The sequence below is a fragment of the Arabidopsis lyrata genome, assembly GCF_000004255.2.
Source record: "Arabidopsis lyrata subsp. lyrata unplaced genomic scaffold ARALYscaffold_7, whole genome shotgun sequence".
NCBI lineage: Eukaryota > Viridiplantae > Streptophyta > Magnoliopsida > Brassicales > Brassicaceae > Arabidopsis > Arabidopsis lyrata.
Genome location: NW_003302549.1, coordinates 19,299,920 through 19,367,552, shown reverse-complemented (window position 1 = coordinate 19,367,552; position 67,633 = coordinate 19,299,920). Strand labels below are relative to the sequence as shown.

Here is a 67,633-nt window from a genome sequence, read left to right as displayed (position 1 = left end):
ACGGAAGAGTGCATCTTGAATTGTGTCTGGCTTATGAAGTATTAAGTCTTCTTTAAACCTTGAATCATGTCGCAATCCTTTTCGTAGGGCAGATAAAGCTGATTACTGTGAGATTCTTGGGAGCTTTGACAGCACTCCTTTGAACTTGGTGATGAAAACTCGAAGTGACTCATTTGATCCTTACGATAGGTTCCAAAGATCGGCATCCGAAACGCTTTTATCCATAAGGATGGAATATTGCTTTAAGAATACGGCTGATAGTTCGTCGAAATTGCTGATCGAACCCGGCTCTAATTGGGTGAACCACATTAGAGCTTGGCCACATAGATTTCCCGAAAAAAGCTTGCAGTAACATGCGTCCTCATCAGCTTCATCCAATTCGACTCTTCCAGCAGCGATCAGAAAAGCTGCGAGATAACTTTTTGGATCCTCCAATCCGCTGTAAGGGTCCAACTTGAGTTTCCGGGAATCTTTGATCCTCAAACTTGCAATTCGCGAGATGAAAGGTGTTCGCCTAGCTTCTTCAATGACTCGATTGATGTCTGGCTCCGAACTTGTAGCTTGATGAAATTTTGATTTCATTTCTTTTAATTCCTGGCTAACCTTCCTCATGGTCTAGAACTGGTCGAGGTTCTCCTGCTCGTATTGAGCTGCAAGTTGTTCTTCATCTCCGAGCTGTGTCTCTTCTTCCAACGTCTAAACTACATTATTAGTAGCACCGGGAGTTGTTTGTCCGCTGGTTTCATTTCGTGCAGCGGAACTTGGCGAGTTGAATATCCCTCTTCGGATTCCCACAAGGTTTCCTGCACTTAAAGAGCGAACACGAGTTTGTATAGTACTGACGTTTTGACTAAGAGATACCTGGGATGTTTGCAACGTATCGACGGCCTTTTCCACATCCGAGAACTTTTGTGATATGTCCGACATGGTTTGCTGCATAGCTTTGAGGGTTTCGGCCAATGATGTCTCAACGGCGTCTCCTCCGGACATTGTTGCTTATCTCGGAAGTGTAATAAAGAAAAATCTGACCACTCAAGAATCCTAATTCCCCACAGACGGCGCCAAAATGTGGATGTTGGATTCACACACTCAAGTATTTTTATTAAGTAGGAAAGATTACTCTTGAGGGACAAAAATGAATAAGTAAAAACTTATAATTTGCTACGAAAATTGCTATATTATTCATTTTCTTCAGAGGAAGATCCCCCTTACATGGCCCTTCACCTTTCTATTTATACATAGAGAAACGACAATTAAAGTGAATAATTAAGTACAAATATTCCCTCTTAAATGTATCCGTTTTGATCTTTGACTTTAATGATAAACGTTCGAATTCGAATAGATCATGATCTTCATGGGCTTCGCCTTTTGGCCCAAATGTTCTTAGGACCAACTTAACCATGACTTCATCTTCGGACTTGTGTCGAGGTGCAGTCACTTCGGACCCTCTTTATGTTGACAATCACTCCGACTGTTCCTTTGGCTCACGGATCCGACGGGCTTTATCCTTTATGGGTCTTCATCTTGTCTACGTGGCAATCTTTGGTTGGTCCCGGACTTCTGGTGCGGGATCCGACACCAACACATATGAACCACTTAAAATTCGGATCCATTTACCCATGGAATTTTCTTTTATAATTTGCAAAAGTTTAATTATATATTTTTATTAATAGAAAATTTATTATATATTTTATGTGTTTATTTAATTTTTCTTTAATTATCTATAATCGATTATTATAATTTAAACTATAAGTTATTATGCTAGATTCCATAAAGAATTTTTATTAAAATGTGTAAGATTCAACAATTTAGTTGAATTAATCAGTTACCATTTACAACATAAATTACTAAGCAATATCAAATAAATCTCCAATTACCAAAGAAAAGATGACAGAAGTTAGAATTTTTTCCAACACCATAATAAATCTTTTCACATTGATAGTTTTCAAAGATTTCTTATACATCACATTGATAGTTTTCTCTGAAACTTCCTCTCTTATACATCACATTGAGAGATCGATTAGGTGAACTCGAACCGGAGATCTAATGGAAACGATACCTATGCTTTTCCACTAGACTAAGCTAATACAATCGTAATGTTTAATAAATAGATTGTATATATATATTTAAAACATGGAATTGAAATTTAACAGCGTTAAAGGATTCTATAACGCATGTTAACGGATCTTAAGTCGCATGTTGGAATCTACCAAATATTCAAAGATGAAATAAACTATTTTTAGGATATTATCACTAATTGTACATAGAAAACTTCATAATTAGTTCTCTCTCTTACCACTATTTCAAACACTCTGTTCACTTTATTTGGACCATTTTATCCTTGTCTTATTAATTGTTCTCACTTTTCCGGTTTTTTCATCTTCTCCTATATTATTTCTTCAGTTTGTATCACATCCCCTTTGTCATAATAAATACATATGGTAATATTTATGTTAGTTGATACCAATCATATAATAAATAATTCAACATAATATATATAAATTTATCACATAACTACGGTGAAAATGTTACCAATGGTGATGGGTGATGATGATACCGACAATAATAATTTTACACGCGGTAGTCATAGTTAAAATAGCATCGGAGTGAGTATGATGGCTAAAAGATTTCATGGTGGATTGAATGGATTGAGCTACGGGGTTCAAAATCTTGGCAGAATTATGCAATGAAGAATTTGCCAATTGGAGTATTGATGAAGTTAATCGATCAAGATAGAGAAATGAGTCTCGTCGACAAAAACGACCATTGTCACATTTTTCTGGATTCGATTCTATAGTACGGATAACAATTTAATTAGCAACGTATATAAAATGCTAACATATCTTAAACACAACAATTATATTATCATGATAAATGAATATGCTAATGTATAAGTTAACGAAAATGATCAAATTATTAAAGTAGATAAACAGGGTAATACATAAGTTAGCTTATATAATCATATAATAAATGTTGTAACACGATAAATGGTGGTTTACCGCGTAACTTGTAAACTTATCGCGATATAATATGATTTATCATGTTAATCATGTAACAGAAAGGCTAATTATTTTTTTATTAAATTGATATATACATAAATAAAAAACATTGATTTTTAATTTAAAATCGATAAACATTCATTTAACAAATAATGGGTAAACTTATCATGATAGCAAATTATTTAGCATATTAAACAAATAATAGATATTATGCTAACAAAATAGTTAACTATCTAAAACTGCAATTGATCCGTCACCGGAAATTTGACCAGTGGTATTGTCGGAATCTATTTGAAATGTTAATCTCGTCGATAACTACTTTATTATATCGCTAAACAATTTATTACATGCGGAAGAGTATTTTTGTCCAACTTATACAAATTGATGAGAGAGATCTAATTATACAAAAAGCATGTATATATTCTTAATTTTTCAGTTATTTGGGTATTTAAATTAAATTAACCCATATTTTTATACCAACCATAATTAAGTTAGGTATTTTTATTCCAATTTAAAAATATTATGTATTATTTGACCAAATAAAAAATAGATGATGGTTTTTTCGGGTTTTTTTCTCATTAGTTATTAGAAATTTTAGTCTATTTTTAAGATGCTAACTTAGATATCAGAATGTATAATGGGAGATTTGTTAAAGTTGTACATTTTTGAACATTAAATTGAAGAGAGGTACACTAATAAGAAAAAAATTAGAAGGATGCAATTTTAAAAGACAAATACAATATACCACTTTAACTTTCGAAATAATAACAAGAATACTATTACTTATTATTGATTATTATGCACTTAGAATTTAACGTGTGGTCTCTAAGGTATAACTTTGAGGCAAAATTAACCACACATCGCTTTCCATTCAAATGATGGAAAGTTTACTTTTTTTCTTGTAAAGGATGAGTAATCTGAAATACCTATCTTTTAGCATCCGAGCTACTAAAGAGTTCGGATCATGTATTAGTCGCCAATACTATGTAGCCAACATGACATAATTAAATTTTTCGAGGTAATGAAAAGCCAATCCTATTTATTCTTTAGCCTTAGATATTTTCTCCCAAACTAACCAATGGAGACCACAATTTCTCCCATTATACTACAAGAAAACAGTCGATTTGCGAAGAAATTGAGCGAGAAAAAATATCCCTCGCAATTTTGCAATGGATCTGCGAGGAATTTGCGAGGGGCGTCCTCTTGTCGCTAATCCCTTGCAAATTTGCGAGGGAAAACTCCGTCGCAAATATGCGAGAGTTTTGCGAGGAATCTGCTATGACGGATATACCCCTCGCAAGTCAGTCGCAAATTTACGAGGGATTAGCAACGCTTTGATCCAGAGCAAAATTTGCGATAGATTTACGAGTAGCTCTTGAGTTAGGTTAGCACATTTAAAATAAATGTAACTACTTTGTTGGTAGGTGAAATCTCTAGCAAAATCCTAATAAATCTATCATTCCTAGCAATTCCATTGCAAAAAAAATTTTGTGCCTATACCGGTCCACCGCCTCCTCCGACTGAAGATCTTATTATTCTTGCACAGAAGTTTACTGTCACTGAAGCAAGTCTTCAAGATCAGGCCACTCAAATACAAGAAAGTCAAGCAAGTCTTCAAGCTCAGCGACGGAGTTACAACAAAGTAAAGAGAAGATGCATAGCTATGATGCTTACTTCGAGTACCTTGCCGAGAAAGATCCTGCATTTGATGTTTTGTTTCTAGCCGATAACTGGAGAAGCACCAACTCAGCAGATCCGGTGACTACCTCCGAGACTACACCTGTGACGGGAGACAAGACCGGTAACGCTACCGCAACTGCGACTGTATACTCTCTATCAAAATCCTTTTAGTTGTTGTAGAAACTTTTAGCCCTAGGTTTCTAATGTTTTAAGACAATGTTTATTTTATAAACAACTCATTTTAGTTTCAGTTTGAAGACTTGTTTAATTTTCAATTCAGGTTTTAGTTTATTTTTCAGAAAATTTTCAAATTCAAAAGTAATTGAAATGAATCATTTGAAAACGAAACAGGTGACAAGCCTTGCAAATTCGTAGCAAACATATGCTGCGGAATTGCAATGGTGCCTAGCAAGTTCGTCGCAAAATTGCTACTAGTTTGTGAGGAACACCGGTTCAAATGGCCACCTAGAAAATGCTACTGTTCATGTATGTGCGATGAAAAAAATGTTGCAAAAGTCTCGCAATATTTGCGAGGGATATACTACGACATAATTTGTAAGTTGTTTGCAAGAGTTATAGTGTGTCGCAATTTCCGTGCATTTTGCGAGAGAATATTTTTATCGTAAAAGTTGCGACGGATATGCAACGGATCTCACTTTGCGAGACGCGTATTGCGACAAATTTACAGTCGTCGCAAATCTCTTGTGATTGTGGATTTGCGAGGGATTAGCTATAAATCCTTCCATCGCAAAATACGTGTTTTCTTGTAGTAGAACTCCACCAATAATTTGAAATGATACTTGTTAATTTTGAGGAAGTTTAAAAGTAGACATTTTTTTTTTGGTGAGCCACGCCGCTAAATTTATTTAAAACAAAAAATAAAAAATTACAAACGGACCGATCTCGGAAACGAAGTTCCTCGACCATCCTCCAACAAAATAGTCTCCACAACACTCGGAGCTAACTCAAACATATGAAAGCCAAGCGGCAAAGTAAGGGTCCGAATGGTAACATCGTATTTGGTTGTGCGGGAAAAGCGGTTTTATAGTGTGGTGCGGTTCAACTGCGGTACGTGCGGGAGAAATATATTTGCGGGACAAGTGCGGTTAATACAAAATAAGCGGTACGGAATAAAATTCGATTGGTGAAAAACTGTTTGCGGTACACAATAATCATAAATTAGTGATTGTTTTGTGGTAGTGAAAAAACATTTTTATATATTTATGAATCTTAAATATGCAAATTGATTTAAATTAAAATATGAAATCTTTTGACATAATTATTGCTAAATTATTAAAAAAATTCAATCTTAAAAAGTATAACATTACTTAAATCTTTATGACAGGAAAAATACTGTCTAAAAAGAGAGAAGGAGATATATGTATTTAAGTTAAAAAATATTACACATATATAGATGGTTTTAATGATTAAAAAATAAAAAATAATAATGTACAGTATATAGCCCATTGCGTTTTTTGTTGAACCACATGATAAAAAGATGTTCTGGTTTTAAACAGCGGTCCAAAGGGATTGATCTCTTTTCGAAAAACGCATATGCTTTCTTTAAAAAATAAAATAAAAACACAAATATGGAGAATAAATGTTGATTGGTGTTGTATGTGTGGTTTTCAATTTTCTTTCACCATTCACTACCTAAAAGCATAGTTTGCTAACCCGTCAGTAATACGGTTAGCCTCCCTATAGACATGCGATATCCGGACTATCCAGTCCCTTGTAAGAAAACCATGGCACAAACGTATCAGAAATGATAGGGGGGTGCGAATCACTAATCCCTGATTTTAAAAAACCCACCACCAACTCCGAATCTACTTCCAACTCCTGATTTTAAAAACTAGACATTACATATGATAAAAAAGCCAAAATATAACTTTTAGTACTTATGTTAGAAAAAAAAAACATTTTAGTACTTTTCCATTACTAACGACTTAACTGATTAATAAATCCAAAAATATATTAACACAAGCGATAAAAACAAATCCTCGCTAATCTGGTCCGAATTTTTTTTTTCCTTCTAATTGCTTTATTAGTTAGCAAAAATGTAGTCTGATTTAAAAGTGAACTAGGATTTAACCCGCGGTATCCCGCGGGCGTAGATTTTGTGCGGTTTTCTTATTAAGTAGTTGATTATGTTTTATATACATAATTTATAAAATTGGTTTTTAAATTAAATCCTTTATAACTAATAAGTGGTATTTTAATTGGTTGGTTGTTATTTAATACTTAGAAGAATGTGATTTAATATATTTAAATAGGTGTATTAATTATAAAATGGGTTTGTAATGTTAATATAAGTAAAAGTAGATATTAAAATGTGAAATAGTAAAAGTGGTGTAATTGTTTTTGTGATTATAAGTGTTCTTTTACTATATAGTTTTGAAGAGAATTTGTTTTTAGCATAACAAAGATTCTAACATTTATAAAAATTTTAAAAAAAATTGAAGATAAAGTAAACAAATAAAATTAAAATTATGTTTTTAAAAAAATTAAAGACACATAAGTTGTGTATTTAAATAAATAAAAAAAACAAAAAAAACAAAAAAAAAAAACATATGAGAACGATGATTCTCGTTCTCCACCGAAAGTTAACATCCATTGACATGCTTAAGCTTTACCGATGATACCGAAGAAGCTGATAATCAGATCATAAGCTCACATCAATAGACATGTTCTCTGCGCCAATTCTTCTTAATTTGTAAGCTTCATTCTAATTCAATTGAATTGTTTCAAGATAATTTAGATTCTGTGATCAATTACCTTTTTCAGATTTCATATAGGATTCGGATAAAGCACTTGAGATGATGAATTTGTTTCTGTTAGAAATCTGGGAGAGGGGATCAGTGAAGAACAGAACCTGAATGAAACCATTTGCAGATCAAATTTTGCAAATCGACAACACTTAAAGCAATAATCATTTCTATAAGGTTAGTTTTGGATCTGTTTTTTCAGTTGTAGACACAAATTGAAGTTGTTGTTTGTCTCAATCGGAGTTATAATTGAACTAAGGTTTCTTGATTTTGTTGTCTAGAAATGAACTCTTAAACTTACACTACTGTAGTTGCAGAGAGTCTGATTATGTTTGGATTAAAATGACTATGGAAAGGAACTTGCTGTTCTAAAAAACAATACAAAACATCTACAAAGTTAAATAACAGAAGCAAAAAAACTAAAACTATCCTAATTCCTTAGGTTCTGAAAGATCTCTTTGAAGACGACATTCATTGTTTGACTCTGAGTTTTTCCTTCTTTATCCACAATAAGAACTTTCAAACCTTTTTTGGAAGTGACTCTTGATAAGGCAACATACAACTGGCCATGAGAAAATACTGGTCTAGGAAGATAAATCCCTACCTCTTTAAGTGATTGTCCCTGGCTTTTGTTTATTGTCATTGCAAAAGCCACAAATATTGGAAACTGTCTTCTCCTCATGCGAAAAGGCAATTTGGTATCTGAAGGTGATATCTGAGATTTAGGGATTATCACTTTGTCTCCGATTCTATCTCCAGTAATCACTTTGGCTTCAAGTATATGATTACCCATCTGCGTTATCTGCAATCTAGTACCATTACATAGACCATTTTTTGGATCAATATTCCTCAGTAACATAACCGGTGCACCAATCTTGAGACTGAGACTGTGATTTGGCAAACCAGAAAGCTTGATACTATTGAGGAAATCAGGTGTGAAGACAGGATTGTTCAATGAAGCACCATCCTGAGGATCAATATCGTCTGCACTTAAAAAAGTCATTGCTTCACCTGTTTAGGGAAAATTTGTTAGATAAGTTTCTTATACATATACAGTTAAAGATTATAGTATTAAAACGTAAATCTTACCATTAAGTTTCTCAAGCATGATGTCGTTGATGGTGTTGACATCACTATTTCTTGGACACAATATAGCTCTCTCTTGAAAGAATTTAGGATCATTATTAGGCTGCAACAAATCCAATTCTCCGTAAACTGCTTTGATAATAGCTTCAATAGGATCATTTACATCTTTAATCAGTAAATCTTCTGGAATATCTATGAGAACTTCACCATCATTAGGCTCTGAAACTCTACCATCACCAACGGCCAAGAGCCAATCAGAAAACTCTTTAATTTTCTCTGCCTCATCTTTATCCAAATCATTAGCCATAAGACGCATGTTCTTTGTCAAAGTGAGGACCTTGCAGTGTTCCCAGAGATAAGATGAATTTAATGCAGCTAAAACAATCTCTGCCCTACCAGCACCATGTATTACAGGGAGTACTTGTCTGAAATCACCTCCGAAAACAACAACTTTACCACCAAATGGCTTTCCATCGACATTTCCAATAACATCATTTAGACTTCTATCCAATGACTCAAAACAATAACGACTCATCATAGGAGCTTCATCCCATATGATAAGAGATGCTTCCTTAAGCATATTAGCAAGGTCTGAGTTAGGCACGATATGACATGTTGTGAAATCATCAGGATGAATAGGGATACCAAACCTAGAATGTGCAGTTCTACCACCTTCTAACAACAAAGAAGCAATCCCGCTAGACGCAACATTGACAGAAATCAAACCCCTCATTCGAACTGCGGCAAATAGAGTTTTCCACATAAAAGTTTTACCGGTTCCCCCAAATCCATAAACAAAAAAGACACCTCCACTGTTTTCTAAAACAGCACCAATGATCTCATCATAAATGTCTTTTTGCTCAGAAGTCATCTTATTAACCCAATCATCATGGTCTTCTCGCAACTTATCACAGTTATAATTTTTCTCTTCTGTAATGAAATGGTTTGAATGATCTATACCTTCTTGAGTAGGTTTAGGCATGTCTTTGAAGTCTGTCAGAGTACTCCCATTACACAACAACAAATCTTCTATCTCTTGAAGAGCATAATTTCTTTTCTCAGCATCAGTTAATACTAAATCTGGAGTAAAAAAGAAAAACACTATTTCATTATAACAGAAACGGAAAGCAAGCAAACCAACGGGAAAAAATTGTATCTCAACAAACCTGGATTGTTGTACTGATTTCTTTTCTTTGTTTCGATGTCTTCCGTTAAAATTTCACAACACATTTCCCACACATACTCCGGTCTTGCAAGACATTTATCCAGAAGCATCATAGAAAAGAAATTACGAAGATGATCTCCAAAGAAAAATAAGCTTGCTTCCACTATACTATCAATATAAGCTTGATCGTCTGTTAGAATACCACGTGCCAAACATGCCTCCTTGTATGTCTCATACACAACATCTTTGTATGTTCTGATATCTTCATCACTCTTTGGACCAGTTACTATCCCAAGAAGGATCCTCATGTAATATTCTGGTTCCATTTTAATGGAGGCATAGTTTATTCTCCCTATACAGAAACCTCTTTCCCTAAGCTTCCACTGCTTATTCTGTCCATCCCAAGTGAAATATTGAGGAATCTCTGCGTAAGTGAACTGTCTAGAAAACTCATTCTCCTTATTCAGATTAAGATAAGCCATAAACATAGAATCTTCGTTTGCTTTTCTATCCAATAGTTCATCAATATTCTGGGTGCCATCGAAAAATAATGGTTGCTTTCCAGGAAGATGGTAAGAAAGCTTCATCACAGGTGTAGTCCTAAACTGGATGGGAAATTTGAATATCCTCCAAACAGCTTCAGAAGCTGAAACATACCTATTTATTAAGGGAAAAAATGTCAATTATTGCAAACTGAAAATATAAAACTGATATAGTAGATATATTCACTAAGGAATATTATATCATACCTGCAATCGAAGTAATCTTTGATTTCATCTTTACTTTTTTCTTTACTGCCAGTTGCTGATCCAGTCTCCGTATCAGTATTCTTGTCCTTAGGTTCAACAACGATAGCTACACGATCTTGTCCTTTGTTAATATACTTAAATAAGTATTTGATAGAACCGGATTGGTTACACCACTCAACGTTGATGTGAGCTCTATAACGCAATGATAAAAGGCGATTATACGGAACAACATAACTGTTGTCACACTTAATACCACCTTTTTCAACAAAGTGCTGAGATTCCCGCCTTCTATATATTGGGTATCCGTCTTTACCAACTGTTGTTTGCTCAACCAATTTCTTAGGAAAAAACTTAGAACACTTGCCATCAACCATGCATGGTGAATCTTTGTTGGCCGCACCACATGGACCATGTATCATACACTCCTTTACAACCTCATATAACTTAGGATCCTTAGCTTTATCTGGAATCTCAGCAGAGATGATATTGTCAATATCATCAGATGTTGGAAATTTGCAACTTTTATCCATGAATAAGAGTATATGAGCATGTGGTAGTCCTCTTTTCTGAAACTCCACTGTGTACATAGCTGCAAATAGCAATAACCATTTTAAACTCATATTCGTACAATAACAGGCAATAAAATAAACAAACATAAAACATATAAAGAAGACAAAACAATTCATTACCAGAGACAGTTTTTCCTAGAAGATGGTCTTCTGTTAAATCTTTCATAAGAGAGTCAAGCTTCATCTTGAATATCCGACACACAACATCTGGTCTATCATCCGCATTAAGTCTACGTTCTTTACAATATCTAGTTATTTCTGGCCACTTGGGGTTACATGTAAATGTTATAAACAGGTCTGGGAAACCATACATTTTACACGTAGCCATAGCATCATAATAACTGTTCAACATATAGCGAGGTCCACCAGTAAAAGAAGATGGAATACGTATTGATTTACCTTGTTCACCCATGTTGGTGTTTCCAGCTTCTGAGGCAGCCTTAAGAGTAGAATAATTCTCACATCTCAGATTAGACTGGTTAAACTTAATATAGGACAGCCTGTTGGATTCCAGTGTTGTGTATCCATCTACCAAGAACTGTTGGAACAAACGCTTTGAACGTAGTAGTGTCTGTGCTTCATCAAATCTCTCTTGTATTCTGAAAGCATACCACTGCCTCATACTTATACACTTGTTTGCTTGTTTTTCTGTCTTGCCTGTATATCCCTTTTCTATTCCTCGTCTAAATCCATCTTCACCATAAGTAAATATGAGAGGATATTGCATTGGGACATAAGAAGGATGAACTTCGCTTATTCTTGAAAGCTGTCCTGTTTTCTTATCTTGAACAATAATATCACGTGTAGGCATTTCAGGACGAAAATCTCCGGGAATCAAAGCTGCAACTTCAGACGCTGTAGGGTTGGAATAAGTTCTTCCATCTTTTCCTACCCTATCACTAACATTCTTCATGTAGAACGGTTCACCATCATTACTATCCAACTTATCTTTTGCCATCCTGAAATTTTCAACGTAGGGATTGCAATCATCCAACAATTTGATAAGCTTTGCAATGAGGTCCTTTCTGACTTGATTCTTGACTATTGTTTTCTTTGGATTTTCCCTTGCTACACTCACAGAAATTGAATGGATGCTAAATTAGTGAAAATACCATAAAATGTAATATAATACACAACTAAAAATTAGTAATAAATAATATTAAATATATATGGTACCTCATGACAGTAGATCTGTTATCAACTTCATTCTCAGTATCAACAATATAAAGCTGTGAGAATTTAGCATAATCTCCTTCACCAGGAATCATACTACCAATCAAATGATAATTGGCTCCATGTAGTTGGAACTGGTTAGGACCTTTTCCCTGTGGATTAGATCTATCAACTTTACCGCCAAGGGAAGTCATACTGAATAACATGTTGTAAGCTCTGATATTCTCACGGAAATGCCTGCTTAGTGCATCATCCTTACTCAGCAATTTTCTAATTAACTCAGGTGCTTCTTTAAGAAATGGCAATTTAACTGCTCCCTGAAGACAGCAAAGAGAGAATTTTGGTTTCTTGCTTTTTCTTCTTTTGTTAACACGCTCATCATACCACATCATAGCACCACAGTATTGACATTTCCATTTTGTATCACCGTGATCTAAATAAGGAATGTCAATGAGGGCTTCTGAAAAAGAAATCAAATAAAGACAAATAAATAATTTTTTTATATGTAAACACTTTCATTATGGACATATGAGTTTGGTTAATAGTAACCTGTTTTTCTTTTTATGTGGTTAGATGCTCCTTTAGTATATTTTCTTCGTTTAAGACTAATTCCTTTTCTCCCTTTACTACATGTTCCCCTCTTATTCTGAACATGTATTACTTCATCTGTTTCAACTGATAATTCTGTTTCATATCCAGAACTGCTATCAGAACCCATATCTTCTTGACTACTCACATCATATTCCTGTTCTAGATCAGAAATTTCTTCTTCTGTTTGACAACAAATTTTTATTAGTATACATTAAAAATCCAAAGCCAAATATAAACTATATAGAAGATGATTACTACCTTCAAATGGTGTGGAGTCAAATAAATTTACACGACAATCTTCCAAATTTGGAGTCTTCTTAGATTTTCTTTGTTTTGGTTGCTGTTCTGAATATTCAACTGTACAAATTGCATAAAATGGTAAATTTATGTCTAATGTCATATAAAGGTTTTGTTATTGATATTAATATTTGCAAATGAAATCAAATATATACTCACAGTTTGGTGTATAATTTTCTTTGTTTTGTGCAGAATATAATACACTGCTCCCAAGTGGCTCATGCCGTCTTCTTCTATCAGGTTTGTTTGATATGTCTCCTAACACCCTATTAGGTGTTCTCTTCTTAGCTGACTTTAAGGTCTGGGTTCCTGAATTAGACTGAATGATGGTGTCTAACCAAAAAGCAAATAGATTTAGGACATATATATTATGTGAAATAAGCTGAATAATAAAATACAATATCAAAAACCAAACTTTAGTAAAAACTTACTTTTTGTAGCTTCTCTTCTTATGTCGGATAAAAAGGTATCTGCTCCAAGTTGAGCATAAGATTGACTTATTCTGACTGATGAAAGGTTTTGAACATTTTCATCAGCCAATGTTGCTGAAAATTGTGTATGAGTAATTATATGAGTACGATAAAAAAGAGTATCTAACCAAAGCTGAAAAAAATGAAGCTATGTTGATAAAAACTGATCACATTTGATTGCTTCAGATCTGATAGAACTTAGGAAATCCTTGCTGGCCAGTGATGAGGTTGATTGTTTAATTGGTATATCTGTTAAATTTGATCCATCATTTATCAAACATTCACTAAGTTCTGCAGTATATTATAGGATACATTTAATACATAAGTCAGATTTATATATAAAAAAAAAAAGAATATGTTAAAATGTACTATCAATATACCAGTTGAATTTATATATCCCTGGCATTGAGAGGATTGAATGGATGCAGTAATTGGAACCGAGCATAAAGAGTATGGTTCTTGAGAAGACAATGATTGTCTAACACAAACAGGTGTTAGATATGAGTTCTCATCTAGTGAACCTAAAAAACAATTATAAAGAAGCAAATTGTACATTTAGAAAAACATAAAGCAAAACTGTAAACATCAAAAAATTAGCAGAATGATCAATATAATGATTTACCTGTATCAGTTACTGATAAATTTTTCTCTCTAGGACAAAGAGACTCTTCTAACACCACAGGAGTCAAATTTGTTATGTCTGTAAATACCCTACCAAATATTGACTTCACAGGAACTGATGTCTGCTTTTCAGATGAATTAGGTTGTTGCAAATTACTTATAACTCTGGATTTAGGTGTAGAACACTTCCTCTTAGAAGATGGAGTTGCGTCAGTTAAACCTTTATCAACCAATGAATTTCTTTTCTTCATTTAGAAAATGTTTCTGTAATCAAATAATCAATATTGTTTCAAGGATTAGACGATTAAACATGTAGGGTCTGATATCTTGCTAACAATAAAGTCTGTTTTGTTTAGAATCAATTAGATATTCTTGATATATTTTAATGCCAAAAAAGAATATTATCTCGTTGCTATATACCTTTAAAAAAGGAATCTATAATTAATTAGTTAAAGAAATCTTATTATTTTATTTCCTATTAACAGGTTATGATCAATAAGATGAGTAAGTCCCATTACGCAAGGAACAGATAACTTATCATACGGAAAGGTTAGTTATTCTCAATTTGACAAACTTTTAATTGTATGTAGTAGTTGTAGTAAGTTACCATAGAATGGTTAATGATAAATAAAGCTTCGTAACAATGTATTTTGTTCTACAATAGTAAAACAAAAAGTTTTAGAAAATAACTTGAATCTATCATGATATAGATAGAAGTATACGTAATAAAATAGAGTTTCACTTATTACATATGAACCCGGGTCATCAATTAGTGACCAAATGTTTGCATAAACAAAAACAAAAGAGTTCAATACTGAAACTGCAATAGGAAAACATAAAACAGAACATAATTAAACATAGGTCCTCCACCAAACAGCAATGAACATCTACTGGTTCTCTGCAACCACCTCCATCATGACATTGTCATCGCCAGCTCTTTGCTTCTCCATGAAATCATGACTGTGTAAATTCCACAAAGAGTGAGTGTAGAAACACAACAAAAGAAGGTAGTTTTTTGAATCATAAGCTAGAATTGAATCTTACATGTATCTTGGGACATCTACATCCGGAAACCTTGGGTTTAGGTAGAGATGGGAACAACCATGTTCACTCATTAAAACATTTGAACCTATATTCATGGATGAAAGTGCTGTATAGTTAATAACAAATATAGACAGAAGTACTCTGTTTAGACTGATCAATACTCTTTTAGACTGACTAAAACCGCTAACTTGATACCTTTATATAAAAACACAAACACAAACACAAACAAAAGATAGGAACTGTAAGGAAAACCAAAACAAAACCAATAGAACAAAAAAATATCCCGGATTTTAAAAAACAGAAGCAAATGTTGAAACTGTTGCCTTAAACCACTTACTGAAAACACAACTCCAAAAAGACAAAACATTGTTGGATGTCAACTACTTCATATTCTTGTTCTTCTGCTTAACATCAGAACCCTTGAACTATAGACAAAACAAATTATCCTCATGAAAGTTGTATAGAAAAACTTACCAAAAACCTCACTGATTCTCCAACCTCGGAGAACAGCGACTATAGGTTGGTAGTTGTAAGTAATCTTACTGATTTGTTGAGCATATTTGATTACAAACAACTCACAGCACCTACCAACAGCACAGCACTTGATCTCTTTACCCCTATAGTATGTTTGAACAAAACTTTTATGTAAAAAAAGAATTTCAGATGATATGAAAATAACAACACTGGATTTTACAAACTTAATTGAAGTCAAACTTACTCATAGTCCACTAACTTGAAAGCCACATATCTTGACTCATAATCTGTCCCTCCATTCTGACAGACATAAGAAAACCGTTTGATGGTAGTCACAGCCTTGACAACACCAATAGCATCTAAGGACATGATATAAAGATAAAAAAGAGTTCAGTAAGGTTTTTATAATCTAAAACTGTCTAACATTACAAAATCTATTACCAGTTACAAACTCTTTGTCCTCTTCCTGTGCAAATTCAACAGTTTGTGGGAAAACAAAATCAAAAAAACTGTAAGGACATTCAAGAGTAATAGGCCACATGGTAGTGTCTGCGTTGCATTTGATTTCGACTGGGAAGCAAGAATATTTGGTTTTCTTCTCATCAGGACGCACAACCTCAAAGTCAGACATGCGATACCATAACCCTGGTTTCAATACAGCCAGGAAATTCCAGTGGTAATGGCGATTTGGAATGGTTGCATCGATCTTGTTTCCCTTTTGAAATCAAAAATTTTGGCATGAGTTTTAGCAAAACAAATAAACATTCTTTAAAAAAGAGCAAGAAACGTATAAGTCATAGAATTTTATACCTTCTCGTCAGCCAATATCATTCTGATCTCTGTCCTCCAAGAAGAAGTAGGTTCTTTCCATAAACTTAATATCTTCACATGCACCAACCATCTTGTTGCATGAACATTCAAATCAGAAAGATAATGATGAGGTTCCATATTTAACAGAAACTTTTAGAATTGAGGAAAATGTTTTTAGATTTAGGGTTTCCCTGTGACTACTTCTGTGGAGATCTTGTTATATATTTATGAAGAGAAGTTCCTGTGAAGTTATATGAAACGTTTAAGACTAAAAAAACAATAAAAGTTCAATATTATCTATAAGTGATGATTACATATGGACTGACATACGCATTGAAATTGGAAAAGTAATTATAACAATGATATGATATATTTAGAGTTTCCATACTTCTCTCACCGTTAAGATTTTTATTCTCTTAACCGTATATTTGTTATTATTTTTCTGAAATATTAATATATTTACTCTTTTCATATTTGGTAACAGAAGAATATTTGTATCTTACTCCATGAGAGTAAACCGAAAAAATTACATATTTGATTCATTTTGACAGGATTAGGTGCATTAAGCTTATGGTGCAGTTGGAAATACATGCTGAAGAATACCATAAAAGTAAGTCTTTTTTTACTATATATAAAAATTTAGCTTCTTGGAACATATCTTCTACATCATATATTGAATTAAGATGAAGGATTCAACTTAAAAACATAAAGAACCAATAGGAAAAAAAACAAATGAAAAAACTTATAAAATTAAGAAAAAGTTCTTAGAGAAATATCAAACCAACATAATAAGAACACTGATGTATGTTTTCCAGTGATTAAAGAAACATTTAAAGAAGCATTAAACAATAGATATGAACTGTAAGAAAAACCAATATAAAAACCAATAAAACCAAATAACATTCCAAATTTTAGAAAACAGAAGCAAATGTGGAAACTGCTAACATAAACCACTTATTGAAAACACAAATCCAAAAAGAAAAAACATTGTTGGATGTCAACTACTTCATATTCTTGTTCTTCTGCTTAACATCAGAACCCTTGAGCTTGTCCAAATTGACTTTGTCTTCATCAGTGTTCTCTTCATGCTGCTTCACAGCAACACACTCGAGCTTGACTCCATCGACTTTATCTTCATTAGTCTTCACACCCTTCTCTTGCTTTATCTTCACAACGTTGATTGACTCAAGACAAAGTTTCTTAGTTGTAGAAGAATTATCAGCTGGTGACAGAGAACTGTCACTACTCCTCTTAGAAGATGGAGTAGTAGTCTCTGAAGGCTCTCCAGAGTAGGTAAGCAGAAGGCTCCCCTGAGTCTAAAACATAATAAGATTAGGATTATTGATATATCGAATTCTTCTCAAATCATAGGGGGTAGGACCTCAGACAAAATTTAGAATATTCCATACCTGATCAATTGAATCATCTGGTAGATCTTCCTCTCCAACACAATCATTAGCAAGAACTCTGGATACCTTATAAGTATCCAGTCCATTCCACACATTTTCATTCTCAACACAGACCAGATACTGGTATGTCTTACCAATCAAATGTCTGATCGCATCAGGTAGGTTATCTGGGTCCTCAAACTCATCGAAAGATCCATCAAGGAGACTGTTTGCTGGACAGCCAACAATCTCAGTAGCCATACTTTCAAAAAGCATCAGCTTCATCTCACCAGTTGAATCCATTACTTTAACATGTAGCTTGTACCTGTTGAGTTCATCGTTACAATTAGACATTTCAGTAACAAATAAATCATTAATATATCAATAGATTATGAACCATACCTTGCAACCACATTGCACACAGGTGATCGGCAAGAGTCACACCAGAAATGTGGCTTGAGAGAAGTTGTGACAACCTTAGACACTTTCTTATTGCACTTCCTACAGGCAATATAATACCACGACCAATCTCTGTCAATATCATATATTGTACAGAGCACCTTAACCCTCCCAGTCTGAAAATAGGAACATTTAAAAGTTGGTTAGAATCAACTATGCAATCAAATTAGAATGTAAAAGAAAAAAGGAACTATTACATCAAACATCTCAGCAACTTCTTTGATGGTCTTCTTAGGAAACTGAAGATAGAAATCTCCTGTAGGCAGCTCGATCATTTCCTGCTTTGGTTTAGACTCAAGAAGAGTAAGAGCAAGCCCATCTTTTGGTAAACTTTCTTTGAAGGCGCCAATCTCAGGGATGTCTGGATTGATCAAGATCTGAGATGTATTGAAAGCATTGGAGATACTCCTTACATCTAGAAAGCAAAACATAAAGAAAGTGTCATCAGCTCAATTTTTAAAAGATTTAAAAAAACTATAAGTATGATATTAATACCAAAACAAAATACCTTTGTAAGTCTTGATCTTAGCATATCTCACCAAACATATGACCATCTCACCAGCAGAAGCTTCACAGGCAGTGAAAACTTGTTCTGCAAATGAACCCCATAGAGTACAGGGTAGCCTTTCATCCCTAAATATTGTAATAGCAATATTAGATTCAAAAATAAGACTCTTTAATTTTAATGCAGACAGAACTAATGAATGAAACTTACGTATGATCCCTCAGTTCAAAATCAATCTTCTTAGTAGGTTTATTTTGCACGTCGATAGTCTCCATTTCACCAACATTAACGATTTGACCGACAACATCTTGAACCAAAAGAGAATAACAAAACGTCAATATATATTGCATAAAGGATTAGATAAAAATGAAAATATAGCTCATATGAAAATGTACCAATCAAGTAGTTCTGGTTGAGACCACCAGTTAAAACATCATTGAAAGGAGTCAATGACAGGTAATAAGAATCAGACAATGGGTCCATCCTCACAACTCTTGTTTGAGCCATGAAGCCCATTTTGTAACGATGATCAGTTGCTTTGAACTGACCAGTTGCATAAGTCAATCCAAAGTTTTCAATAGCCTTCCACTCTCCTGGAACCATGAGCTTCTCAAAACGGTTGAGATGCTCTCTCTTCACAGACGCATGGATCTTCTTGCCCTACCATAGAAATAGAAATATATTAGTATATCATTAGACAACTTATTTATATATTGAACTCATATAGACATGACAAAGAATTCTTACTTTGACATCAGACAGAACCATGTCGAAAGTCTCACCAAACTTTGTGGTAAATGTCTTCCAGGTATGAAGGACACGGACCTGAACTCTCCAAGTGGTTTTGTATGGTTTGATGTCATCGAGGTAAGCAATTGCTTGAGCCATTTGGGATATCTAAATAAGAAGGATGCTAAGGTTAGAGGAATTTGAGTGATGGATTGGAAATGAGAATGACGTTGATATTTATAGCATTCTAGGATGCTAGGGTTTTTGGCTCCAATAATTTTAAAATCTAGGAGAATATCTTGGAGACAAAGCATAAAATCAAAGATACTATTAACAAAATATATTCGAATTTGGAATAGAATTGAATGATTGGCTATATTTAGATAAATGATGAATATTGTAGAGTTGGTTATGGTTAGGATTATATTTATGAGATATAGTAATTACGATTTTTTTGGGATTAGGCAATATATGATCGAATTTGCAGTTATTATGAGAGATAATTACATCGAATTGCAGTTATTATGATCGAATATGCTCATATTTAGTTACCAAAAATGAACTAAAATTACAAAATAATTTGTAAGGCTTAGATTGACTTATGTGGATGCTAAACCCGATTGAGAACTTGACTATGTGATTAAGAGTTAATTACTCCTAACCCACCCGAGTATTAACACGCGGATCTCAGAAAGTTTAATGAAACTTTATGACCAAATTGCCCTTGTCGATTTTGATTAACAAAGAACAAAATCCAAAATTGAAATTGAAATTGAGGCTAAATTTGACCATTTTTCAATTTGTACTTCCCTTTTAATAATAAGGGGATTCTGTTATCCTCTTTCTCGTATTTGTCAAATAATAATAATTTATTAAAAATACCCAAAAAAAAAAAAAAAAGCTAAAAATTTCACCGTTGAAAACGCGTCGCTTTCTCTTGCGTTTCCCTCTCTTCTCGTTCCCATGTCTCCCTCTCTTCCTCTGTTGCTTCCTTCGGTCCATCTTTCAAATTCAATTCCCATCATCCGAAAATCATAAAACTCCTTGAAATGAATTTCAAATTCAATTCGATTCACATTTCAAACAAATTTTGATTTTGATTTTCGCGGCGATTTGGATCGGAGAGATAATAGTTGATGGTGACGATGGATCTAATTAGAATTTCACGCATTGTTGCGGTGGTTTTGATGGTGGTGATCCAAGTTGTTTCCGGGAATTTCGTATTTAATGTGACGCATAAGTTCGCCGGAAAAGAGAAACAATTGTCTGAGCTCAAATCTCACGACAGTTTTCGTCACGCTCGTATGCTTGCAAACATCGATCTTCCTCTCGGTGGCGATAGTCGCGCCGACTCCATCGGGTTTTTCTTCTAGATCCATCTTCATTTGCTATTTCTAGATTGGATCGTGTTGCTTATTTTTGGTCGTTGAAACTAGGAAAAATGCAATTACATTTTGTAGGATTGAAAATTTCGAAAAAAATTCGGAGTAGAAGAGTAAATGGCGTTAGAAAACGTTTGATAAGCGGAATTAAACCGGAAATGAATTGGCGTAGGCGAGATATGATCTTTTTCCTTAGTTCTAAAATCGCTGTAATTAGCGATTAAAAGTCACTTGTCAAAATTTGTAGGATCAAAATTTTCAAAAAAATAATCGGATTTGAAAACTGCGATTAAAATGGCGTTATAAAACGTTTTGTTAAGCAGAAATAACCGGAAATGAATTTGCGGATGTGAGAGATGATATCTTTCCTTAGTTCTAAAATCGCTGTAATTAGCGATTAAAAGTCACTTGTCAAAATTTGTAGGATTAAATTTTTTAAAAAATCAGATTAGAAAACTGCTATTAAAATGGCATTATAAAACGTTTTGTTAAGCGGAATTAAACCGGAAATGAATTCGCGGAGGTGAGATATGATCTCTTTACTTAGGGGGTGTTATTGGTTTGTGATTTAAATAGAGTTTTAGTGACTTTAAATGTTATGTAGAATCTATTGTTATTCAATCAAGATTTTTTAAAAGTTTGTTAAAGTTTGATGTTATTAATTTAAGATTTGTAAAAAGTAATCTAAAATCTTCATAAATCTAAGATTATTGGATTCATACTTTTATAAAGTCATTAAATGTTTTGTGTTATTCAATTAAAACAAAAGAATCTATGATTGTTAATGAATTAAATTAAATTATTCTAAAATCGCTGTAATTTAGCGTTTAAAACTCACTTGTCAAAATTTGGTTCCAACACATTTTCTGTATGTACTTATGAGATTTCATTTGATTGATATGTGTTCAGTTTATACTTCACCAAAATCAAGCTTGGGTCACCACCAAAGGAATATTATGTTCAAGTTGATACTGGAAGTGACATACTTTGGGTTAATTGTGCACCGTGTCCCAAGTGTCCTGTGAAAACTGATCTCGGTGTATGCTTCTTTATAACCCGTGTTTATCGAGACTTTTGGTACATTTTGGAATTTCAGATGTATGTTTTTGGTTGCTATGCAGATACCATTATCATTGTATGACTCTAAAGCTTCTTCGACTTCGAAGAACGTTGGATGTGAAGATGCTTTCTGTTCGTTTATAATGCAATCGGAGACTTGTGGGGCGAAGAAGCCATGTAGTTATCATGTAGTGTATGGAGATGGAAGTACAAGTGATGGAGATTTTGTGAAGGATAACATTACTTTGGATCAAGTGACTGGAAATCTTCGAACTGCACCCCTTGCGCAAGAAGTTGTATTTGGGTAAGTATAGCGGTACACTTTTGATGTTTCGTTAACTTGGTGTATGCTGCTTCATCATAAGGGTTCCTCTGTGAGACAGGTGTGGAAAAAATCAGTCTGGGCAGCTTGGACAAACTGAGTCAGCGGTTGATGGAATCATGGGCTTCGGACAATCAAATACCTCCGTCATTTCGCAACTAGCTGCCGGGGGGAGTGTGAAGAGAATATTTTCACATTGCTTGGATAATATGAATGGAGGTGGAATTTTTGCTATTGGGGAAGTGGAATCTCCAGTAGTGAAAACAACTCCTTTGGTTCCTAATCAGTAAGTGAAAATCATCTCTAGTCATTCATATTTTTTGAATATTGTTTCTAGTAATAACTTTATCCAACAACTTTTAGGGTACATTACAACGTCATTTTAAAGGGAATGGATGTGGATGGTGAACCTATTGACCTTCCACCAAGTCTAGCTAGTACTAACGGTGATGGAGGAACGATAATCGATAGTGGTACAACTTTAGCATACTTACCACAGAATCTCTACAACTCACTAATTGAAAAGGTGAAACTCTTTTTCATTACTTGTTTCTTGTTTATTCTCACAACCCTGACATAGTATTTTTCTGTATATATAGATTACTGCTAAACAACAGGTGAAACTACACATGGTACAGGAAACTTTTGCGTGTTTCAGTTTCACTTCAAAGTAAGATGACTTGCTTCCTTTTCGTAGCCTCTATGTCTCAATCATTCTCCATTTTTCGATACCAACGGATGTTCTGACATACTAGTGCTAAGAAGCTTGAATTCATGGATCTGGATTATTCCATGCTGCGAGTTTTTTGTTTTGTTTTATGTGAGATGTGCTAACATATTCTTTCTTGTACTTGCAGCACAGATAAAGCGTTTCCGGTAGTCAATCTTCATTTCGAGGACTCACTGAAACTCTCTGTTTATCCGCATGACTATCTTTTCTCACTTCGTGTAAGTCAGCAGCTTCCTACTTTGATGTGTTTGTTTCGACAGAATATTCTTACTCTAACTGAGTTTGATTAATAGACATAGTTAAAGTTGGTGTTATTATCAACCTTAATGATTTTATACAGAGTTGATATGAATTGTCTCATACACAAAGTAATGATTTTCCCAAACAGGAAGATATGTATTGCTTTGGTTGGCAATCTGGTGGAATGACGACGCAGGACGGAGCCGATGTAATCCTTTTGGGAGGTAAATTTCATATCATATGTTATGTTTTTCTTTTTCAAGTTAGCCACAATACAATAATAGGTGTTACACTGCATGTGTCTTGAGTTGAAATTTGGTTTCTTCATCTATAGATTTGGTGCTTTCAAACAAGTTAGTAGTATACGATCTGGAGAATGAGGTCATTGGATGGGCTGACCACAACTGTAAGTCTCTAAAACTCAAGAACTAGTTAGATGACGATGGATGATCAAAGAAGAAGTCAAACACACCAAATGTTTTGTTTCGTTAGGTTCGTCAAGCATCAAAGTGAAAGATGGATCGGGAGCGGCTTACTCACTCGGAGCAGATAATCTCATATCGGCTTCTTCAGTGATGAACGGAACACTTGTAACGTTATTGTCGATACTAATTTGGGTTTTCCATTCTTTTACTTCATAGTTTTGCTAACAAGGAGATGGTTGGGTTTGATTATTTGATCCTTTTGTGGATGTGATTTGGCTTTTTGGGTCATGTAACTTTACATAGACAACTACTCATTCTTTGTTGTATACTCTCAAAGATAAATATATGTATTGTTTTGGTCTTAACTCTCAAGTAAATATGGACTGAAAAAACATCGATGTAACTATTTTTGAATGTTTGGCAACCAGAAAAGAATAAATAATGTGTTAATATGTGAGAGAAAAAAAAAAAAAAAGTAATGTTACTGGAAATGCAATTATAAATTGACAAAAGTGAAAGTAAATTGCCAAAAATGAGAAATCTATTTTCTCCATACTCTTATTGTACTAACACTAACATTGCCATATAACGTAACACTAAAACCATATTTATTTCACACAAGTGACTCAAAAGGCCTGTGTTGTGTTCTTCCAACAAACAAAATTTGTTCAAATAATTGCTATGAAAAAACCAATTGCAGCTTCAGAAATTTATTAACAAATGAAAAGAGAGAGTAGAAAAAGTATTACAATGATTTGGAAGAAAAGATATATACAATCAGCCACACACAAGCGGGCGTGTAACAGTAATTTACCCGAGGTAAATGACCAAAACAGTGAGGAAAAAAAAAAAAAATGACCAAAACAGTAACTGTTGACAGAAACATTGAGCATAGGAGACAATGAGCTCCTGCATCTGTTCTATGTTTCCTACTCTTTGGTTGGGACATATACTGGGAGATTCACAAGTGTGTCGATTCTGTTGACTCCTTTGAGCTCAGGCGATTCGGTTCCTGAGTCTGGAGTTGATGATGATGCTGTGTCTGGTTCTGGTTCAGTAAGGCCATTGTTGATGTGTTTTTCCTTTGAGAAAGAAGCAGTTGACAATCTGTTCGGTTCAGAGTCAAGGAAGAGGCAAACTACGGCACAGTCATCGACTTTTGAAGTTGGGAACTTCCATCTCCAATTCCGCACTGCAGCCTCCACCAAGGCTCGACCTGCTGAGGAACGTGTTGGGGCTTTGGCTACTATCTCTACTACCTCTTCATTCGTCAATACATCCCAAATCTAGCAAATTTTAAAGAAAGAAAAATGTACTTAACAGCTAGAAGGGTATAGTTTGCTACATCCATTACACATTTATGCGATGTGTGTCCAAAGTATATGTTTCTTAAGAGAATGAGCTCACTAGTCCCAAATTATTCTGAAATTGAACTTGGCATTTTACTGATAGTTTTTCAGAAACACTAGGATTTTTCTTACCCCATCAGTTGCCAAGACAACAAATTCATCCTTCTCAGAGAGGCGTCGGTAGGACACGTCAGGTACAGAAATGAGACCGAAGTCTTTGAGGCAAAAATCTCCAAAAGCACGTGCCATGGCTAAACCAGGTGAGTTGTGGTTAGGAAGCCACAGACGGGCAACTCCTGGTTCATCTCGAAGAGCAAATATACGTCCTCTGCATCTCTTTATCCTTTCTGCTTCCGCTGGAAACAATAAAACTCAATCTTTAATTGATAATTCAGATGGTACCAAAATATAACCACAAAAAGGCTTTTAGAGGCAACTGTGGGAGTGAATGGACGATAGATTACCTGGAACATCTGGTTTGAGATCTTCAGTTAATTGAAAAGGAACAAGTTTATTGTCTTTGTTCCTCATACCCAATACTGCTCTAGAATCCCCAATATTACCGATAACAAGATGTTGACCCTACCGAAAACCCGAAAAAAAAACAAACAATCAAGACAAATACAAATGATTTCATGAAACAAACTTAGAAACAACATCAGAACATTTTGGTCCAACTACCTGCTTGACCATAGTAACTGCAGTTGTTCCACTGCAAAAACAATCAACATCCACTTGCATCTTCAACTCCTTATCCATGAATGTATAGGCTTTAACAATCGAGCCTATTAAGTTTTGAATCATATCCTGATCCTTTACGTAATCCTTATTGTAGACTCGTGATTCTCCATTGGCAGATATATGTACAAGGTCTTCTGAGATCTTTCTATCACCAGTGTTGAGGCTGATCTCTTTAAGAACCTCCTCAGGGGACACATAAGACTCCAAGTGAGAACCTAACTTGAGTGGAAGCAAATCCCTCACTCTCTTTGCGACAATGTGACCATACGGACCATGGCCATCAAAAACACCACAAAAAACGGTGTCCGCCACAGACCCAAAATTCTGTACATTTAAAAACATTTAACAACCAAGATTACTAAAGATCTATACTTTTAAGCATTATCCAGCTAAAGCTCACATTAGCAACACTAGGTTCCATAGAATCCATATCTAAACTATAGCAGCCTAAACAACAAATGCAGTGTAATTGCAAACTCACCTCCCAGACAATCATGGCGTCCTGATTAGGTCCTTTCTTGCCCTGTTGAGAGAAGAGAGAGGCGGTGTCGGTAGAGCCATTCAAGAACATCCTTCCAGGGATCCTATGAAGAAGTGGCTCATCCGTGTTATCGAAGGAAGAACTACAAGACCCGGGTCTCCTCTTGGGAGGCCTCTTCCTCCTACCAGGTCCAGGAACATGAGGAGAACCATGAAGAGATCTCCTACTTCCTCCTCCAGATGATGATAAGCAGGACCCCATATCAAGGGCCCTGATTAAGCTTATCAAGCACTCCAAACCACCAACACAATCAAAACTATTGTTTTCAGGTGATGGACCTTTTGGAACCCTTTTCAATTCAGTTATCGCCAGGATTGAAAATTGTACACAACCACAGATTTGGACCTCTGAATTTGGGTGCTAAAGGCCAAAACTTTCGACCAAATTCTTCACAAGGGTGGTAAAGGAATCGACTTTATAGCTCTGGAGAAGAATGAGAGAGACATTGAGGGAAATCAGAAGAATCAGACCAAGACAAGAGCTTTTAAGAATCCCAGTTCTTAAGCAGAGATTTTTGAGAAAAAGATGATTGTTTTATCCAGAATCTCATCCACAAAACTGATAAAAAGAGAATCTTTTTGCAATAAGAAGAAGAGAGAGAGAGAGAGTACCGAGTCGAATATTGCTTGAAGGTGGAGATAGAATCGGATCCAAAAGGAAGGAACAACCACAAACTTTCACCGATAATGGCGCTCTGTTTTCTTTTTTATTCTTTTTTCTATATATCTCTATGCTTTATTTTTTTAGTATTTTATTTTCTAATTTTATATTTACAGTAAGAATATTTTTCGAGATACAGTGTATATATTTTTTTTCATCCAAATCGAATTATATTGCATTTGTGAAGATCCATAAATAGGTGTTAGTAAGCCATTCAGGCTGAATTACAAGATCAAAATAAAAAGTTGAGTTATCATTACAATCAAATTTGCTGAAACATGGGCAGCTCCTTTTCCGGTTCGTTTAGGGATAATTTTTTTTTTCGTCGAAAATGAGAATTAAATTAATGAATAAGAAAAATCATCATACAATTGTTCAGTTAACCACCTTGGTGGACTAAAACTTTCAGAGAAAAAACATCGTAGAGGAACACTATGTTTTGCTAACAAGTGAGCGGCATTATTACAAGAGCGTTTAGTAAATACAAACTGTAAAGAATGAAATTTAGCTGCCCATAACAGGATGTCTTGATAGATGCCATCGATTGCGATATCATAAGATTGTCCGTTTAGAGATACTTATTAGAGATTTAATCAACTAATATTTATTTAGATTTATTTTTAATTTTCACTATGGTATAAAAAAAATCACAGTCAAATTTTACAAAGATACGAGTTTAAACAATATAATTCGGATAACATAAGCATTATTGATGTTATCAGTTTTATAGTTTTTGCTTAGTAATTGTCTTCGGCACGTAAAATTCATTTATGAGATGCAATATCAATGATTTTAGATAAATTTATAAATTTTAATCAATACTCGTAAGAGCATCTCTATCGAAGAGATGTCTTACAGTTTCTCACAATTAAAATAATAAAAGAAAATAGAAAAAAAAAAGGAGTGAGAGAGAGAAGCGTTTCTCTGCTAAAAACATAAATTGTTTAAAAAGTCAATTTCATGTGAGCTAGAAAGAAGCATCTAAGTTGATATGGGCATACAAAGTCACATTTATATGTATACTTTGTTGAGTCAAGCCTTGAAAGGAATTTGTTTCATATTTGAAGGTTGGCATTACTAAAAGATAACCAACATCGATTTAGTGATTTAGCTTCTATGGCATATGACAATCATTTTAGTAGCATCAAATTCTTCGCTTTGGAACTCATGTGTTGATTTCATATAGAAACCGTCTGTTTCCAAAACAATTGAGCGTGCAATGAAAGAACAATATTATTTATCCTAGTTGTTTATTTGATTTGTTAGTTGGTTTTTTGGGTTACTGCTTATGAATAACATTCAATATTTTTTCATGCAAAACATTCAAATTGATTTATAAAGTAAACAAATCGCAAATTAACCTTAGCTGATTGTATAAGTTCAACTGTTCAAGGCTATCATAGTGTTGAACAAGTTTAAAATTGTTGGCTTCCTAGCACAAAACTTTTTTCTCCAAATTGGAAGCAAACCTACGAAACAAAAGAATAAAAATGAGTCAAAGAACATTATATAACTTAAAAGCATTAGAAGTTTTTGTTTCTACCTTGGCTAAAGATTATAATGAGACTCAATTTTAACCTTGGCATCCCTTCTAGTTTTGGTGCCAATAGGAATTCGGACATATTCATTATTTGGAAGAATTTTTACACTTTCAAATAACATGACCACATCATCAGCTTCAACTTTTGATATATCTCCAGAGAATACATCTTCAATTAACATCTGAAAATAAGTATTTGATTCGTGAGTGAAGTGAGTTGATCGTGGTTATTTATAATCGGGATTTCTTAAGTTTTTTTTACAAGATTATATATTATCGTATATCAGTGAAGTAAAAAAAATATTATTACCAAATTTTGTAATCCTCAAATCAAAACAAAATACATATACTATTAATTTTTTTTTTTCGATAACCATGTTAAAATTCGAATCCCGGTGGCCAATGCTACTCGAACCCAGATGGCAGAGAGTTTTCTCTCCTTTACCACTGGACCAAGGCGACTTGGTTGATATACTATTAATTCCATGGACATATCCCCTATCTTTGTCATCTAAATTGTTCATTCAACTTTTAAATATAGAAAATACAATTATAAAATCATATACTACTTATGTTCTTAAATGATTAATTTTAGGAGTTTTCAGAGAAATTAAGAAATAATTAATGCTAATTATTATAACTACAATATTTTCTTATACCAACAAAATATTTTAAAACAGTTTCGTCACAAAATTAACTACATATAACTAAATAGAATTTGATTAAAAATTGTTTGAAAAAGTATTGAATTTATTTTACCAAAACAAAAATGTATTGAATTTCCAGTAATTAGAGGTTCTTTTTAGAGTTGGTTATAGCTTGATTTATCCGGTTTTGGTAAACCGGTACCACATTGAAATTTGCATGTATTTAAACCAAATTTAACTTAGGGATATAATTGTTCCCAAATTCTTCCGTTCGAAAACAGAACACTTGGCTCCACGAGAGAAAAACCCTAGCCTCGCCGCCGACCCCGTCCGTCGCCGTTGCCTCGCCGTCCAAACTCCGCCGTATATAAGATAACCCAACCCTAACACTCATCTTAGCACCGTATTCGAACTTCATAACCAAATCATTCGAAACCTTGGCCGATTAAGCCGCGCAATAAGATTTCTAGGGTTTTGTTCCCTTAATCATGCCGAGACATAATGATGAAGCAGCAGAAGTATGTTTAAGATGTGGAGAATTTGGACATGACATGACTTTGTGCAAGTATGAGTACTCTCAGGAAGATTTGAAGGTAACTTTTTGTTTTCCTTAAATCCAATTATTTTGCTTTATCATTTCTTTCTGTTATTTTCTCATTGTTGCTTATGATCGTGACCGTATTAGGATATCAAATGCTATGTCTGTAAAAGCTTAGGCCATTTATGTTGTATTGAACCTAGTCATTCACCGTCATGGACTGTATCTTGCTACAGATGTGGTCAACTGGGTCATACTGGACTGGTACGTTGTTGAGATTTTGATTTGGATGATTGAGTTGGAGTCTCTAAACTGAATTGATATCATTTTCTACTCTAGGCATCGTGCTTTATCTGTGAGGGAGAAGGGCATTTTGAGCATCAGTGTCCTAATTCTTCCAGCGTATGCTTTCCAGAAAACAGTAGTGAAGAAGGGTGTTTTGAGCATCAGGGCCCTAATTCTTCCAGTGTATGCTTTCAAGAAATCAGAAGGGAAGAAGGGTATTTGTCAAGTGAATGTCCGAATTCATCGGGCATAAGCAGCACTTTGCAGGGCAGAAAGACTCGCCGGTTATGCTACGAATGTAAAGGAAAAGGACATATTGCTCGTGATTGCCCCAATTCCTCACAGGTAGGCTCTATCTCTCTCTCTCTCTCTCTCTCTCTCTCTCTCTCTCTACATTTGGTGCTTTGAGTTCTTCATTTATTTCCTGTCTTTCATGTTATTCACTTATCTAAGGAAACAATATTTCTTTGTTTTTTTCAGGATAAATATGGCATCTAACACTTATTGCAGTGCATCTAACAATAATTTTATTGACTCTTTTAAGTCTTTTTCCAATTTAGATGGTATCACTCTATAGACTTCTGTCAACAATTTTTGGGATTCTGCATTCTGGAATTGCACGTTAGTAAGGTGTGTGGAATAGCATCTGGAACAACTCTTGGGTTCTAATAGTTAACCTTTTTTAGTAAAAGAAAATTGTCTTAGTTGGCTGGGTTTGTTGCTGTAGCTTTTCTTGGCTGTTTAGTTCTTCAGTCTCTGTTGTAATGGCTTTTGATGTTAATATAGTATCCATCAATTGACCCAAAAAAAAAATGTCTTTTACCCAATTTTACGATGAGTCCTTTTAAAAGTTTGTTTTTTGCTAATTTGGTTTACAACGAAATGTAGCTTCTAACTTCTAAGCTAAAATATTGTTTATACGGATCCGTGCACCTTGGCTAGACAAGTTTGGGCTTTTTCCTTGGTTCCATGTTCCAAAAAATGGCTTTGATTCTTTATTTTTATACTCAAACTTTCATTATCTCCTTCAAGTAGCTAAGAACCCTTCCATTCCTATTGAGATTAGGAGATTGTTGTGGTTCGTTTGGAAATCTTGGAATGGGTTTGTATTTGAAGGAAAAGTGGAGCTAGCTTTTGAAATTATAAACAAGGTTAGGGAAGAAAGTTTCAGCAATGGTTTCAGTTCCAAGGTTTGGATAGATCTGTTGATCAGTCTAATTTTGATGTGTTGACTCTTGAGCAGAAAAAGTGGAACTTCCCCCTTCTCCCTGGTTAAAGTGCAATATAGGAGTGTTTTGGTCCAAAAGAAAACCAAATGGGAGGTGCTTCTTGGATTTTAAGGGATGCAACAGGAACACTGTTGGCATAGTAGAAGATGCTTCTCTCACATCGCATCAATGGATAATGCTGAACAGAAAATCTTTTTGTGGGCTATTGAGAGTATGGCTTTTCATAAAGTCAATCTGAATCATCTTTGCTCTGGAAGCAGGAGAACTGATTGGAGCTTTGAAGAAACTTCATTCTTTGCCTTCTTTTAGTTATCAAGCAATGGAAATTTTATCTTCTCTGAGAAGTGTTAAAGATTGACAGGTAGAAGTGGAGGAGAAAGCTTCAAATAGAGGGGCATTTTGCATAGCGCAAAGTGTAATCAAGGACTATAGAACCCATTCATATGTTGCTTATAGACATCCTTCTTGGTTACATGATCTCTTTGCTTAAGAGAGTGTCTTTCCCTCTGTTTAAATTTCCTCGTCTTGTTGTTTGGCTTGTTTACACTTTCATAGTGGCATGTGACTTTTCGATCAGCTTATATTATACCAGATGACAAAAATTCAAGTACAAACGTGATGGCTATATCAAGATTCAAGACAATAATTTTTACTTTTTCAAGTGTTGAGTAAAAAAGTAAAAACCAAATTAACCATACATAAAGCAGATTTTGCATTTGCCTAAATCCGTTTGCAAAAGAATCCAAACCAGATATGGGGAAACAGAGTCATCAAAACCAAAAAAAAAAAAAAAAAAAGAAACACAACAATCTCAAAGCGGACTTATTGCCAAAATACAAAGCAGAGTAAATATCATAAGCAAATGTGAAAGATAGATGAAACTCTGAATTATTATTGTCTTCATTGCTTCTTTTTATTAGGAACATAGATCACTCACTCTTCTTCCTCCGCCTCTTCAAGCCAATTCACAAATGGCTCTAAGCTTTTCACAAAGGTTTGCCTGCAACATTACACCACAAGAAAACATCAAGAGAGTGCTTCATAATTTTTAGTTACGATCAAAAAAGCTTTCCAAGTGAAGTTATATTATGTCATGGAACTAAGTGCATACCTGCCCTTTGAGTTTGTTCCTTTACGGAACCAGTGGAGAATGGTGTCTTCAGCGAGTACATCGAGTTCATAGAGCGACCTCACTACTTCTGGGAAAACTTTCATAAGCTTTGCATCCTCATAGCATTGCATTTGGACTTTGTACATCAGTTCCAGCTCTAGCTTTCCGCTGGTACAAAACGTGTTCAGAAGCGGAGCCCATGTTTTCACCTACACAAGTCAAACATCAAGAGATGAAATGACCATAAGAGGGATCACATACTATTTCAAGGCTAATAAGATATCCAAAGCGATTTGCATTAATGATTTCATTATTCACGACTCCCACTTCTTTTTTCATGACTACCAACTAAAATTAGCACAAAAGTCATTGGCAGTTTGTGGAGTAACACACTATATGGAACTCTTATATGAATGACAGGCATAAATTGAATGGTTGGCTCATCATATCTATAAAATCTTACCTGGCGCAGGACAGAATTTGCATTTTGCTGCTGGTTTTTTCCAGACCACTGAACAGCATCCATTAAACCATCCCAAACGACACGCACAACTTCAATGTCAGGCAGCTTAGCTTCTTTGATCTGTTGCTTCACCGATTCAATGACTTCGTCGACATTACTTTCCTCTGTGACCTTGCTTGTAAGAACGGTTTTGATTTCCCTTAGTTTCACCTCAAACATTTTCTTTGAATGGTACTCTACTAGATCGGTCAATCCCTCATTCCTAAAAATCCAAAAAGTTAACACGTTATTGTCAATTGATTTTACGAACACACCATACAGATAAAAAGAATGCAAACATGGAATGCAAGGCAGACGAAAGAGGAATATAGCATTAGCACCAGAATCTGTACTATATGATTGATTAATGAACAGATGAGTTATGATACATAGTTGACAAACAAAATCATTATAGAAGTCAAATAATAATGAATGAGATACTTATAATAGCTGACGCACAAAATCATTCACACATTCTCACAGTTAGGTTAGCTAAACAGAATGATGTACAATTTTACATGCATTTCTACTAAACTAATGTAGACAAGGGCAGTGACACCGATTTAAATTATACATGCAGCTTTTTCTTTTTCCACTATGCAATAAAACTTCAACAAATCAAATTTAAGAAATGCATGCAATCAAATAAGCTAAAGTAAGTATCAAACTAAATGCTACAAACTTCAAAGAGACAATTAACAAAAAAAAAAACTTCAAAGAGAGAAACTCACGTGAAATGTTCCGCAAAACTTTCAGCAGATCGCCTAACAGGTGGTAGGAAATCCATAAGGTTGTCTTCCATTTTTCCACGCCTCAGAATAGAGATCAAGTCTTCAAGACTGTTCTCAACCAAATACTCCTTGAAGAAGTCTGTTACGAATGAGAGCACTATCCCTTTGGCAACAAGATTATCCTTGAGCAATGGCTGGAAGACAGTTTCCGGAGGTAATCCTGAGAGCTTCTGGGAAAAGGCAAGTGCTGTGAAGATAGCAAGCTTCTTCCTTTCGTTTTCCTCAAAAAGCTCCAGTGACTGCAGGAATCTCCGAGTAACATTTTCAAGGTTCTTTATGAGGAAAGGCTTCCTCCGCAGAATTTTCTGTATGTAGACAACAGACGGCAAAATGGCTTCACGCTTGGGTTCACAGTCAATTACAGAGTACGTATGGCGTTCCCCTTCATCAGATTTCACTGTTCCAGCTTGTGTGCGTCCTCCTATGAAAACAACCTTAAACACAAGATCTCTCAATCAAAATTCATAAAAATAAAAATAAAAAGGCAAAAAACAAACAAAATCAGCAGCAGGCATAATAAATTATAAAAACAAACATCCCTGGAATAGAAGAAAACAGAACGACAATAACAAGCAACATTTACACTGCAGAAAATATAGGCATAAACAGATTTTATAGATTTAACACATATCATTCTATAAAAGTGGACAACAGAAATCACAGAACAAGACAGTGCCCAATTCTAGAAGTTGTACCCCACGCTGATTAAATACACAAATAAGTGATTCTAAGGATTTGCAAGAAAACACAGGTGTAGGTAAAATCTGCTTAACTGAGAATAGGGGAATCAGAGTACACTATCAATGCCAAGATGAAAGAAATAAGCAAGAAAAAGGTTCACAAAGTTTAGTTGTAAAATTACCTCAAAGAAGATGTCACCATATCTTGTGAAATTAAGGTCTGATGACTCAATACTTTTGGCAACAAGTTCCTAAACCAAACAAACAAGAGTAATATAAGTTAAGTGCAAACACATCTCCAGATCAAAGCAGAACATAGACACCAATCATACCAGATCACCAGCATTATCCAGGTAAATCTGGACCACTGCATCAGAAAAGGCTGCAGGGTCCAGAGGAGCAGCAATATTCCGTTTGCGGGTCTTAATCCGCGTACCTCTGCAAATAAAAACAACTTCTAAGCATACATGCTAACAAACTCAGCAGTGAAAGATAAAGCTGCACTTACCCGAGAGTGGGTTTCTCCTTCGAGCTGCAGAACAAACGAAGGAAAAAAAAGATTAGCAAATTGATACAGAAAGTGACCAAGTGCAATTGCAAGAACAGAGAATAATCCTTAAGTGATAAAGAACATAACATTTCGTTATTCCCAATCATAAGAAACCCTAGAAATCGAAAACACACACATTTCACAAAATAACATTGAACGGTGGAAAAAAAACTCAATTGATTCAGATTCGAACATACTCTAATTCAATTCCCAATTCTAAGAAGAACCCAAAATCGTTACATTGACGAATCCGATTTTTTCACAAATCACTAATCATCTTAAATCGAATTCAAATCAATCGCAATGACCCAAGAAGGAATCTCATAACCCAAGAAGAAACAAGAACAAAATATTTCTACGACGAACAAAATCTTGATTTTGTCAGAGAGAATAGATTTTATAATCCATTACCCAAAACCAAAGAAGAAGAGAGTTGCGAGAGAGAGGGGAGATTGTTCTTACCTCATAAACCAAGATCAAAGAAGAGATGAGCCTCTGACTCTGTGGATCTGAGAGCTTTGTCGAAGCCAAAAAAAAGATATCTGAGAGTGTGAAGAAGAAAGAAAGAGAAAGAGAGATAAAATGAGAAAAGGTGAAGTAAGGAGGAGGCGATGCTGTCAAAAAGAGAGTTTCGTCTCGACGCTATAAGTAGACAGAGAGAGTAAAGATAACACCGTACATGTCTAAATTACAATTTTACCCTTTATTCACCCACCCAAAAATATCTCTTTTTTACTCATGAACATAATATACGAGGTCGTTTTAAGCCATGTCATGTGATTCAGCTGTAACGGTTGACTAACATCCGTTAATTACAACTTTGAATTAGACACTAAATGTAAAGTTTAGGTGTAAAATTCAATTTTTTTTAAGTTTGGGTATGAATTAATCCTACATATTTGTTCAGGTCGGAAAACACACTTTGCGGATTGTACAGATGTAAAAATACCCTTTTCTGTTTATTATGATGGTATAGATAGTTAAATTGTATTGGAAAATGAAATATGTGAGACTCAAATCCGGTTTAAAAGAATTAACATATAAGATCAAATATTATCGATAAAATCCTTATATTTATTTTCTAACCCACGTATTTACGCGGACCTTATCTAGTTTTTTTATAAAATATCTTTGTAAATTTTGTTTTGAAAGGTAAGTAATATTATAGTATAAAAATAAAAATAAATATGTCATGTTTTCAGTGTTTTTACGTCCAATCTGAACCGTCCGGTCATACCGGCTGACCCGTGACTCAGACATTTTCTGGTTTGGGTTTAGTACTAATATCCAGAAATTTCAAAACTGGAAATCCCACAAAATCCTTGACCCAGTGAACCGGTTGAACCGGCCGTGTTTGGGTTTAAAACAAAATTATTTGATTTTAGTCTTTTGGAATAAAATATAAAGTGTTGACTTTTAGTGTATTGTTCAGTATTCACTATTAAATTATTTTTAGAATTTTTTCATTTCTTTGGTTCTTCTCAAACGGTTTTAGTTGGATTTATTATTATTGTTAGACTTCATATTTTGTTAAACATGGTATGATTATTATTATTTTTTTAATAAAACTAAATAATCTCTATAAATATTAAATACGTTAAATAAATTTGAATCAATTGACCGTGGTTTTCTTTTTATTAAGATAACAATAATTTGGTAACACATGATTCCATGCTAGTGGAAATAGTAGTATATTCAATTGGAAAAACAGGAAAATATTAGATTTAAATAAAAGTGATATTATTTTTTGTTAAGATAAGGCATGATTTTATGCTAACGGAAATAGTGGTATATTCAATTGAAAAACAGAAAAAATCTTAGAATTTAAAATAAGTGATATTGCTATTTTAGAAATCTTATTATATAAAGTATGGTTTTCAAAGTTAATAACTCATAGGATCGTGACACGTGGCAAATCTATCGATCTCAAATTTTGACACGTGTAAAACAAAATTTTCTTTTTATTTATTTTTAAAATAATATAAGGAAACTATTCGCACATGTCAAATTTATCAACGTGTAAAACCAATAAACAATTTATAAGGAAATTATACATATATATCTTATATAAAAAAATTCTAAAATTTTAAAGAAGATTAACATAAGCAAACTAGATGTATCTTATGAAATAAAAATAGAAAAAAAAATTAAGGCAACTATACATATATATCTTATAAAAAAAATTAAAAGTAAAGAAGATAATTATAAAGAAACTATATGTATCTTATTAAATAAAACTAAAAATTAAAAAATTATTTACTAATTTTAATTTAAAGCTACTAATTATAAAATAAAATATTATTAAAAAAGATTTATGAAATTATACAATCTTATTGTATCATATGATAATTAAAAAAAATTTATAATCAATTATTAATCGTAGAGAAAAAAAGATTTTAAATAATCACCTCTATAGATAAACAAATAGATAGATAGATAAATTAAGAATATATGGCGATGGAGACAAATTAAGAATTATGACCGGCGATGGACATAAAATAGATTTGTTGTCGAAAAAGCTCGACCCGATGTCGGAGGAGATAAAGAAGGTGGAGAAATAAGAGCAATTGGGGAAAGAGGGGAAGATGCGGTAATGGTGGTGTTGGTGTTGATGACGGTGGTTCAAGCTTGGTGGTGGTGGTGGTAAATATTGATGAAGGTGGTGGGTTAGAATTAACGAGATTTAGTATTGATGGTGATGATGATTGTGATAGTTGTGAGATTCAGTTGTGGTGGTGGTCTGGTGGGTCGGAGTAGTGAGACTCGGTGGTGATGTCCGACGAAGAAGAGAAATAGTGATATGGAAAAAGAAAAAAAAATATGGTTGTGAAGAAATCCAATAAGATGGAGAGAAAGAAAAAAAAAGAGGACATCAAGCAAAATTAAGAGAATCCTAATGAGAGAAAAAGAGAGATTTGAGACTTCTCGTCAGCGAGAGGAAGGAAAAAAGAGACAACGAAGAACTCATGAGTAATACGGGCCAAAATTTGACAAAAACCATATAGCAAATAGACATTGTTTAGTTAATATTATTTTCTTAATTTTTTAGTCTTAAGTTATTTAATTAGTCCATATTCCCTAATTTCTTCTGAATTTGTCTCTTTGTTCTGAGGATTTCTCATATTATCAAGTAAAGTTACATGATGTGGTGATAGACTGTCTCATATTGTCACAATTTTGTTTTCATCTTGCCCACATTGAAATTAGAAAGTGTTATACACTCTTCCGATGGACGTAGATAATATATTAAATTTCAATAATACACATAGAATCATTTATTAAATATCATACTGTAACATCTAATAAACGAAACTACAAATAATATTTATATTGCACATTATTCATAATTAATCTATATTTAAAAAATAATTAAAATACTACCTTTTTAAAAATTAAAACATATTTTTATATAATTTTAGTTATGCTTACAAAAATAAAAATTAAAAATGACAATTTCGAACGGTAACCCGTGCAACGCACGGGTCCATATCTAGTTATGTATGAAGTTTAGAAGAAATAAAGAAATCTCAGTAGCCTCACGTTTAGAAGAATTAAGAAAATCTCATAGACCCATTTCCCGCGATTAGCACAATCTTATATCTTATATACATTTTCGAAGTACAAATATGAAATAAATCCTATAGTTGACACTTATTTACAAGAGAATGCCATTGTCATAAATGTTTATCTATTAATTAATATTACAAAATATTTTCGAAAATATCTTTTAGAAACTATGGCTTTCAAATATGGTAACAAATTGATTTTATTTCTAAATTTTTCTAAAATATCTCTACCTAATTTAAACATTAATATATGATTCTTCTTTCACTTTTATATGATCTTATAGTTATTTATTTTGAATTTATATAAATTACATATAATTAATAAAATAATAGATTTTTTTTGCATATTATGTGATTGAAATTTTTTAAAACAGACATATATTACTCAATCGATGAAGAAAATATATGTGTAAAATGTCCCACATTGCTTAAAAAATTGGGCAATGGTTCAGAATCATACTATAAAAAGGACCAAAATGATTCTGAATACAAAACGGGGTTATATGATGGGACAAGTTTGGGTCGATGTTAATACAGAACGGTATACCACAGGTGAAACCTAGAAATAAAAATAAAAATATAATTATATAATCTTAAATACTAAAGAAACTAAACAATATTAACAAAACAAATATAACTTAAAATTAAAAAAATTTAGTTTAAAAAAATATCGACCCGCAATATACCACGGATAAAATTTTTTAATACAAAATAATATTAAATTATTGTAATAGTCCATGATTATAAATGCTTGACAATATTAACACTATATCATTTCTATACCTACAAATTTTCTAAGTACACATATTTCAACTATATTAATTATAATATAAATAATTAAATGAGAATTATTTTTTATAATATCAATTTAAAAATCTAATAAATTATAAATTATTATATAAAATAATTTTGTCCCGTGATGTACCGCGGGTTAAATCCTAGTTGGATTCAAAAGTAAATTGATTTTATAACCCTTAATGAGATAAATTAAATTAGTATTTATATATCTTTTTTTCCAATGGCATTGTAACGTAATATCTTACAAAAACCAATGTTACTTTTTTAAAAGTACTTTCGCAAGATTAATATAGAGATGGTTCGATTCGATCAACTTATTTTCTAAACTCCATATCCTCTTTTAATAGAAAGGTTGATGTGTTGACTCGATAACACAACCAGTAATCCAGTATAAACTAGTAGTTGTTCTTTTTTTAATTAACAAGACACTAAAATTAGGAGTCCAAACCTTATTTCTAATGATAAATAATACAAAATTTGAAACTTAGACACTTTGGATGTTTTGTAATTTTAAGAGAGTCCAATGGTAGATCTATAAAGTGAGGAACTAAAAATTTTAAATTTTGAAAAAATGTGTATTAGCTAATTGTGTTGCAAATATATAACTTGACATACACTCTAAAAACTTGGTTCTGAGTGTTTAGGTTCTCAAATCGACGGATTGGATTCCAATTTCGCCATCAGTGATAGATGAACAAGAGAGAGGAAGAGGAAACAAGTCGGGGAAAATTGTTAAAGGAGAGAAAAACAGGCCTAATTTTTTTTTCTCTTTCTACACATATTTTCTACCAACCAAAAAGTGACACATATGCGAGTTCAAATCTGATGGAAGTATCCAAAGTTGTAACCGGATCTATTTCTTTTATTTAGTTTTGATTTATTTTTTAGATCTTTTAACTTTTAGACACTCATTTAGATCTCCCGATAATGGTGCTCTAAGAGGGTAAATTCACGTGTGGGATTAAATAGTTTACAAAACAAATGTGCAATTATGTTAATAATTATGTGGAATGAAGATGTTACCTAGGGCTTAATTTGCATCTTCGTATTACGGAGTGACACATGTACAACATTCAACAATACCACAATACCACAGTCACAGTAAATGGTTAAGATGGGGTCTCAAATATCTCGAATGAATAATTCAGTAACCGGTGATTAGAAGCAGAGCCGAATTCGAGCACGTGGTGATGAAATTCCAGTGGGGTTCCCATTTTAGAAGGACTCCACTTAAATTTTTTTTTAGTTATATATATGTGTGTATATATATTATATATTATTGTAAATATGAAAAAAAAAAATAGTAAGTTTGATGAATAATTTTTGAAGAAAAAGCAAAAAAAAGTTATTTTCATAAGATTTAAGTTACTGTTGCTTTTTTTTAAGGATATAACTATACTATGTTTTTAAAATAATAGTTTGTTTAAATTGATTATTTTACTTTAAAATTTTTAATATTGTGAAAATTATGATGTTATTTTTTTTCTTAATTCTAATTAGCCCCAAAATTCATTGGTCCGGCTATGATTGGAGGCGCTCTAAAAAATTAATGTTGTGACATAATAGAGCGGATGGATGAAACACGATGGATAGAATACAAGACACCAACACCATCATGTATGAAAATACAAGACACCAACACCATCATGTGTAGGGTCAAATCTCTAAAGGCCAACCAGCCTCAGAAAAAAGTATATACTGATCTTTTTTATCCTGAGATCTCTAACATTTTAAATTATTCATCTCAGCGTTCCAACCCCACTCCATTTTTTCTTCAAACCTATCAACCCAACATTAAACTATATATTAGACTACTTTAGGCTAAGACCCTAAAATAAACCCCATCTTCCTCCCAGAAACCAGCTCTTCATTCATTCGCATTAGCCCTTTTGATTAAAGAGTTGGAGAATTGTCGAAAGGACATCTTTTTTTGTTCTTCCGAAAACTATATATTATTAACCACGCTAATGTTGTAGGATTAAGACCCATAAATCAGTCCAAGAAAGAAGATCCAGAAAGAGCACCCATCTAGAGTGTGGCACATGTTCGATTCTTAGCGGAAGATTAGTCTCTCATCTTAAATTTATCAGCTATTCCAACCAAACGATATTTTTTTACTGTTTGAAAGAGAAAATCTTACCCGAACAGTAGATATATGACCATCATTGTTCTCTACATTATTAATCTGTTACTTTAATTTACATGAATTTCCCGACCGTTTTATTGTAGGCTTTTATATGCAAACAAATCAATAAGTTATGTTATTGAATAATATAAAGATATTTATATGACTTTTGTAATAGTATAATATTATATTTTTAGAATACAACTATTTTAAAGTGCATACATCTTATTTGGTCTCATCCCATCACAATCCTAATTTTCTTATTCATAAATCCTAATTCCCAACGTGCCGAAATTCGAATTATATAACCACTTTTTGATTTTTCAGCTCTTCATATAACAACTTTACTAAAAAAGAACCAAACAATTAATGGAAGAAAACTACATTGGAGTTGTTCTCTACTCCATTTTATCTCTCATCTTCTTGATAACCTCTCTCAAGTTCTTGAAATCCAAGAAACAGAATCTTCCGCCGTCTCCCCCGGGATGGTTGCCGGTAATAGGCCATCTCCGCCTCCTGAAGCCACCCATCCACCGCACCCTCCGCTCCTTCTCGGAGTCCCTCGACCGTGACGGTGGTGGCGGCGTGATGTCCCTCCGACTTGGGTCCCGTCTAGTCTATGTGGTGTCGTCACATAGGGTTGCGGCGGAGGAGTGTTTTGGCAAGAACGACGTCGTTCTAGCCAACCGGCCTCAGGTAATCATCGGAAAACATGTTGGTTACAACAACACAAACATGATCGCCGCACCTTATGGTGATCACTGGCGTAACCTCCGTCGCATCTGCACCATCGAGATCTTTTCCACTCACCGGCTTAACTGCTTTCTTTATGTCCGTACCGACGAAGTACGTCGCCTTATTAGCCGCCTCTTCCGTGTCGCAGGTATATGTATATTCTACATGTGAGCTTTTACCATTCGTTGACTTTTCATTTATGTTGGTCTTATCTTAGTGTTATAGTGACCACAATAATTAAAATATAAGTATGTATGCAATAACGATGATATGAAAAAAAGGATGAGATAGCTTGTAGCGGCCGCAATTGAATAGAATGAGTTGCTTGCAAGGTCAAAATTATAATCTATTACGAGAATAAGGATTTATGAAAACATTTACATAGTAATGAGAAAAGTTTGTCCACTTCATGTATATGCTTCATATATGTGTTATTTTTTAATCGTAATGGAGTTTTTTGAAATAGTCAACTTTTCATTTCTTTTTGGTGTTATTTAAGTGTTAATTATATTGAGAATTGACCAGTGAGTCTTTGTGTGCGTCAATATATCGTACCATCAAGATTTCTCAAAACTTTTTTTATTTTTATATTTTTTCATTTTTTGGTTCTATATATTGTGAGCCTATAGATTTCTTAAAACATTGTACGTAACGTACATATTTAGTAATGAAGAAAAGTTTTGTCCAATCTATTTTTTTCTTTTGTTCTCTTTCAACTGAGACTCGACTCTTTTCTATAATTAATTACAGGAACTGAAAAAACGGTTGTGGAAATGAAACCAATGCTTATGGACTTGACATTCAACAATATAATGAGAATGATGACAGGAAAACGTTACTACGGTGAAGAAACAACCGATGAGGAAGAAGCAAAACGTGTCCGTAAGTTGGTGGCTGATGTTGGAGCCAACACAAGTTCAGGCAACGCCGTTGACTATGTTCCGATTCTAAGACTGTTTTCAAGTTATGAGAAAAGGGTAAAAAAGTTAGGAGAGAAGACTGATAAGTTTTTACAAGGTCTTATTGACGATAAACGTGGACAGCAAGAAACCGGTACTACAATGATCGATCATTTGCTTGTTCTCCAAAAATCTGATACTGAGTATTACACTGATGAAATCATCAAAGGCATCATACTGGTTTATATCTCCTCCCTTTATTTTTTTCCTATTAATTACGATATATTTCTTTAAATTGATTATGCGTAAGATAATTTGTTTGGTGTTATTATTAAATTAAACTTTGTGATGTTAATTCGCAGATAATGGTAATAGCAGGGACTAACACATCAGCAGTCACTCTAGAATGGGCACTTTCCAATTTGCTTAACCATCCTGACGTAATAAGAAAAGCTAGAACCGAAATCGATAACCAGGTTGGTTTAGACCGGCTTATGGAAGAATCAGATCTTAGCGAGCTACCATATCTTAAGAACATTGTCCTTGAGACCCTCCGGCTACACCCGGCTACACCATTGCTAGTCCCACACATGGCATCAGAGGATTGCAAGATAGGGTCCTACGATATGCCACGTGGTACAACATTGTTAGTGAATGCATGGGCCATACACAGGGATCCAAACACGTGGGATGATCCGGATAGCTTTAAACCAGAGCGGTTTGACAAAGAAGAGGAAGCACAAAAGCTTATGGCGTTTGGATTAGGTAGAAGAGCGTGTCCTGGATCGGGTCTGGCCCAACGGATCGTGGGGCTTGCTCTCGGGTCATTGATACAATGCTTTGAATGGGAGAGAGTTGGAAATGAGGAAGTTGATATGAAGGAAGGAGTTGGTAATACTGTACCCAAAGCGATTCCGTTGCAAGCCGTTTGCAAAGCTCGTCCATTTCTACATAAGATTCTCTCTTAAGTTTCTTGAAAGTACGAATAAAAGATGTGTGACATATCAATGATTCTCTCTACATGTTTTGATTAAAGGCATATGGGTCCAATCACAAATATCGAGATATTATATTATTTGTTAGTTAAGCTTTAATCAAACGAAAACATGTATGGATTTCCACTTTTCTAGGGGAATAGGTGGGAAAAAGGGAAAAATCATGAATTCCTCCTAAATTTAAACTTCATAATGCACAAATAGACACAAAATCATGAATCTTTTTTTTTTTTTTTCGACGAAAGTAATAGGACTCAGATACCCCGCGACATATGAATTTGGATCAAATAATTGACCCACTTCTGAACCATATAGTATTAAAAAAAAAAAAATTAAATTACCAATACCACAGTCATTCAAAAATTTTTATGAACATATTTTCCAATCAAAACATAAAAACTAAAGAAGCAAAGAAGAAAATAGTGGATGAGTAAAATAAATGGCAGTGTTGTTGACTTCACTCAATCACATCGTCTCACTCTCATTCACTCGCTTCCCTTCTTCTTCTTCCTTCTCCTCTTCTTCGATCAGACGATTCAATCTCTTCTCTCTCAAACCACTTCGCTCCTTCGCATCCATGTCATCTTCTTCCCCCGACAATGCTCAGACTCCTCTAACAACCGCTCCTTATGGCTCCTGGAAATCTCCGATCACCGCCGACATCGTTTCCGGAGCTTCAAAGCGTCTCGGAGGCACCACCGTCGATTCTCGTGGCCGTCTCGTCTTACTCGAGTCTCGCCCTAACGAATCCGGGTATTTCTTCTTCTTCTTTTGATTGATTTCGTAAATGAAAACCCTAATTTGATTGCGAGCTTGATTTTGTTTCGATAAATGATTGAAGGAGAGGCGTTTTGGTGCTTCAAGGAGAAACACCAATTGATATTACTCCAAAAGACTTCGCTGTGAGGACTCTAACACAAGAATACGGTGGTGGTGCTTTCCAGATTTCATCAGACGACACACTTGTTTTCTCTAATTACAAAGATCAGCGATTATACAAGCAACACATTACTGATAATGGTGATAGATAACCTCTTCATTGATTCTATCTATGTAAATTTATTGTTGGCAAGTTCTGATGCTGTTTACTTGATGTGCAGGTTCATCTCCAAAGCCAATTACTCCAGATTATGGAGCACCAGCTGTTACTTATGCAGATGGAGTCTTTGATTCACGTTTTAACCGTTATGTTACTGTTAGGGAAGGTTGGTTTGTCTCTAGTATTTAGTATTGGTGTCTCTCTTGATGTTCTATCAAGATTTACATGTTGATTGTTTGAGTGGTGTTTATAGATGGTCGCCAGGATAGATCAAACCCAATTACGACAATCGTGGAGGTTAATCTAAGTGGAGAGACACTTGAAGGTAGATTGTATATATCAAGTATTTTTGCTTGTATTGAAACTTTTTATTGGTTAATACAACTAATCATTAATACTCACATGTGTTCTTTTTGATATTTGTGATCCAGAACCAAAAGTACTAGTGAGTGGCAATGATTTCTATGCATTTCCACGTTTGGATCCCAAGTGTGAGCGATTGGCATGGATTGAATGGAGTCACCCTAATATGCCTTGGGACAAAGCAGAGCTGTGGGTTGGGTACATTTCAGAGGGTGGGTGAGTATTTGCTAATTTTTTCAAATGCACTGCATTTTTCGTAATTAGTTCAGAATTCTTAATACTGAGAGTCTTATTGGGGGTCTTGAATTGCTGGTTTCCATGGTTAATAGTTTTCTTTATCCCCCCCCCCCCCCCCCCACTTTAATTGTATTAACCAGAGTTATACCTTTCTGCAGAAAGATTGATAAACGTGTATGTGTTGCTGGTTGTGATCCCAAATACGTCGAATCACCCACTGAGCCGAAGTGGTCACCAAGAGGTAATTTGTCTTAGCTGAAAAATATGCAGAAAATTACTCCACTCAGTTACAAGGATTGTAAAATCCTCTGGGAAAAGATTGATTTGCAGTTGATCTTTTCTCACCAGTTTTAGCCGTTTTAGATGAAACTAGGGTCTTCTACGTAAAAGGATCTTCTTCCTCTCTCTGCTCTCTTGTTGTTTCAACTGTTTGCAATCATCTTTCTTCTTCTTCTAACCAAGTGACAAGGACTGTGAATTTTACTGAGAAAAGGTTGATCTACAAATTCCTTGCATGTGTTTCCGGCTTCTTATCTTTATTGATTTTAGCTATTAAGAACTCCTTGGAAGTACTAGAGTCTTTTAATGTATGTCATCATGATTGTTCTCTAAACCATTAGACGTTTTATTGGAGCTCTAATATTGGTGAATAAGTTATAATTCCTCATATTGTAATTAAGCCTGTCATGCTTTGGTATGTCTCATTGCTTCCATTGACCTGAAACTCTTTGACTTATTTATGCAGGGGAACTCTTTTTTGTAACTGACAGAAAGAACGGATTTTGGATTATTCATAAATGGGTAAACATTCTTCACACTTGCCAATTATAGTTACATTCAGGAAATTTCGTAGTGTGCTTTGGCTGTGTAATGCTCAGAATTAGTTTTAGATTTGAAATAGGGGTAGTTTTTTAGTCACTAATAGTAGTGTAGAGGAAACATTTTTTCTTGGCTTTTTACTAAGTTCACTACACGCATCTTTGTTCTCGGAAGAGATTGTACTCTCATACTTCAGACATTATCAAAAATAACCCTTTGGGGAAGATGAAAGATTGATAACCCTTTGGGGAAGATGAAAGAAAGACGTCATATAGTGTAACATTAGACACATACTGTTTGAGCGAGTTTGGTTTTCGGCTTACCATATACATCCCAAACTGGTAGATGTTTGTTTTGTTAGTTGTATTAATTGCTAAGATCTTAGAATTTTCGGGTAGAGACTGATATTTGGCGCACAAAGAAATTGCTAATGTAGTAGGCATGTTTATTGTGTACTACATTGTTCCTTATTTTTGTTTTTCCACTTTCTTGTTGTGTCACAGATTGAAAGTACGAATGAGGTTGTTTCTGTATATCCTCTCGATGGTGAGTTTGCGAAACCACTATGGGTTTTCGGTACAAACTCCTACGAAATAATAGAGTGTTCTGAAGAGAAGAACATAATTGCATGCAGCTATAGGTAATACCAAAATTCAAATACTTTCAGCCATTCTCTGATATACCTGTTTTGATAACAATTTATTTTGTTCCTGAATGCAGACAGAAAGGGAAGTCATATTTAGGCATTGTGGATGATTCACAGGGTTCATGTTCTCTGCTCGATATTCCTTTAACTGATTTTGACAGCATTGTAATATATCTTTTTCTCTAGCTTTTTAAAATTTGTTCATATGATTACCCAATTGAATCCGAAGGTGATGAGAAATTGTGCTTCCATTCTCAGACATTGGGAAATCAGTGCCTTTATGTTGAGGGAGCATCAGCAGTTCTTCCACCATCAGTTGCCAGGGTAAAAATGATTCCCATTTAAGGTTTTAACTGAGAACAAGTCGTCTGATTAAAAAGTAGTAGCAGTGGATTTATAGTTTCTCCTATTATCAGGTAACACTGGATCAGCATAAGATGAAAGCACTCAGTTCTGAAATTGTTTGGTCTTCATCTCCAGATGTTTTGAAGTACGAGGCTTTCTTCAGCGTGCCAGAGTTGATTGAATTTCCAACAGAGGTTCCTGGTCAGAACGCTTATGCTTACTTTTATCCTCCAACCAATCCGTTCTACAATGCTAGCATGGAAGAGAAACCTCCGTTGTTAGTGAAGAGTCATGGTATGCTAAACTTACGACATCCCGATTTTTCAAAACTTAATTGAAATGCTTCCTCAGTTTCAATCTTGTTCATCTTAAGATCATGTTTTCGTTTCAAAGTGTGTGCTTTAGCCGTAACATAATTTTGCAATCAGCTATGCATGCCACATTTATCATTTTTGTTGACAATCTGAATCTGCAGGAGGACCTACTGCTGAATCACGTGGATCCTTAAATTTGAATATCCAATACTGGACAAGTCGAGGGTGGGCATTTGTTGATGTCAATTATGGTGGAAGCACAGGTTTGTTGTTATGGTTCCAAGTTGTTTCTTCTACTTTGCCTACAATTTCCCAAAATTCGCCACACTTGCATGGTTGCATCTTTTCATCTTTATAGTTAGTCTTGCTAAAGTATTTCGTCTTGAGATTTCTTGTCTTCGATGTCCCATTCTCACTGTGGGTATACACATGGGTTTATTGTGACAAAGTGGAACATTAATTTGAAGGTTATGGTCGAGAGTATCGAGAGCGATTGTTAAGGCGTTGGGGAATTGTCGACGTTGATGACTGTTGTGGCTGTGCTAAATATTTGGTATCTTCTTTTTTTTTCGCCTATTTTAAGTGAACGACTTTGGAAGCTTTTCCTAAACTTTTTTGGTTTTGGGCAGGTATCTTCTGGCAAGGCAGATGTTAAGCGGCTCTGTATATCTGGAGGTTCTGCAGGAGGTTACACAACTCTTGCAGCATTGGCATTCAGGGATGTTTTCAAAGCTGGAGCGTCCTTATATGGAGTGAGTACATAACCATTGCATCTGTAAAACATTTAGCTAAATTACTTTACTTTTGTCCCTAGTTCTTGTTATTTATTGGAAGTTCTTGAAAACTCTTGAACATATAGACGTATCAGCCAAAAAATTCAAATATATTAAACTTAGTCAAATTTAGCGATACCAAATAGCCTTTGATCATATGTAAGTTCCGTGCAATTTGTATTGCTACAAAATATCTTGTAGAGAAAGGGAATTTTGACTACAATGGTGGGATAATAGCTTTGGTTCAATTTGTATTGCTACAAAATATCTTGTAGAGAAAGGGAATTTTGACTACAATGGTGGGATAATAGCTTTGGTTTGAGGCTTATATTCTGAATTAAGCTTCACCTTTGCAGATTCTAGCCTCCTCTTATACCAATTATGTATATATGTATTGTGATACTATTTCACGCTTCACCAAAATGCATGTTGTATGAATACCTTATAAACAACTGATAATTCATCTTAGTTTGTCTTGGCTTTTCTTTTCTTAATGTAGGTGGCTGATTTAAAAATGTTGAAAGAAGAAGGTCATAAGTTTGAATCCCGTTATATCGACAATCTTGTTGGTGAGTCAAATGCATTGAAGAAAGCATTTATCTTTGCTTTTTGTTTTTTTTAATCGGTTGCCAAAATTCTTGAGTACATAATTGCAGGAGATAAAAAGGATTTCTATGAGAGATCACCAATCAATTTCGTCGATAAGTTCTCTTGCCCCATCATCCTTTTCCAAGGACTGGAAGACAAGGTTCTTATATTTTCTGCTCTTGGTTTATTCTCTCTTTTTATCTTTAAACGCCCTTTTCCTCATATTTCAGTTAGCAGTTCTTGAGTACATCTAGTAACAAAAGGCTTAATTAGATTTCTCATCTTCTGGATTCTTGATAGTTATTAAATTCGAGATTTGGTTCTCCATTTGCTAATGACAACGTCTTTCCCTTGGATACAAAATTCTTAGCGCTTTGTATAAAATGCAGGTTGTAACTCCAGATCAATCACGTAAAATCTATAAAGCATTAAAGGAAAAAGGTCTGCCTGTTGCTCTTGTCGAATACGAAGGAGAGCAACACGGGTTTCGCAAGGTAAGGCTTTTGATCACTTGCATTAACAATAATATAACAAGTCTTAAGGATTGCAATAGTAATTAACAGTGTATTACTTATAAATTGTTTAACAGGCGGAAAACATCAAATACACACTTGAGCAGCAAATGGTGTTCTTTGCCCGAGTCGTTGGAGGGTTCAAAGTTGCAGATGACATCACTCCTTTGAGAATCGACAACTTCGACCCTTAGAAAACAATGCTTATCTAGATATGTTTTAAAATGATTTGCCTTTTTATTTAGAGAAAATCCATGGTTGGATTAGACTTATGTTTATCAAAAACTTGTTGGCAGCGTTTACTTTTCCAAAACCTACTGTATCCACTAGAAGGTGGTGGCTTGTTCAATATCTTCTGACTCGGCAAATGACCAACATCGTTAGGGTCAATGTCGGTTTAAGCCAAATTAGTTGTTTCGCATAGGAATTAGCCAAAGTTACTTGGTGTATGAAATTTTAGCTTCAATCGTTATCATCGAAATCATTAACAGAAGCTGTCAGTGATATGAGATCGGACACGATATCAGAATCGTCCTTTTAGAGATAAGTGATGATGAAGAATGAAGGTAGTAGGAGAAGTGGTCAAGTTCTTTTTTTTTCGGTGTAAATTAACTCAAGTCCATCTTTCAAAGCTCAGTAACCTTTCAGAACAAATCGTCAAGTCGTTTATCCATGTTTGCTAATTATTGCTCCAACCATGTTTCTTGACAGTTTTGCTTTTGTTAAATTAATAAAAGAAAAACTCACTCAATTATTAAAAATAGATATAGAAGATTACTCATTAAAGAAAACAATCTGAGAAAAATTAAAAAATGAAATAAGATTTAGCTTGATTAATATAATAATGCCACGCCCGTGGTAATCACCTAGTCAAAGGAAAAGGGTTTCGGTAGCTTGACCTAACTTTGAGAAACAACAATGGCGATGTCCGATCTTCCAAAGGATTTGTTGGAGGAGATACTTTCTAGGGTTCTGATACAGGAAAATGAGAGTGTGAAATGGTAGTAGTGGCACGTGTGCAATTGATGAGCTGGCAGTAGACACGTGTGAAATTTGTTACGCAACAATAAAAGAGCAATGTTGCTCCTTCTTTCTTATCATCGAATAATTTGTAATCTCTGGATTTCTTTAGAACTTTCTATGGCTGGGTTTCTCTCATCTTGAGAGCTAGCTGATCATTTGGTGTTTCATGAACGTCGAATCGATCGTTTGTATTCTGGATTTAAGTAATCGGAGATTTGAAATTGTGTTTATCAGAATCTATTGTGTTTATCAGAATCTATTGTGTTTATCAGAATCGTGAGTTTTACTGTATTAAAGGTATCAGAGCTGTGTCTTCCTCGGAAAACATGGCGATTACGCGAGCGCAGGATGGTGAACCAAAGGGAAAAGACGTTGAGGTTGGTGATCCGGTGGAATCTCGTATTTCACGGTTGGAAGATCTAGTTGCAGAGCAACACAAGGCGATGATGAAGCACATGACGGAGATGTTTGGTGCGATGAGTCGATCTACAACTCCTAAGCTGGCAGATGATCAATCAAACTTAGATCGGAGTGCTCCGATGTCATCGCAGTCGCTGGAGAACATATCTGGTTACTCTGAGCAGTCTCACGACCATCGCCACCATCCCGGACGATCAGATGTGCGTAATAATTATGGGAATCTTACACGGTTGGGGAAGATTGATTTTCCCAGGTTTGATGGCACAAGGATCAAGGAATGGCTCTTTAAGGTGGAAGAATTTTTTGGTATTGATCGTACTCCGGAGGATCTGAAGGTAAAAATGGCTACGATTCACCTTGATAGTCATGCTTCTACATGGCATCAATCGTTTATCCAGTCTAGTGATGGCCTTGACGCGTTGTATGATTGGAAGGGTTATGTTAAACTGTTGAGGGAACGATTTGATGATGATTGTGATGACGATCAACCTCATGGTGAATTTGGTGAATCAGTTGAGCATCGTATGGTGAATTTGGTGCCAAAAGCTCAAGAGGAGAACCCAAAGTTAGAGAATCACGAAGGCTGGGAACAGATAGTGATTTTGGAGGTTGAAGGTGATGATGAGAGGGGCCAGGAAGTGCAAAATATGGAGAAAATTTGTTCTGCACACCAGGTGTTCGATAAAATGTCTCTTAGAGTACAAAGTAAGAAAAGACAGATTAAGTGTCACAAGTCTTGGAGGTTCAAATTCAAACAAAGGAAACAACATAGAGGCAAGCCACAAATTGCACATAAACTGACTAACAGAGGTATTCTCATGATTGATAGTGAAGATCATCTCTCTAATTCTATGGTGAAAGAAATTGGAATTGAGATATTGAGTGATAGGTGGCTTTCGAATTCAATTGGTTATGAATTAGAGACGGGTGAAACAGTTAATGATGGATACCGAGTCCCTAGTGATTCAGACTTGGTAGTGAATGATATTGAGAAGGATAAAGAAAGATTGAAATGGAAGAAAAGGAGAAAATCCTTGAAGTCTTGGAGATTTAAGTTTAAGAGCAGGGGCTTGAGGGGATATAACCTGAGCAGAGTGATGTTGCTGCTCAAAAACAGCTTGGTAATCACAGGGTCTTGGCGACGGTTTATGATGGTAAAAGGATATGAGCAATGTCACATGTTAGAACATGCAAATATTGAGGCTGAGAGTTTTCTACTTCTAAATTATGCTGCAGAACAACCTGTCTTAGGGATGCAGAACAATTCTGAACCAGTTCTCCCAGTTGCAGAGCTTGAGAGAAAGAAGAAGAAGAAGCTATGTTATAAGACTTGGATGTTCAAGTACAAAGCACCACTAAAGGGAGTACAGTTTCTGCATTATTGTGATAAGGAGGTTCCTAAAGAGACAAACTGGGCTGTACAAAGGATTTGGGATAAGGATTCTCATGAGGTTCATAGCCCTGATGCAAATAAGCAGACTGAGTACACAAGAGAAGGGAGAAGAGGGCTAGTGAACATATATGATTGGTGCATCTTGAGTCAGCTGTGGTTGGACCACCGAAACCAAACATGTTCTGTCCCTATTAAAGATCTTTTTAAGGAGACTGATGCATATTTTCTTCGACAAGAGGAGTTTGAGCAGCTGTTGAAAACTACGTTGATTATTCAACAAGTGATGAGAGACAAGAAGATAAGCCTTTCCAAACGGTGGTGGTTTAAGTACAGATTTGATGAAGAGGATCAAAGGAATCATCAGTCAAGAAGTGATGAAAGTCGGAGCAGATCAAGTTGTTGCATTATGAAACTTGGAAGCGCAGCTATTACTTCCAAGTACGTGTTGGAGAAGATTTATGATGAGAACTTGGAAATTGTGGATTGGAGCAAGAGACCTGAACGTTCTGAGTTTATTTGTGCAGTGGATGACTTCGGGGATCAAGAGTCTTCTCAGTTTCGCAAATTTATTGTGGAGTTTGCCGATCTATCAACAGTTGCTAAAACTCAAGACGTAGGATTTGTCCATGTTCTCCATAAAGATGCAGTGCTAGTCAGTATATTGGGCTGCACCATATTGAGTGATGGCCAATTTCTTGTGGAGAAATCATCCGTTAATGCAGCAAATTGGAGTACTCAGCTGGTCTTTGGGAGTGCAAGTTACCATGTGTGGCATCGTTGGAAAGCTCGATATTCACAGAATTTTTGACAACCGAGTTTGGGATCCTGGAGGTTTTTTAGTTGAAGATGCAACAGAGACTACTTAAGAGTTTTTGTATGATTTGTTAGCAGAAGGTCAAGCTCCATTGGAGGAGGTATCATCTTTTTCAAAACCTTGAGGTCAAGGTTTCTTCAAAGGAGGGAGATTTGATACAGGAAAATGAGAGTGTGAAATGGTAGTAGTGGCACGTGTGCAATTGATGAGCTGGCAGTAGACACGTGTGAAGTTTGTTACGAAACAATAAAAGAGCAATGTTGCTCCTTCTTTCTTATCATCGAATAATTTGTAATCTCTGGATTTCTCTAGAACTTTCTATGGCTGGGTTTCTCTCATCTTGAGAGCTAGCTGATCATTTGGTGTTTCATGAACGTCGAATCGATCGTTTGTATTCTGGATTTAAGTAATCGGAGATTTGAAATTGTGTTTATCAGAATCTATTGTGTTTATCAGAATCTATTGTGTTTATCAGAATCGTGAGTTTTACTGTATTAGGTTCCGATAAAATCTATAAGAGCAGTAAGATCTACTTGTAAACATTGGAACACTTTAACCAACGACCAGAGCTTTTTTTTTTTTTTTATGTAATGTTAAATTAGATTCAAAAGAAAAATATCGTTTTTACATCAAGTGCAACTTTAAGTTTAAAGAGAATTCGAATACAGTAAGTACGAGATTTTTTAAGAGTTCAGCTTCTCGTCGCGAACCAAGTTTGAAGTCCTAAATCATATCGCCTATCACCACTTTCTCGAATGGTTGATAGTTGATTCCGAATTTGCTTGTCTATCCATTTGATTAGGAGAGCTGTGGAATTCGGCTTCTCCCCATGCTTTCTTCCATTCCTCTCCCGCCAAATGGTGTGTGTCGTTGCTTGAAAGAGATACCTCACAATGAAACTTTCGATTCGGTTCTTCCAATTGCCAGAGATGGAAACCAGCAGATCATGCCAGTACGTGGAGTACCTTGCACCGTAGACATTCTTTGCTAAGTCATACCACACTGCAGAAGCAAAATCACAGGTGAAAAATAAATGATCCCGCGTTTCTAGTGCGTTGTTATAGAGCACACAAGCTGCAGACAGTCCTCTGTTCCAGTAGTTCATGCGATCCCCTGTGGAGAGTCGATTTAGAGCAGCTAACCAGACACAAAACGAGTATTTAGGCGTTGAATGAGAGAACCAGACACCCCTGTGCCAAGTGACTTCAGTAGAAGCGGTACGAGTATGATTCCAAGTGTCTCCCGTGGAAAATCTTGGTCTAAACTCATCGTTCTTTCCTTTCCATAAGACAATGTCTTTTCCCTCTGTTTGACATTGTCGTTTAGAGAGAAGTGCTGTTTCTATGTCATTGAAAATTGCAGCTCTGTGTCGACGCCCTCGGAGACCCCTCCAAGCCTCAGCCACTATTTTGTATTTGCTTATTCCTAGGTCAATTTGACCCCGTGCCCCTGCAACGACGATCAAACGTCCCATATTGGACCAGTCATCAAACCAAAATGAAGTGGTCGCTCCATTGTTTACTTCTACTTTGCAGAAACGCTTTGCTACCTCTCTATACTTTAGTATCTTTCGCCACATCCAGGAACCTTGGTACCTTGTGGTAATCGACCAGAAAGTGTCTTTCTTTAAAAGGTATTTCTCTATCCATTTCACCCACAGCGAGTCAGTGTGCGAGACCAGTCTCCATATTAATTTCAAACAGCAAACGTCATTAGCCTCTTGAAGTGATCGTAAACCAAGACCCCCTTCTTTTTCCGGTTTACAGATTGAATCCCAATTGACTTTCGCTTTCTTAGGGTTGAGTTCTGGGCCAGACCAGAGAAACGCAGAACAGAGCCTATCAACCTCTCTTATACATTCTCGAGGGAGTCTGAAAGCAGCTAGCCAGAAGTTGCAAATACTCCATAGTACAGAACGAATCAAATTTAAGCGGCCAGCGTAGGATAGGTGTCGGGCTGTCCAGGTCCTATTTTTCTCCTAATCTGTTCAAGAAGCGGACTATAGTCGTTTGATGTGAGGCGCTTAGTGACTAGTGGAAGGCCAAGATACCGCACTGGAAGGTTACCCGCTTTAAACTGGAAACGATCTTCTATTTCTTGACGACATTAATTGTGTAGCTTTACCCGCTAAATAAATGGTTGTCTTCTCCATACTTATCTTAAGACCTGATTTTTTTGCAAAATCATTAAAGACCCCCACAATACCCTCGATTGAACGAATCTTACCATCGGACATAACCATTAGATCATCCGCGAAGGCGAGATGTGTTAAACCGATGTTTTTGCAGCGAGGATGGTATCCAAACTTCTTCAAACCCGCAGCCCTATCAAGCATTTTAGATAGGACATCCATAACGATGACAAAAAGGTATGGGGAAAGAGAACAACCCTGTCGCAGGCCTCTCGAGCTATTAAAATATCCAGCAAGCTCTCCATTGACTTGTATCGAGAAAGACGCTGTGGTGATGCATATCATAATCCAGTGAACAAATTCATGTGGGAAATTTAAAGCGAGAAGAACATTCTTGATAAACGACCATTGGACAAGAGTCAAAAGCCTTGGAGATGTCTATTTTTATGGCGCAGCGTTCCGAAACTGAGTCCTTATGATAATCTTTTACAATCTCCGTTGCTAGGAGCAAATTCTCGATCAGTAGACGATCCTTCACAAAAGCGGACTGATTCCCCGCTATGAACTGTGGGAGCACTGATTTCAACCTGTTAGCAATTATCTTTGATATAACTTTGTAGATAACGTTGCAACACAAGATTGGTCTGTAGTCTTTCATTTCTTTTGTCTCCAGCTTCTTTGGGATGAGAGCAAGAATGGTAGAATTAACACCCTTTGGCAGGAAATCCTTTTCAAAAAAAGATGTCACTGCCACTAGAAATTCTATAATTTCCCATGTTGCTTTATAAAACTCTGAGGTGTATCCGTCCGGCCCCGGAGATTTATCGTTTGGCATTGAAAACAGGACTGACTTTATCTCTTCTCCTGTGACTGGTTTCATTAGATTCTCTTGTTATGTTGCTGAGCATCGGAATGGTAGTAGGTCTTGGAGTACCTCTATCAAAGCTCCCTCATAATCATTTGGAATCAACTGTAGAAACTCCCGAAAAAAATGTTCAGCCTCTTCTTTTATCTCCTCCTCTTTGTCTGTAACACTACCATCTTGTCGTTGAATCTCTCGAAAGGTATTCTGCGCTACTCTAGTCATTACAGCTCGATGAAAAGTTTTATTATTCTTATCACCAACCTGCATCCAATGGAGTTTTGATTTTTGCTTCAAGTATTTTTCTTCTATTCCTGCCAAACGATCCCATTTATCATAAGCATCTGTTTCCTCTTCCATGGCTTGTGGAGAAGGATTCTTCAGATTCGCCTCTTGCTTTTGGCAAAGCACATCATACGCCTGCTTTGTTTTCTTTACAAGGTTGCCCATTTTTTCCTTTGCTAGAAGCCGGATCATTGGTTTAAGCGCCTTCAATTTTTTTGTGAACCGGAACATGGAGGAAGTTGACATAAAGATGGGCTCTGTTTTGGACCAGTAATCGTCAACCATTGGCCTGAATTCCTGCATGTCTGTAACAGCATTGATAAATTTAAAAGGTTTCTTCCCCTTAACACGTGCACCAGCCTTAGTATTTAGATTAATCTGGCATCTCAAATGATCTGAGCACCCACCTGCCTCAAAAACATTGTAAGATTGCGGGTAGACCTGCTTCCATTTATCGTTCACCAAGACCCTGTCTAATTTTTTCAAAATTAAATCAGTTTCTTGCCTATTGCTCCAGGTGTAAAGTGGGCCGTGAGAAGGCAGGTCTGTGAGGCTACAATAATTCACCATCGCCTGAAAATCACGCATCCCCGGTGTGATCACAATAGATTGTCATCCCTACGCTAGTGTTCCTCCAAATCCAATATCTCATTGAAATCTCCAAAAATTATCCAAGGCTTATTTCGAATGATTTGAGAGTCAAAATGATCTCTTAATTCACTCCATAAACCTTTTCTTTCAGTAGCAAAATTCGATGCATAGATGAACGAGCAAAAGAATTCCTCCTCTTGTCCCTCCAACTTCACCGAGCATGTTATTATCTGACCACTTTTATAAAACGGACTTAGCCTTACGTTGTTACGCCATACTACCCATATGCGACCACGCCGGTTATGTTCGTAGTTCGTCATAACAGACCAATCCTTAAATAGTTTACAACCCAACTTCTGCATCTTTTTCTCCTGAACTCTTGTTTCCAGTAGACAACCAAACTGGAAATTTTGTTCCTCCACCCATTTCTTTATAACGGAATGTTTAGTTGATTTGTTTAAGCCGCGAACATTCAAAAAGAAACCCGACATTAATGATGTTTTGGATGGGTTCTCTTACTCTGATCATTAGGAATAATCCTAGCCGATTGAGTAGAAGAAACCGATACCGTTTTATGAGCTGTTTTAGAGCCTCTTGGAAGAGACTGTCTCAGGGGCAAGTTAACTCCCCTAGATGACACCATCTGATCTGATTTTTGTACCTCCTCCTGAGAAGCCTGTGTGGTTTGAGTTTCTACCTCCCCACCCACCTCCTCTTCATCCTTAGCCTCTTCCCCCACTTCATCCACCATTTCTAGAGCCGAGTAGGTATTAGAGAGAATGGAGACCTCCCCATACTTTGGACCCTCTGAGCTCTTGCTTGGGCTGCGACTTGTTTTTGGAGGCGTAATCCAACCCTGGTCGTCACTACCTTGCTCTACACCATCTGCAGGGCTAGCAACGTTACCATTTTGTCCTTCTATAGAGTTAGGTACTGAAACTATTTCCACGGCTATATTTTGCTCCGGAGCTGGAGTTGAAACTTTTGTCGCCAACTCTGTGTCAGAAACAGAGCTCGCAGTAGAATTTTTTTCGTCTTGTGCGATCTTTCTTGCTTCAGCAAGACAAGAATCTCTCAGATGTCCCCACTTCTCACAACAGCTGCAACGTGGTGGGAGCCACGGGTATGAATATTTGATCATTGCATCGAGCTCACCTTCTTCCTCACCCCTAAATACATATTCTTTTGGTAGATCTTTTGTTAAATCTGCTTCCACAAGAATTTGAGCTTCTTCAAAACTCACACAAGCTTCTGTTTTCGGGTGTAACCTTATTGGTCTTCCCACTGCACTAGCTAGAAATTCCAGTCCTTTATCTGTGAACAAAGATGAAGGGACATCTTTTAGGACATATTTTAGGGTAACCCAAAGCTGAATTGATTTCATTGCAGGTTGTGCTTCCTCCGCAAAAGGGGACCATTTGGAGACTACCATTGGTATATCCATGATATTCCACATGCCTCTATTAAGAATTCGATGCCTCATACCCTCGTTTCGGATCCTAAACTTTACTGTAGTTTCATTCACTTCAAACACATCTATCAACGTTGTTTCTAGTGGCCATGGTGATGGATTATAAGGTTTATTTTATGAGTGTTAATCTCCATGGAATTCACAAAAAGGACGACGACAACAACGTTAAATCATCTATCATACATAAAGCTAAACTCATTAGCCTAAACGATGATGCAGATCATGACCTAGTCAATAATATAGATACAATTTTTCACTGCAATGGTATATTGTTACTGTTATGCATCATGTGGAAGTCGAAACTAACACAATCGAGACTTGTCTAGGGTTTTAATTTAGGGATATAATCTTCGAGAATTCTCAAAGAACAACAGAATCAATTGATACCAAAGATGGTGTTCTTGATATTATTAATAAAAAGATGACTTTGATCGTACAAGAGTTTGATCGTAAAAGAAAAAAAGTGTTTGTGCTGTGAGAGCTTTGCGTAGTGTAAATTCTAGAGCGATATTGCTTGCCCTTCTGTGAGAGCCTTGAGCCTCCTTATATAGGGATGGTAAACCGCCTCTCCAGCGATATTCTCAGAAGATTTCCATTTATCTTGAAGTCGGCTAGAATATCGCAGGTTAGGATAATTTCCTTATTCTTTGGAGTCTTTGGGAGATTTCCTGATTTGAGTCGATCCTTCTAGATTCTCTCTTATCATTTCCGGGTATATCGGAAATGATATCTCGCTTAGAAATGATACTTTTGAAGGCGAATATTTACTAAGTACTTGCCTCGGGTGTCTTGATGATTTCGGCTCGGGCAGCTTGGACGATGTCATGACGCTCGACCCGAGCTGAGGAGACTTTGAGAAGATTGGGCTCGGATACTCTCGTCGACTGAGCTCGGGTACTTGAGGGGAGGCGGCTCGGGCGACTTGTGAAGTTGGCTCGGACGAAGGGAGAACCCAGCTCGGATATGATGGCGCAGTCCTTTTGCCTCGGGCAATTCTGCGAAGTCGGCTCGGGGTGAAAGGAAAACTTTCTTTGCGTAGTCCCGAGCTATCACGGCAAACGTCCCCGAGCCGGTATAGGATGACCCGAGCCGTATCAATCGGCGTTCTCCGAGCTAGTTCAGTGACTGATCTCGAGCTGTTTTGGCATTTCCCCGAGCTGGTTTGGTGATACGTCCCGAGGTGTTATGTCTTAGCTCGGACTTAATGCGTGTGGAATCCGACCCCAACAGTTAGCCCCCCAGCTCGTTGTCTTGAGGAGCAAGTGATGAGCTTCATGATTATTAGTCCGAGCAGTTTAAACATTGTCCCGAGCTTATCCTTGTACGCCGAGGCTATCAGAGAGTTTGAATCCTTTGGTGGTCTGAAATTTCCTGACGATTCGAATCCCTTTGACACTTCATCTTCTTCTAGCGTGTGACGGTTGAATTTCCTTCTCGAGAAGTGGAAAAGTTTTCGCTTGTTCCCGAGAATTTCGGCGGACGTGAAACTATCTCAGAGTCCACGCGCGCCCGACGCGCCGAAGCGTTTTATAAATACTCCTCTCGCGACTCATTTCTTCAGTTCTGCAATTCTTGAGCAAAAATCTAAAGGTTTGTTTCTTTTGCTCTGATCTTGATTTCTTTGTTTTCCCTTGCTCTGCTTTATTTTTCCGTTGTTTCTCCGCCGTGTTAGATCCTAGATTTGATTTCTCCGATCTCCGAATCTTGTTTTTCCGACTGTTCCTTCGATTCACCCGAGCCAAAAAATGTCGCTTTCAGACTCAAGCGATTCGTCCCGAGGTAGAAGTATTTCGGTTTACAAACGAAAGATGGTTTGGAGCAGTTCAGATGGGTCCGAGGCCAATTCATCGGGTCGACTCGAGCCGGGAAGCAAAGCGGAATCGTCATCTGAGCAACGAGGAGATCCGAGCCACTTTGTGGCTCGGGAAGATGCAATCGCTGATATAGCTCGGGATGAGGATCTCCCTGATGATCCCGAGGCGGTTTTGAATAAGAGGACGCGTCCTCCGGCTTCGGATGAGGCTGGAGTCTCTTGTTGGTAGGATGTGCCTGAGCTGTCGGTTTTACCCGAGGTGAAGGGTGAAATGGTTACCTATGATCCCGAGGAGGGAGCCAGGCTCCTTCAGTTGGCAATTCAGGGTGCAATGGCTCAAAGGAAGAAAACCCGAGCCAAGAAAGTGAAGAAACCGGATCCTCCTGGTTCCACTCTGTCGACTTCAGACTCTCTTCGAGACTTAAAAGCACGTTTCAACTTTGGCGAAGGGGTGACTCTGCGATTGCCGACTTCCAGTGAAAGAGCCGACGATCCTCCCGAAGGGTTCTTTACCTTGTACGAAGGATTCTTCTACTTCTGCTTCCTCTGGTTTCCAATCCCGAGGCCGATCATTGAGTACTTATGGTCGTATAAGCTTGCTTTGGCCCAGATCACGACCCGAGGCCTTCGACATTTAGTCGGAATCTTAGTACGTGGATTCGAGACGTACAACGACATTGGTCTTGATCATCTGAGGAATTTGCTGGAGATTCGCCGTGTTCTGAGCTGTGAGATGGAGAGATATTATATTTCTCCACGTCCGAAGCAAAGGGTTATCGGCGGCTTCCCGAGCAAAGATGAGAAGTACACCGATCATTTCTTCTTCGTCGCTCTTGACGAAGATTGTGTCCCCGAGGGCTGCCTTGAAAATATGATTGGAAAATGGAGAAAGATCGGTAGTTCATCCGTGATTCTTGTTTGTTTTCTGTTATAACTTGGCTTTAATTGATGTTTCAATTTTCTTTTGCAGATCGAGGCCCGAGCTTTTTGGATCGTATCCCCGAGGACCTGTTCAGCGTGCGTGAGGAGTTGGCTGCTCGGAAGTGCCATTGGATTAAATACTTTTCTCAAGAAAGGGTTGAAAAAGCGTTGAGGGTTCTTCACGGTGCGTCCTGTTCTACCTCTTCATCCTCTTCAGATCAAAGGCTCAATTTTTTAGTGGAGATGCAAGGGGTAAAAATGTCATTGAGGGAAAGGAAAGCTGCCGAGAAGAAAGCGCGAGAAGAGCAGATAGCGATCGAGGCTGCTTTTGGACCCTTAAACCCGCCCGAGGTGACCGTTGACCCCGAGGTGATAGTCGATCCCATGGGATCGGGAGCCGACTTGACTGTCGCTGTAGCTCGTCCTGAGGTGCCCGAGGGTATCCCGATTGGGGATATTGCTTACTAGGCTCCCGAGGCGAGAAATGCACTGGTGGGTCTGCCTGCTGGTGGGCAAGCCCAGTCTAAGGCGAAACGTCCCCGAGGAGAACATTCCGGGGACAGGCGCAAAAAGTCAAAGAGGGCTCACAGCTCTTCACGGCCGATTTACCAGGATAAGGTTGCTTCTGCCAACCTTATCGCTTCCTGCGCCTGGCCGCTGCTTCCCGCTCTAGAGGGCTTGGTCGAGGCGGAGCGGTACGGTGAGGCCGCGGCCAATTTTTTGAAGGTACGCGTTCGAGTCCCTTTTTAGTATAAGGTAGCCTTTCTTCATGTTTTAACGTATTTATCACTTTGCTTTCCAGGCCTTCTCCTCGATGAACACTATGGTTCATTCCTACGATTCTGCAGCTCGTGAGCATGCTGCGGCTCAGGAGCGATTTGAGGCTGCTCGGACTGAAGCCGAGAGGAAGATTGCCGAGGCGATTGAAGCGTCACGGACCGCCGAGGCGTTGCTTGTTGCCGAACAGGAGGCAAGGCGAAAAGAGGCCGAAGAGAGTGTTCGTGTCCGTCGAAAGGCCGGACAGGAGGCAAGGCGAAAAGAGGCTGGTGAGCGAAAGATCGCCGGGGAGTTTGTCGAGAAGGTCAAGATGACCGAGGCGAAATTGGCTGAATTCGACAAAGTCTCCGAGCGATACATATACTTCTCTCAAGCGAAAGCCAACGCTGAGCTGATTGAAGCGCTTGAATCCGGGGGAAGGATTGAAGATGAAAAGCTCGAGGTCGCCAAATGGAAGGAGGAGTATGGGGATGCCGAGGCTGAGTACGCCAGACTGGGAGCCAAGCTCCTTGGAAGCCTGAAGGTTCCTCTGGTATCTCCTGACTATGCTCATGATAGCCTGGGGAATAGGTCGATAGAAAGCGATGCGGTCGATGTTGGAGTGATCGATCAGGCCGGCACAAATTTGAACTCCGAGGCCGCACAGGTTTCAGATGAGGAGAGAGACGAATGAGCCCGAGGCATTCTCTCATTTTTTTTTATTTTATTTTTTATTTATTTCAAGTTTCCTTTTGTAAAAACTTATGCCTGGATGGCTTTATCCGCTTGAATGTTCTTTTTAAGTGTTTGACTTGTTGTTGGTATTGAGATGTTTCTGAACCAAATCCGGATTATTCATTGAGAAGTTAATCTTTCCGAACCGCGACGAGGAATAGAGTACCAGTGTTAAGGTAACTGGGTTTTTGCAAATGTGGCGTTAAGTTAATTCTCCCGAACCGTTTCATCTTTTGAGCTGAAAGTGAAAATGGATCGTTCACCAGTGTTAAGATAATTGGGTTTTGGTCACGTGGGACTAATCTTTATCGGTTGCGACCTGAGCTGATATAGTCGAAGCCAGTGCTTAGAAGCGAACTGGGGTACTAGTGTCGAAGTCAACTGGGTTTTCTGAAGACAATTTCTTTATGGCAAGATATCTCCGACTGAATCGTCTCGAATGCTTATATAGCGCGCTGTAACCGAGGCGGTGAAATGAGCTCTCTGTTCGGGGACGTGGCCATCGTCCGAACGAACTGTTGGCTTTGTGGGTCGATCAGGAGACCATAAAGGTTCCTGAGATGAATTTTGGGATAGATGTCGAGGTGGATAGAATTGAAAATCCTCAGGGAAACTTAGAGAATTTGAGAAATTCAGTGGGAGTATATGTATACGGACCCACTCCCCCCTTTTTTAATTAGGGGGGGTAGCTGAACTCGTCCGAAGACGAGCTGCCTACGTACCCTTTTCAGGGATCAAGCCACCCCGTAGTTCGAGTACATGCGTACCTTAGGTTTTTAGCGGTAATATTTCCTTAGATGCATTGCGTTCCAGGATCTAGGTACCGCTTTGCCGTTCATGTTGACGAGTTCGTAGACGCCGGGACGGATTACCTTTGCGATCGTGTAAGGTCCTTCCCAATTCGTGCCGAGCTTACCTGCGTTCTGTTCGGCGGTATTCTGGAAAACTTTGCGCAGTACAAGATCTCCTTCGTGGAAGCGGCGATGCTTAACATGAGAATTGTAGTATCGAGCCGTTGCATTTTGATAGTTCTGCATACGGATCAAAGCCGAATCTCTTCTTTCGTCAATTAAGTCCAGCTCGTCCAGCATCATCTGAGTGTTGGAATTTTCCTGCTCGGGGAGAAAACGTCTTCTTAGTCCCGGGATCTCGGCTTCGGTGGGAATCACACACTCTGTGCCGTAGACAAGGGTGAAAGGTGTTTCTCCTGTGGCCCGCGGCGGCGTGGTTCTGTGCGACCATAGTACTCCTTCCAATTCGTCGGCCCAGCGGCCTTTCTTCGCGTGGAGGCGCTTTTTTATTCCGTCGAGAATCGTCTTGTTTGCAGCTTCGGCATGTCCGTTTCCCTGAGGGTACCGAGGCGTAGACTTGCTGAGGCGAATTCCCCATTTCTCGCAGAATCCTTCGAACCGAGCCGAAATAAACTGCGATCCGTTGTTTGTAACGATCTCGTAAGGTATTCCGTGGCGGCACACGATGTTCTTCCAGACGAAGTTCTCGACCTGCGCGTCTTTGATGCTGGCGTAGGAGTCCGCCTCGATCCATTTGGAGAAGTAGTCTGTCAGTACGAGGACGAGTTTCTTCTGCTTGGAGTTGTGTAGAGGTCCGATGATGTCCATGGACCATCGCATGAATGGATAAGGCGAAGTGATGGAAGAAAGGAGCTCGGCGGGTTGATGAATGGTTGGTGCGTGCCTCTGGCATTTATCACATCGTTGAGAAAACTTCTCGCAGTCTTTGACCATCGTCGGCCAAAAATATCCGTGGCGTTTGATCTTTATAGCCAGGGCTCTTCCGCCAGAATGGTTTCCACAAGATCCGTCGTGTACTTCTTCCATGACTCTCCGAGCTTTATTTCCTTCGACACAGATAAGGAGGGGACCAGAAAATTGCCATTTAAAGAGTTTTCCGTCGATCAGAGTATACCGAGCCGCCTTGTCCTTAAGCTTCCGAGCTGCCCATTTTTCAGTAGGAACTTCTCCATCGGCTATGTAGCTTCGGATGGCTCCGATCCATTTGGCGTCGCTTCCGTATTCGGGCTCGGTTGCGTCCGTAGTTTGCTGGTCTAGCAGTTCGATGTCCATTTCTTCCGGTTCTTCTGTCTCCCGAGCTGTTAGAACTTGATCCTTGCTATTATCTTCGATGCTCGGCTTTTCGATGAACTCGACCGGTATGATTCTCTTTAAATTTGGGTCGGAGGTGTAAGCTAGAGCCGCTAAGGCATCGGCCGTCGTGTTTTCACCTCGTGGGATTCTGGTTAACTCGAACTCTCCGAACTGTTTCGCCAAGTCTTGTGTGAGAGCAAGATACGCTTCCATTCGTTCGTCGCGAGCCGCGTATTCTCCATTGAATTGATTAGCCACGAGCTGGGAGTCGCAAAAAGCTCGCAGCTTTTTGATCTTAAGTCCCCGAGCCAGCTTAAGTCCTGCTATCAGCGCTTCATACTCAGCTACGTTGTTAGTCGCGTCGAAATTTAGCCGAAAGGATTGTTCGAGGATTTCACCCTCTGGTGATGCTAGGCGGATTCCGACGCCAGAACCTTGTTTTGAGGATGAGCCGTCGACGTGGAGGATCCAAACAGCGTTGGGTGACTCTTCTCGGGCGTTCTCTGTTGGCAGCTCGATGATAAAATCGGCTAGGACTTGAGATTTCGCGCATGTTTTGTTCCTGTATTTGATGTCATACTCGCTGAGTTCTACTGCCCACTTGGCCAGGCGTCCCGATTGGCTCGGACTGTGCAGGATGGTTCGGAGTGATACGGGCGCCATGACAACAATTGAGTGAGACTGGAAATATGGCCGTAGTTTCCGAGCTGACATTACTACGGCGAGGGCGAGTTTTTCCGTTTGCGGGTAGCGTGTTTCCGCGTCGGTGAAAGTTTGCGAGACATAAAATATCGGCTTCTGCTCTCCTCTGTCTTCCCTGACTATGACTCCACTTATCGCCGTATCAGAGACTGCGATGTACAGGAATAATGGCTCGCCCGGGACTGGTTTCGCCAACACCGGTGGATTAGCCAAATACTTCTTCAGTTCCTGGAAAGCTTCTTCGCAGCGATCGGTCCATTCGAATTTCTTGTTCCCACGCAGAGTATCATAGAAAGCCAGGCATTTGTCAGTGGACCGCGAGATGAATCGGTTCAAGGTTGCGACTCTCCCGGTGAGACGTTGGACTTCGCGCTTGTTCTGTGGTGAAGGCATGTTCAGTAGAGCATCGATTTGCTTCGGGTTTGCCTCGATGCCTCGGTGAGTTACGAGATATCCCAAGAATTCTCCCGACTTTACCGCGAAACGACATTTTGCCGGGTTGAGCTTCATGTTGTGCTTGTTGAGCTGGCGAAAACAGTCGCGTAGATGGGCTATGTGATCGCTTTCTTCAAGGGATTTGACTAACATGTCGTCGATATAAACTTCCATCGTCTTCCCTAGCTGCTCGGAGAACATCTTGTTGACGAGTCGTTGATACGTTGCGCCAGCGTTCTTGAGTCCGAAGGGCATGACTTTGTAGCAGTAGATACCTCGGTCAGTGATGAAGGCTGTCTTCTCGCGGTCGTCGGGGTGCATGAAGATCTGGTTGTATCCCGCGAAAGCATCCATGAACGATAGCAACTTATTTCCCGCAGTTGCTTCTACTAAACGATCGATGTGTGGGAGTGGAAAACTGTCTTTGGGACAAGCTTTGTTCAGATCGGTGAAGTCGACGCAAACTCTCCACTTGCCATTCTTCTTTTTAACCACGACAGGATTTGCTAACCAATCCGGATATCTTGCTTCGGAGATCTAGCCGATCTTCAGGAGCTTTTCTACTTCGGCGTTCACGGCATCTACGCGATCACGACCCAATTTTCTTCGCTTCTGCTTGATGGGCTTGAAAGATGGGTCAACATTCAGCTCGTGGCAGATTACGTCGATGCTTACCCCAGGTAGATCTTCAGCCGACCAGGCGAAGGTGTTGATGTTCTCTTTGAGGAAAGAGATGAGCTCGGTCTTTGATGAGACCATGGCCAACACAACCGCACCACACGAACCCGAGGAGCAGCTTGTAGCCGAGGAGCAACTTGTACCGGAGGAAGCACTAATCGTCCCGGCGGGTCCTCTAACTCGATCAAGATCCAAAAGGTTCAACCAAGCAATCAATGGACTACTTAGGGAGCTAGACAAGAAGCAAGAAGACGTGGCCCAAATCTCCCTTATGATGATCACGGCCCAAAGTGCTCGGTAAAGGGATAAGTGTTGCTTACGCACTCTTTTTCCCTTGTCAAGTTTTGTCCCAATGGGTTTTCTTGACAAGGTTTTTAATGAGGCCTAATTAACACTTTCAAGCCTCCCTTTATCAGCCCAATTCGTGGTCCAAGGCCTATCACTTTGCCTTGGCCCATTATCTTATTTTTTATGTTCAAACTTTACATTTAATGCCTTTGTAATTTCCTAGACATTTTGCATGAGCTTGCATGAGTGTGGACTTGTGCATGCTCGTGCATGTTCTCCTTCTCCTCTCTTCTCCTTCATCCTCCTCTTCTTTATATTCTCTTTGTAGCTCTCATTTGCAAACCATCAAACATTTTATCAAAAATCTCTCTTTTACTTGTTTGATCCGAGAAGTGTGTAATATCTTCTCAACTTGTTTTCTTCTTAGTGTGTAATATCTAAGTTGTATTCAAGCTCGTAGTCTAAGAGATTTCCACCTCTCTTGGAAGTACAAAACGTTCCACCTTCAATCCGCTGCAACAGTTCATCCGTTTGTCCGTTCATCTTCCACCTACGATCTC

At 36.9% G+C, this 67,633-nt stretch overlaps 7 protein-coding genes across 16 annotated transcripts; 4 read left to right on the top strand and 3 right to left on the bottom strand.

The window, feature by feature from the left end:
* Positions 1-18,779: 18,779 nt before the first annotated feature.
* LOC110226178 lies at positions 18,780-19,845 on the bottom strand. Its single transcript, XM_021016896.1, has 4 exons — positions 19,593-19,845; positions 19,241-19,505; positions 19,056-19,152; positions 18,780-18,973 (listed from the first exon to the last, which is right to left on the bottom strand). The coding sequence occupies exons 1-4, from the start codon at positions 19,731-19,733 to the stop codon at positions 18,829-18,831; spliced, it is 648 nt and encodes a 215-aa protein (XP_020872555.1). The 5' UTR covers positions 19,734-19,845; the 3' UTR covers positions 18,780-18,828.
* LOC9304534 (aspartic proteinase-like protein 2) lies at positions 19,666-24,124 on the top strand. Of its 2 annotated transcripts, none has more exons than XM_021016893.1 (10): positions 19,666-19,712; positions 21,866-21,995; positions 22,078-22,319; positions 22,399-22,623; positions 22,701-22,863; positions 22,937-23,007; positions 23,195-23,285; positions 23,456-23,531; positions 23,642-23,713; positions 23,800-24,097. In XM_021016893.1, exons 1-10 carry the CDS (start codon positions 19,702-19,704, stop codon positions 23,946-23,948), a joined length of 1,230 nt encoding a protein of 409 aa, XP_020872552.1. In that variant the 5' UTR covers positions 19,666-19,701; the 3' UTR covers positions 23,949-24,097. The 2 variants fall into 2 exon arrangements, with proteins under 2 accessions (XP_020872552.1, XP_002870475.1); XM_002870429.2 differs by lacking the exon at positions 19,666-19,712 and adding an exon at positions 20,458-20,934 and having other exon boundaries at positions 23,800-24,124.
* A 290-nt stretch (positions 24,125-24,414) lies between these two features.
* LOC9306546 (probable protein phosphatase 2C 74) lies at positions 24,415-27,035 on the bottom strand. Of its 2 annotated transcripts, none has more exons than XM_021018982.1 (5): positions 26,304-27,035; positions 25,763-26,146; positions 25,546-25,663; positions 25,214-25,428; positions 24,415-25,018 (listed from the first exon to the last, which is right to left on the bottom strand). In XM_021018982.1, exons 1-5 carry the CDS (start codon positions 26,562-26,564, stop codon positions 24,662-24,664), a joined length of 1,335 nt encoding a protein of 444 aa, XP_020874641.1. In that variant the 5' UTR covers positions 26,565-27,035; the 3' UTR covers positions 24,415-24,661. The 2 variants fall into 2 exon arrangements, with proteins under 2 accessions (XP_020874641.1, XP_020874640.1); XM_021018981.1 differs by having other exon boundaries at positions 25,214-25,437; positions 26,304-27,034.
* Positions 27,036-29,474: 2,439 nt separating this feature from the next.
* On the top strand, positions 29,475-31,876 carry LOC9304533 (DNA-binding protein HEXBP). 8 transcript variants are annotated; one of them, XR_002330380.1, is made up of 6 exons: positions 29,475-29,803; positions 29,896-30,012; positions 30,088-30,378; positions 30,594-30,663; positions 31,100-31,184; positions 31,277-31,876. XR_002330380.1 is itself a non-coding variant. In XM_021017438.1 (5 exons), the coding sequence occupies exons 1-4, from the start codon at positions 29,699-29,701 to the stop codon at positions 31,145-31,147; spliced, it is 561 nt and encodes a 186-aa protein (XP_020873097.1). In that variant the 5' UTR covers positions 29,475-29,698; the 3' UTR covers positions 31,148-31,184; positions 31,277-31,876. The 8 variants fall into 8 exon arrangements, 7 of the variants coding, with proteins under 7 accessions (XP_020873097.1, XP_020873095.1, XP_020873093.1 ...); XM_021017438.1 differs by lacking the exon at positions 30,594-30,663; XM_021017436.1 differs by lacking the exon at positions 31,100-31,184.
* Positions 31,877-31,935: 59 nt separating this feature from the next.
* LOC9306545 (protein krasavietz) lies at positions 31,936-35,544 on the bottom strand. Its single transcript, XM_002868414.2, has 8 exons — positions 35,359-35,544; positions 34,855-34,878; positions 34,679-34,784; positions 34,529-34,597; positions 33,607-34,100; positions 32,837-33,098; positions 32,374-32,582; positions 31,936-32,262 (listed from the first exon to the last, which is right to left on the bottom strand). The coding sequence occupies exons 1-8, from the start codon at positions 35,361-35,363 to the stop codon at positions 32,196-32,198; spliced, it is 1,236 nt and encodes a 411-aa protein (XP_002868460.1). The 5' UTR covers positions 35,364-35,544; the 3' UTR covers positions 31,936-32,195.
* A 6,185-nt stretch (positions 35,545-41,729) lies between these two features.
* On the top strand, positions 41,730-44,134 carry LOC9306544 (cytochrome P450 81D1). Its single transcript, XM_002870427.2, has 3 exons — positions 41,730-42,268; positions 42,871-43,259; positions 43,382-44,134. Exons 1-3 carry the CDS (start codon positions 41,755-41,757, stop codon positions 43,985-43,987), a joined length of 1,509 nt encoding a protein of 502 aa, XP_002870473.1. The 5' UTR covers positions 41,730-41,754; the 3' UTR covers positions 43,988-44,134.
* Positions 44,135-44,421: 287 nt separating this feature from the next.
* Positions 44,422-50,099, top strand: LOC9306543. Its single transcript, XM_002870426.2, has 18 exons — positions 44,422-44,767; positions 44,856-45,034; positions 45,115-45,219; positions 45,307-45,378; positions 45,485-45,632; positions 45,812-45,894; positions 46,399-46,454; positions 46,976-47,112; positions 47,193-47,283; positions 47,377-47,442; positions 47,535-47,757; positions 47,939-48,040; positions 48,245-48,330; positions 48,407-48,529; positions 49,050-49,119; positions 49,207-49,298; positions 49,528-49,632; positions 49,728-50,099. The coding sequence occupies exons 1-18, from the start codon at positions 44,454-44,456 to the stop codon at positions 49,842-49,844; spliced, it is 2,169 nt and encodes a 722-aa protein (XP_002870472.2). The 5' UTR covers positions 44,422-44,453; the 3' UTR covers positions 49,845-50,099.
* Positions 50,100-67,633: the final 17,534 nt, after the last annotated feature.

What these genes read in the sequence shown, in the direction of transcription:
- LOC9306543 (XM_002870426.2), top strand. Translation starts at nt 44,454, where the DNA reads ATGGCAGTGTTGTTGACTTCACTCAATCACATCGTCTCACTCTCATTC. An exon ending in TTTGGATTATTCATAAATGG is followed by an intron (nt 46,455 to 46,975) that starts GTAAACATTCTT and finishes GTTGTGTCACAG; the next exon opens with ATTGAAAGTACGAATGAGGT. An exon ending in TTCCACCATCAGTTGCCAGG is followed by an intron (nt 47,443 to 47,534) that starts GTAAAAATGATT and finishes TCCTATTATCAG; the next exon opens with GTAACACTGGATCAGCATAA.
- LOC110226178 (XM_021016896.1), bottom strand. Translation starts at nt 19,733, where the DNA reads ATGGCTCAAGCAATTGCTTACCTCGATGACATCAAACCATACAAAACC. An exon ending in TGGTTCTGTCTGATGTCAAA is followed by an intron (nt 19,506 to 19,592) that starts GTAAGAATTCTT and finishes TTTCTATGGTAG; the next exon opens with GGCAAGAAGATCCATGCGTC. An exon ending in TTTGAACTGAGGGATCATAC is followed by an intron (nt 18,974 to 19,055) that starts GTAAGTTTCATT and finishes TACAATATTTAG; the next exon opens with GGATGAAAGGCTACCCTGTA.
- LOC9306544 (XM_002870427.2), top strand. Translation starts at nt 41,755, where the DNA reads ATGGAAGAAAACTACATTGGAGTTGTTCTCTACTCCATTTTATCTCTC. An exon ending in CCGCCTCTTCCGTGTCGCAG is followed by an intron (nt 42,269 to 42,870) that starts GTATATGTATAT and finishes AATTAATTACAG; the next exon opens with GAACTGAAAAAACGGTTGTG. An exon ending in TCATCAAAGGCATCATACTG is followed by an intron (nt 43,260 to 43,381) that starts GTTTATATCTCC and finishes GTTAATTCGCAG; the next exon opens with ATAATGGTAATAGCAGGGAC.
- LOC9306546 (XM_021018981.1), bottom strand. Translation starts at nt 26,564, where the DNA reads ATGGGGTCCTGCTTATCATCATCTGGAGGAGGAAGTAGGAGATCTCTT. An exon ending in ACGCCATGATTGTCTGGGAG is followed by an intron (nt 26,147 to 26,303) that starts GTGAGTTTGCAA and finishes TTAAATGTACAG; the next exon opens with AATTTTGGGTCTGTGGCGGA. An exon ending in TCTCAAACCAGATGTTCCAG is followed by an intron (nt 25,438 to 25,545) that starts GTAATCTATCGT and finishes TATTGTTTCCAG; the next exon opens with CGGAAGCAGAAAGGATAAAG.
- LOC9304534 (XM_002870429.2), top strand. Translation starts at nt 20,711, where the DNA reads ATGGTGACGATGGATCTAATTAGAATTTCACGCATTGTTGCGGTGGTT. An exon ending in CTGTGAAAACTGATCTCGGT is followed by an intron (nt 21,996 to 22,077) that starts GTATGCTTCTTT and finishes GTTGCTATGCAG; the next exon opens with ATACCATTATCATTGTATGA. An exon ending in ACAACTCACTAATTGAAAAG is followed by an intron (nt 22,864 to 22,936) that starts GTGAAACTCTTT and finishes CTGTATATATAG; the next exon opens with ATTACTGCTAAACAACAGGT.
- LOC9304533 (XM_021017436.1), top strand. Translation starts at nt 29,699, where the DNA reads ATGCCGAGACATAATGATGAAGCAGCAGAAGTATGTTTAAGATGTGGA. An exon ending in ACTCTCAGGAAGATTTGAAG is followed by an intron (nt 29,804 to 29,895) that starts GTAACTTTTTGT and finishes TGACCGTATTAG; the next exon opens with GATATCAAATGCTATGTCTG. An exon ending in ATTGCCCCAATTCCTCACAG is followed by an intron (nt 30,379 to 30,593) that starts GTAGGCTCTATC and finishes TTTCCAATTTAG; the next exon opens with ATGGTATCACTCTATAGACT.
- LOC9306545 (XM_002868414.2), bottom strand. An exon ending in ATGGTGACATCTTCTTTGAG is followed by an intron (nt 34,101 to 34,528) that starts GTAATTTTACAA and finishes CTTGTGTTTAAG; the next exon opens with GTTGTTTTCATAGGAGGACG. An exon ending in AGTTTTGCGGAACATTTCAC is followed by an intron (nt 33,099 to 33,606) that starts GTGAGTTTCTCT and finishes TTGGATTTTTAG; the next exon opens with GAATGAGGGATTGACCGATC.